This window comes from Durio zibethinus, chromosome 26, assembly GCF_047325235.1.
Source record: "Durio zibethinus cultivar Kanyao isolate XHJ-2024 chromosome 26, ASM4732523v1, whole genome shotgun sequence".
Lineage (NCBI taxonomy): Eukaryota > Viridiplantae > Streptophyta > Magnoliopsida > Malvales > Malvaceae > Durio > Durio zibethinus.
Window position 1 is genome coordinate 18,170,361 of NC_143187.1, and position 72,089 is coordinate 18,242,449.

General features: G+C 29.6%; 4 protein-coding genes and 2 pseudogenes across 11 annotated transcripts in view; 3 read left to right on the plus strand and 3 right to left on the minus strand.

Annotated features, from left to right (window-relative positions):
• Positions 1-2,261: 2,261 nt before the first annotated feature.
• On the plus strand, positions 2,262-4,432 carry LOC149511400 (glycosyltransferase BC10-like; annotated as a pseudogene).
• Positions 4,433-6,202: 1,770 nt separating this feature from the next.
• LOC149511401 (U3 snoRNP-associated protein-like YAO) lies at positions 6,203-7,732 on the plus strand (annotated as a pseudogene). Its single transcript, XR_016334223.1, has 2 exons — positions 6,203-7,148; positions 7,266-7,732. The product of XR_016334223.1 is annotated as a U3 snoRNP-associated protein-like YAO (transcript).
• Positions 7,733-12,660: 4,928 nt separating this feature from the next.
• LOC111275366 (SIT4 phosphatase-associated family protein) lies at positions 12,661-25,411 on the plus strand. Of its 5 annotated transcripts, none has more exons than XM_089755442.1 (20): positions 12,661-12,987; positions 13,761-13,824; positions 13,927-14,030; positions 15,570-15,656; positions 15,754-15,829; positions 15,926-16,000; positions 16,151-16,204; positions 17,627-17,686; positions 17,946-18,062; positions 19,876-19,970; positions 20,070-20,272; positions 21,090-21,187; positions 21,392-21,495; positions 21,579-21,744; positions 21,916-22,038; positions 22,802-22,884; positions 23,127-23,268; positions 23,853-23,882; positions 24,244-24,314; positions 24,451-25,411. In XM_089755442.1, the coding sequence occupies exons 6-20, from the start codon at positions 15,929-15,931 to the stop codon at positions 25,061-25,063; spliced, it is 2,031 nt and encodes a 676-aa protein (XP_089611568.1). In that variant the 5' UTR covers positions 12,661-12,987; positions 13,761-13,824; positions 13,927-14,030; positions 15,570-15,656; positions 15,754-15,829; positions 15,926-15,928; the 3' UTR covers positions 25,064-25,411. The 5 variants fall into 5 exon arrangements, with proteins under 5 accessions (XP_089611568.1, XP_089611567.1, XP_089611566.1 ...); XM_089755441.1 differs by lacking the exon at positions 13,761-13,824 and adding an exon at positions 15,150-15,497; XM_089755440.1 differs by lacking the exon at positions 13,761-13,824 and adding an exon at positions 15,454-15,497.
• A 4,846-nt stretch (positions 25,412-30,257) lies between these two features.
• LOC111275367 (kxDL motif protein) lies at positions 30,258-33,949 on the minus strand. Of its 3 annotated transcripts, none has more exons than XR_016334301.1 (4): positions 33,785-33,949; positions 32,343-32,495; positions 31,289-31,478; positions 30,258-30,673 (listed from the first exon to the last, which is right to left on the minus strand). XR_016334301.1 is itself a non-coding variant. In XM_022860712.2 (3 exons), exons 1-3 carry the CDS (start codon positions 33,898-33,900, stop codon positions 31,376-31,378), a joined length of 372 nt encoding a protein of 123 aa, XP_022716447.2. In that variant the 5' UTR covers positions 33,901-33,949; the 3' UTR covers positions 31,042-31,375. The 3 variants fall into 3 exon arrangements, 1 of the variants encoding a protein (XP_022716447.2); XR_002688340.2 differs by having other exon boundaries at positions 30,258-30,806; XM_022860712.2 differs by lacking the exon at positions 30,258-30,673 and having other exon boundaries at positions 31,042-31,478.
• A 9,337-nt stretch (positions 33,950-43,286) lies between these two features.
• Positions 43,287-49,892, minus strand: LOC111275368 (homeobox-leucine zipper protein ATHB-14-like). The gene is made up of 18 exons (XM_022860714.2): positions 49,111-49,892; positions 48,855-49,014; positions 48,548-48,666; positions 48,367-48,457; positions 48,123-48,218; positions 47,928-48,041; positions 47,746-47,829; positions 47,227-47,382; positions 47,059-47,133; positions 46,877-46,983; positions 46,492-46,675; positions 46,181-46,369; positions 46,017-46,097; positions 45,777-45,917; positions 44,961-45,286; positions 44,453-44,564; positions 44,154-44,303; positions 43,287-43,773 (listed from the first exon to the last, which is right to left on the minus strand). Exons 1-18 carry the CDS (start codon positions 49,323-49,325, stop codon positions 43,627-43,629), a joined length of 2,547 nt encoding a protein of 848 aa, XP_022716449.1. The 5' UTR covers positions 49,326-49,892; the 3' UTR covers positions 43,287-43,626.
• A 19,028-nt stretch (positions 49,893-68,920) lies between these two features.
• Positions 68,921-72,089, minus strand: part of NF-YA7 (nuclear factor Y, subunit A7) — a 6,760-nt gene continuing 3,591 nt past the window's right edge. Inside the window, exons 4-6 of the mRNA XM_022860715.2 lie at positions 69,928-70,029; positions 69,679-69,843; positions 68,921-69,568 (exon numbers count right to left, since the gene is read on the minus strand). Coding sequence (XP_022716450.1) covers positions 69,383-69,568; positions 69,679-69,843; positions 69,928-70,029 — 453 coding nt within the window. The 3' untranslated portion in view covers positions 68,921-69,382. The remainder of the gene's footprint in view (positions 69,569-69,678; positions 69,844-69,927; positions 70,030-72,089) is intronic.

The window sequence follows — 72,089 nt, forward strand, 5'->3', positions numbered from 1 at the left end:
TTTGATTATAATATATCATTATCTATAAATTTATTAATTTTATTAATGAACGAAAAAAGTGTTTAGAGAAAATTTTTCTTTCAAATTTTATTTGCTCTCCAAATTTTGAAAGTGTATAGAAAAAAATTTGAAGGTGATAAAAAATTTCTCTTAAAGTTTTGTTATTTTTAAAATTTTTGTAGGGTGTCTATGAACACCTTTGCGGGTAAATCCGTTAATGAATACAAGTAAATTTATTAAATTAGCTATATAATAATTATTGCAATAATCCAAAAACAAAATTTATAATATATGAAGTTCGTTTTTTTATATATAATTATATTTAAAAAATCTTTGCTATTATTCAATTCATCTTAAGTTGGATATTTTAAAAATATATTTTAAGTGATATTTCCACTAAATATGCCCCATGTTTTTAATTTATTTTAAGATTAGAGAGGGTTAAAAGAAATGAGACTAGAACCTTAGGTCTATCAAAAATCAACTACTTAATTGGATAAGTGAACTGTCCAAGGCTCTAAGCTAGAAATGAGAAAAAAAAAAAAGAAAATTGATTTGAAATTATAATATTCAATTTGGATTGAATTATCTTTTTTATTTGGTTTAATCTAAGTTTAAACATTAAATGTTTTAATTAAGTTCAATTTTTTTTTTTTTTTAGTTTTAGGGTTTAAAAAAGGTATCAATTCAAAATTGAAATAATAAACTGAACTAGGCCGAACTTTATCATCCCTGCCTAGTAAATTTGATTATTTATGTATAAATTAATACATAACCAACAAAAGCCCATTGCCTACAATTCTATTTGGGCAGAAATTAGATGGGTTAAGTAGTATATGGGTATGGAATTATATCCAACCCAAACATTAAAATAGGCCCCACAACTTTGGGCTGATGTGAGATTGATAAGACATGCCAAATTTAGTTTGAAACTTAAACTAGTGTGACTGGTTACATAAATTCTATTTTTTTATAATTAAAAAGTCATTTTACCATTACAGTACAGAGAAAATGGGGGTAGGTAGCTTAAAAAAAGTTATTAGGTACCTGTTTTGGATTTTTTTTTTCTAAGTTGCCCTATATATATATTTTTAGATTTTAAGTCCGCACTTCGTTATAGCTATATATTAATTATTGCATTAATTCAAAAACAAAATTTATAATATATGAAAATTGTTTTTTATTTATATTATTAAATTTTAAAAATTCTTTGTTATTATCCGGTAAGAGTTAGATATTTAAAAAATCTATTTTAAGTGATATTTTCATTGAGGGTTCAATATAAAAACAACTTCTATACTATTTTTTTTATCATTTTAAAATTTAAAAAAATAAAAATTTTCATTTAATACTTCAATTTTTATTTCATCATTTATTTTGATATTTTAATGGCTGAAATTAATACCGTCAATAAATCTATTAATAGTAAAATATTGAGATGTGTAAAAAAATTCAATTAATGTTATATCATCAATTATAATTTTAGTATGAAAATAAAATTTTTAAAAAATTCATAAATATTCTAAATTTTTTAACAAAATTTTTTAAAATATGAAATATTTTAAAAACTGAAATATTTTAAAAGTTAAAAAATTATGAAAAAAAATAAAAAAAAATCTCAAAATTTTAATAGAATCCAAAAAAAAAAAAAATTCTAAAAATTTTAAAAAGAACATTCTAATAAAAATAAAATTTTCTTAAAATTCAAAAAATTACGAAACTTAAAAAATTGAACAAAAATCTTAAATCTTTTGAAAAAATCTAATATATGGTTGGGTTTCATTGAAATTAATTTATGCTTTACTTGTTACTTATTCAAATTTCTACCTATTTTGATTAGCTTGTGTGAAAAACTTTCATTTAAATATTGCACCGTCTATTACTTTATCGAGAAAAAATATAATCCGTAACACTATACAAGCACCGGTGTGCTCCAAAGGTCCTTTCTTGTCAACAACAAATCCAGCAACAACTCATAATATAGAACAAAAAATCTGCTAGGAATGGATCAGTATAACTGTATCATAAAACTGTTTCAACCATCATTGTTACATTATTGGCAAGAAAAGCTGCTAGCAGAGTTGGAAGTTTTAAACCCTCAAAGAATGGGCTGCAAAACGTTACCTTAAAATTACAGCTCATCCATACACTTATTCAGTACTAATTACTTATATTTGCAAGTTTTATTGAACGGACACACACAAAGTATCACTTTAATTTGTGACTCATCTTCACAAAGAGTGTCCTCAAAGCCAAAATGAATGGAGATAAGTTGCAGAAGTGATACAAGCACAGAAGTCAGCAACAGCCCAAACATTATTGCAACTGGCATATGCTCCAAATGCTTCATAATATCCGCATCGGAAATGTACTTGATTCATAACAACTACTAATAACAAGTCTCATCGTGCCAATTCTGAAGTCATAGGCTGTTTCTCTTCATTTGATGTGTGAATGCTTAAATTTCTGATAAACAACATTTTCTGTTTCTTTCAAACTCAGGGAAATGGTTTTCTTTTTGTTTGTATAAAAGGAACATAATAGTTTATAGCAGGTTCTTAATATTGTGCCGGCTAACATTTTCATACGTCGCCATCAATTATTTTAGTATATTATTTCAGATTTTTCAATTTACTATAAATATATTTATAAATATACAAGCTAATACATGCAAATTCTAACAAACTAATAAAAATAATCGATATTATTTGATATTAAATTTGGTATGAAAAATTATCTTTAAATTTATCGAATTTGGATATAACCTATCCACCGTTAAAGTCAGTATGGAAAATGAAATTAACAACGTTGGTTCAAACCTAGAATTGATGAAAATATCCTCTGGACTCTGTGCCTTCCTCTCACAAGCTGGCTCCTAATGTAGTTTACCTGGCAGAAATGGCTCAAAATTGTCAGACAACAATAAGGGTCTGTCTGGGAGATTCAGTTGTTGTGGTTAGTAGTTATACGAAAGAGGTAAGTCGTTTCGGACAAATGGAATTATGATGCTTTTTGGATAGTTGTTGAGCTGTGATCAATGGTGACAATGCCATGCATAATAAAGATCGAATGCGGCATAAGAATTATTTAGCTATTCACGAATTCTAAAGGTGTTTGTATTCTGGATGACAAGTATTACATGTACCATTCCTATTTTTTCAAATTAAAAAACTTTACTTCCATTTTGTTATTAGATGCACCTGAACCTGTTTGTTCACTTTGATATTAGTTTTTCTTCTTATAAATATATTCCTTCAAAGCTATATTAGATTTCGGATTCTGAAGTCCACTGTGGAATCTGATGTAAACATTTTGTGATCTGCACAAGCAATGAGTCTGTCACTGTTCCATCCCTTTTCATCAGAGTGGTAGATCTTAGGATAGTCCGAACAACCTTGTGTTTGTTCTCTTCTTTGGTCCTCCTGAATTTATTTGATTGCCTCTGTTAGTATCATATTCTTTGTTTTTTTTGTACAATTGTTTGTGCCATAATCTTACTAAGAAGTCCTGTTTTTGGTTCAGCTACTAGTTTAACGAGAGAGAGGGAGAGGAAGGTGGGAAAATCTGTTTATGTGTTAGAACAAATCAATGGCAAAAAAATTGGTTTAAATATTCTCTTGGGACAGGTAAAATCAACATTGAAAGTGAATTTTATTTCTCAGTTACATGCCCCAATCTTAATTACACATCTTTCTTTCTGATCACTGTATATTTTATTTATTTATTTAATGTATTGTTTTTCTTCTGTTTAGCATGTGGAATGGGGAACTGTTTTACTAGCTGACGCAGAGAGGCGTCTTCTAGCCAATGCACTGCTTGACTTCTCAAATGAGCGATTTGTTCTTCTTTCTGAGAGCTGCATCCCAGTCTATAACTTCCCAACTGTCTACAAGTATCTCATTGGTTATAACCTCAGTTTTGTGGAGTCATATGATGATCCCTCCTGCTATGGTCGTGGTCGTTACAACCGCAAGATGCTTTCTGACATTAAGCTCTATCAATGGCGAAAAGGATCCCAATGGTTCAAGATGCACCGTTCAATTGCCATTTACGTGATCTCAGACACCAAGTACTACACCATTTTCAGGAAGTATTGTCAGCCTGCTTGCTATCCAGATGAACATTACATTCCAACTTTCCTGAACATGATCCATGGATCATTGAACGCTAACAGGAGTGTGACTTGGGTTGACTAGTCAATGGGGGGACCTCATCCAGCAATGCATGGGGGAGAAAATATCACAGAAGGTTTTATACAAGCGATAAGGAATAACAGGACACTTTGTTCATATAATTAGGAGCAAACAACTATGTGTTATCTCTTTGCCCGGAAGTTTGCTCCCGGTGCATTGGAGCCTTTGCTCAACCTCAGCTTGACTGTGATGGAGTTTTGAGATATTAATTGGGCAATGATTGAGATTTTTTTTTCCCACTTGAATTATCATTCATTTTTGAACCTTTGAGATCAGCAGTTCTTTACAGGGCTCTTGTCATAGTCAGCCAATTACGATCCTTATTGTGGCTCAAATGTACAGATAGGTTCAGCCAAAAAATTGTAGTCTGTTGCAGAAATTTTGTAGGATTGTAGATAAATTTTTATTTTTTGGTTGTTTGGAAGAAAAAAAAAAGAAAAAAAAGCCATTATAATAGAAATCCTATGGGATTTGATTCCTGAAGTGTTCATGGCATAGCAAAAGAAAACAACAGCTATTCATTTCTGATGTGCATGATTCTGAATAATAATATTTTTAAGAAGAAGCTTTATTTTGACTGCCTTGTCTGATTTGCTTCTGTTGCTTGATGCCTTTAATTAGGTTTAAGGAAAATGGAATCTTGACAATGACAAAGACTGCAAAAGATTTGAATCTTTTGTGATGACTCTCTATCCAAAATTTAAACTCAATTCTAACAAAGGCATTTACAATGAATTAATATGCTTAGTTTTTAAAAATGAAATAAATATGTGAAAGATGAAGATAATTGAACTTTCATAGTATATAGTTTAATCTTCATTAACTATATTGCTAGATGTGTATTAATTTGTCATGGTTAGTAGCAAATAAATCTAAATTATTTGAAAAATACATTAAATTAAAGAAAATTTTGAAAATTAATCTATACTAAAATTGTTTTTATTTAATTTACTAAAATATTCTACATGTATAGAATTATCAAGATTAACAAATACTATTTGTAACAATAAAAATGATTGTTTGTTGAATTATTTTCTAAAAAGGTCAAAAGATAACATTATATTTTCATATAAAATTTTAATATATGATATGAATAAAATTTATTTAGATATTGTTGAAATTTCAAATTAAACAGTATTCACATGAGAGTGAATTATTTTTGTAAATCTAACGAGTAAATTTATTTTTTAAAAGAATATTAACTTATCTTTAATTGTAATAAAAATAAAAAATTCAAAATTAATTGAGCAATTTTGAGTTAATCCAAATTTGTTTCCTTAAAGATACATATTCAATTGAATGTATGTATATATAAAATTTTTATTTTTTGTTAAAAGTATTATTTGTGTATAATTATATATAAAAACAATTCTTGCATCGTACTTGCTACAAACTAATTATTAATTACAAGAAAAATATGAATTTTTTTAAAAAATATAACATTTAGGTTTTGTTTGGAAGTGTGGTGGAAATTCTTTCACAATACTTAAGTTTATGTTTTATAATTAAAATTTTAAATTAAAATTTACGTTTTGTGATCAGATCTTTAAAATTTTAATCTTAAAATACATATTTAAACGTTAAACTTTATTTCAAAATGTAAATTTTAACTAACTCCAACCATACTAAAAAATGAAGCTTTATTTTTATTTCTTAATTTTGAAGCTAACATAATTTTTTTTACGATCTTTACTCTCCTTGAATTTTAAGTTTTTTTTAATAATATTTAAAAAAATTAAAATAAATAAATTATTTAATTTCATAAAATATATCATATCTAATAGTTTAAAATAAATAAATAAATTATATATTCAAAATTACTCTAATAAATAATTACTTATACCGCTTGAATCCAATTTCTTTTCGTCTTTTGGCTTGAAAATTAACTATGGAAATCGTAGATGTAAAATGTTAATGGAACACAAATTTATTTGAACTTTAACTTCGCAGTATTATTATTTATTTTTATTAGGGGTGGGGGCCTAGGTTGTTTAGTTCCTACCAAATTTCAAAACCGCAATCGACCCATGTAAACACGATCCGTTTTCCTCACCTGACAGAAAAAGGAAAATCCTTTTTCTTTCTCTCTGATTGTTGAACCATGAAGAGCAGGAATGAAAAGAAGAGAGGGTCATCGGTCCCAAAAGGAGGCCACATGGGCAAGAAAATTTTCGATCAACAATGACCCGTTTTTCGAAATGGAGAGGAAGTAGCGGCGGAAAATGGAGTACGACGACGATGACATTGAGTCCGGGGGCTCTGAAGAGATGGCTGAGATTCTGGGTGGTTCTGAGGCAAGCGGGGGAGAGGAGAAGCATGAAGATGAGGATGAGGAGACCCCTGGTGAGATTCGAAAAAGGGTGGCGAGAGAGCTTTTGGATAAGATGCGGGCAATAGCAAGGAAGGAAAAAGAAGATGAGGAAGAGGAAGAGCTGAGGGATTAACTTGTGGCCAAGATTTTGCAGCAGGAGTAGCTTGAGGAGAGTGGCAGGGTTAGGAGAGTCGTTGCTTCCAGGTAAAAGAATCACTTTTTTTACTCATAAGAATGTCCTTTTACCATTCCGGTGTTGGAAACATTTCCTTTGATATTGACAGATTCCTGTGCCAAGTCAGGCTTAAAAAACCAGAAACTGCTGATAGATTTAAAGTTTTAGTGAAGCATCGCTATCTGTTACTGCTTTAGCTCTCTCTGATAATGACTTGAAAGGCATTTCAGCATCCAAAGATGGTACTGTTTTGCAGTGGGATGTAGAAAGTGGGAAAATTGAAAATTTCCAATGGCCTAGTGAAAATATTCTTAAAAATCGCGGGTGTAAGGACCTGCGAGGTCGACTTAAAAAGCATAGTAAAAGTGTTTTAGCATTGGCTGTTAGTTCTGATGGCCGGTATTTGGCAAGTGGTGGCTTAGACCGCCATGTTCATTTGTGGAACATTTGTACAACGGAGCATTTACAGGTATTTCTTTAGTCTCCTCTTAGTCTATTTGACTTAACCTATTCCAAATTTTCAATTTCATGAATAGTAAAGTATATACAGTTTTTCTCAATTTGGCCTTTAATTTGTGCTTAACAGGCACTTCCAGGTCATCAAAAACATTTGTTATGTTTAAGTTTTAGGCAAGGGACCACAGATCCTTTTTCTGGATCATTTGATCAGATAGTCAAGTATTGGAATATGGAGGACAGAGCTTACATTGACACAATATGTGGTCATAAAAGTGAGACGATTGATTGCCTAAGAAAAGAACGAGTTTGGACTGTTGGATGTGATCGATGTATGATGTTGTTTAAGGTAAACATGATGTATAAGTTTTAGTTCATCATCTAAATAGACAGTACTGGATAAAAAGTAAAACATGCGATGCGGAGTCATTTTTAAAGAGTAAATCATGGTTGCATTTCCATTACAATCAAAATTGGTGGACATCTTTTAATTTGCACATCCTGCTGCCCCTCCATCCCCTATGTTTTGAGCAATGTGTTATACTTTTGGCATTTAAATGTAGGCTAGATGGTTACCAGGATATTGCTTTTGTTCTCCATATCTGATAGTCATCCGCTCTGCACCATGCTAAATAGGTCCCCGACCAGTCATGATTGGTATTTTGCTGCAATTAAAATAAATAGAGGTGATTCATGTTGAATTTTCTCAAAAATTAATGAATATAGTGAGTATTTCAAATATTAAATACAAATTTTTAAAAGGTTTTAGATTTTAAGTTTTTGAATTTGATTACTATTTTTATAATAAATATTGTTATTTTATGTTAACTCTTTTTTCTGTCTAAATTTCACTATTTATGTCTAAATAATTTTGTATTTGGATAAAACCTGATGTTTCTTCCAGAATAAGAAAGAATATGTCAAACTGAAAGGAAAAGAAGTCTGTGTTTTTAGCACAAGATTTGGATTGACTTGGTCAACACCGTACGTACATACGGAAGTTACTTTAAAATATATATATATATATTAATATTATTTAATTATTTAAATATTTAATATACATGTAAATTAATAATAATATAATTAAAATATAATAAAATTAAAATTTTAATTAAAAATTAAAAATCTCAAAACATATAATAATATGTGAGAAAAAAATAAAATATCCAAAATTTTTATATATAAATAGTATTATTTAGTACATGAACAAAATATTACATTAAAAACTAAAAATTTCATCACTTTAAATTAATTTTTTCAATTTATGTCATTTTCATCTTGTGCAATTATTTTTGTTCATCTGTAAGTTTACATAATTTTAAGATAAATTTTATTTATCTAAAAAATAATAATTTTATATATTTAAATAATTTGTATGATAACTTACTCGTATAAATATTTTTTACATGAGTTTTAATAGTATTTTAATCTTTAACACTTATAAAATTTGTTAAATTAATTTTTATATTTATTTTAAATTTTACATTTAATGTAAAATTATGTTAATAAAAACTAAAATGAAATAATTTTAAATTTTAAGTAATAATATTAAGTATTAAATAATTATTTTAAAAATTTGTTGTAAAAAGCTTTTTAATGAAAAAGCGTCAATTCCATTAATTTCAAAAGTAAAAGAATTTCCTTTTTTGCTTTTACTACTTATGCCTCGTTTACAGAAAAAAAAAAAGCAAAAATACTATAAAAGAATTAAATTATAAAAACTTAATTTCAAATAAATAAGTCCCACACGGGTTGTGTTTTACATATCACTTTGCTAGCGTCTCACATGGGGGGTTTTGTTTTACATGTCACTTTGTTAGAGTCACTCGTGGGGCCTTCTAGCCAGTCTTTTACATATCGATTCGGCTAGTTTTTAACTTTAGACTTCATTTTCTTTCGACTGCACCTCTTGGTCAACAAAGTTATGCGCACTGGAGGTGGAGTTGTTAAAAATATTGTGGTCAACAATATTTACGTTGATTGGAGGTGCAATTGTCAATAAAATTTATGCTCATTGATATTTGACATCAATTTGGACATGAAACCTGCTTTTCTTCATTGAAAGATTTAGTTTTAGTTAAAAAAACGCATTGGACTTTTTTTTTTTCCCTTTTTCATCCTTCATTTTGTATTATAAAGATAGAAATATCCTTGTACTTTAATTTTTTTATTTTTTATTTGAAGTATAAAATAATTTTATTAATTTATTATAATAAATATGTTTTATTTATTATATAATAAATTAATAAATAAATAAAATTATAATTAATTTTATAATTATTAAATAATTTAAAATTTTTGTTAATATAATTTTTACTTTAATATTTTTAATGATAATTTTTAATTTTCATTTCACCGTTATTGTTATTTTTACATCCAAATATATATTTTATCATTAATTTTAATTTTATCATTATAATAATTAATCTCATTTTTATCATTATTTTTATATATTATTAGAATTAATCCTATCCAAATAGGTCCTAAGTCTTTAAACTAGTGTGGTTGGTTTCAAAAATTAACTTTTTTTTTTTTTTTATCTTTCTTTTTTCATATGTTTAACGAGACATTCCTGTGTAAAAAATGAGAAAACATACTCATTTTTTTATTTTTCTTTGTTTTTCTTTTTTCTATTTTTTTGGAAAGAGAGAATTTTTAATGGAATGGAGCTAATTAAGATTTCAAAAAATAAAACTCAAGTTATGATAATATTAATTCTGTAATTTAATTTGTAGTAGGATTTAAATTTTCTACAAAATTAATTATAAGATAACTTATATTGTTTCACATTATTTTTTTATTTTCTATTGATTTCATTTTTTTATTATAATTATCAAAAATATCTTTTTTATTTTAATTATTATTTTCGCCTAAAAATTTAGATTTAATTTAATAGCATTGACTATTTAATTTTTTATTTATTAAAAATATGCAAAGTATTATCAAATAGTATATTCGTTTACCCATATGTCAATCTTGATCATCCTTAATTATATTACAAACTTCCATAATTATTTTTAGGAAAATTATATTACAGAAAAACACAAGCTTATTGATGCATGAGGATGCAAAACTGCTGCTGGATACTCCTGATGAATTCCAACAAATTTTTTTTTTTAACATTATTGATGACTTTCATTTCCGCATGATAACGTATCAAATGCATATGCAAAATCGGTTATACCCAAAAAAAAAAAAGGTGAAAAATTTGAAGTCAAAGTGTTCATGTAATAATTAATTAAAAACTGCAGGAGGAAATTTAGTTTAATCAATTAAGTAACTAAGAAAAATACAAAGCAAATGATGGGATAATAGTTTAATCTAGGCAGGAGTAAATTTTTTTTTTATTTGGACGGGCAACTAAAATCTGATATTACTTCCAGAATGAGAAAGACTACGTCAAACTGAAAGCAAAAAATAATACGTCAAACTGAAAGCAAAATATTTGGATTGAGTTGGCCAACACCGTAAGTATGAAAGTTACTGTAAAATATAAATAAATTAATATTATTTAATTATTTAAATATTTAATATATAAGTAAATTATTGATAATAATAATAATAATATAATTAAAATACTAAAATATAATAAAATTTTAATTTTAATTAAAAATATAAAATCTCAAAACATATAATACTATTTGAGAAAAAATAAAATATCTAAAAAATTTATATATAAATATTATTATTTAGTACACGAACAAAATATTAAATTAAAAACTAAAAATTTTATTATTTTAAATTAATTTTTTTAATTTGTGTCATTTTTATCTTGTGCAATTATTTTTATATATCTGTAAGTTTACATAATTTTAAAATAAATTTTATTTATTTTAAAAAATAATTTTAAATATTTAGATAATATGCATAATAATTTACTCGTATAAATATTTTTTGTATGAATTTTAATAGTATCTTGATCTTTAACACCTATAAAATTTGTTAAATTAATTTTTATACTTATTTATTTGTCATTTTTTGCTTGAATTTCTATCTTTGTTTTTCTTAATTTGTTTGATTAATAGTTTTTTTTTTTTATCAAGCCTTCTTCTTTTTACTTCTATTACTGCATTTAAAAAAAAATTAGAGGTGATTCTTGTTGAATTTTCTCAATTCTATTATGAAAAATAATGAATACATGAGTAGTTCAAATATTGAATACAATTTTCTAAAAGGATTTAGATTTTAAGTTTTAGAATTTGATTACTATTTTTTATAATAAATATTGTTATTTTAGTTAAACTATTTTTTACTTAAATAATTTATAAAAATGATAGTAAATGTAATATTATTTAACACATAAATCTAAAAATCAATTCAATGTAAAAGGATCTTAACATATATATTATAAAACAAATTTTGATTTTGACGTTTTTTAAAAGTCAATTCATTATCGGAAAATACCCATACGCAAGAATTGAAAAGAGATAAGAAGACTTTGACAAGGTATAAATGAACATTCTAGATTTGTTTTATTTCAAAATTATTCATGAATTTTTATTTTAAGACATTGCTAAGGTGAGTTGATAATATAAAATTAGGGATAATTTTTATAGATAGTTATAGATTTTAATATTAAATATAATAAATAATTAATAAAAATGCATTTAACTGAATTATGTAGTCTATTGGTCTTTAATTTTATTATGAAATTGAGAGATTAAAGGTTCAAATTTTACTATTTATAAATAATTTTTGAATAATAAACAATAATATAAATATAGATTTGTTTAATTAGCTATTTAATCTTATATTTGATTTAATTAACAGTTTAATATGATTTTTAACGAATTTGATAAAAATCTGGTTTAATATATGTTATTGGATCGAACGTGCTATCAGTTTTTGATTTAATGAATTTGATCGACCGATTGGGTGCAAATTTTTTTATTCACCACTAAAAATATGAGTATAAATAATTAAATAAAATCTCCCTATTTAAAATATCAAAATATCAACTCTCATTCAGTTTGATACTAATTTGGATTTAATTAAATTTGATTTAAAATTTTTAAATAATATATAAAATTATGAAAATTTAAAATTTAATTTAAATTTAAATTGATTTTTCATACTATTTAAATAGAATCAAATTAAATTATATCATTCGGGTTCGATTTGTTTTAGTAATTTTTTAAATTTGTATGTATTATTTTAATATAATTTTTAATATATTTAAATAAATTTAAATATAAAATAATTATTTTTATTTAATTAAATTAAAAAATATATAAAAACTAATAAAAATACATTTTTTTATTTGATTTAATTTTTTTACAATTTTTCATTTTTTCATTTAAAATTCAATTTAAATAAAATATATATTTAATATTTAAATTAATTTAAATTAAATAAAGTAAAATTTCAAATTGAACCAAAATATATCAATTTTCGATTTTTTTTTACCTAATATTCATAATATATTTGATATTTCAGACTTTAAAGTGTAAAAGAAAAAAGAAATAAAAAACAAAAATATAACAATTTAAGTGAGCAATAAATAATGCATATATTAATTTTATTTTACTTTCAGTTTCCCCAAACAATCCCGCGATTACGGGTTGCTTTTTGGTTTTCTTCTCTCGACCCTACGCTAATCCATCGGCTCGATCCAATCCCAGAAAAATCCCCTTTTTTTCTTGAGTTTTCCTTTCGAATCCGTACGGTTCAGACTGCTAGGGTTTCCCCTGCGGCGGATGTTTTTGTTTTCTTTGTTTAAATTCGCCGACTCCTAGGGTTTTTTTTTATTTTTTATCTGGATCAGATCTGGGTTCTTTTTTTGGAAGCGATTTCGTTGTTAAAATTTCGCAAAGATGTTTTGGCGTATGGCCGGATTGTCCACTGCGTCTCCTGTGAGTTTCGCCTGCTCATTTTATTGTTTTTGATCTATACTATGCATATGTGTATGCCATTTCTTGTGAATTTGATTGAATTCTGGGGTTTCATGCTTGTGAAATTTCTGTTTTGCTGCTCATAAAATGCAACAAACAGAAATAAGGGCTTGAAATATTGTGTTTCAACGTCTGGAAATGGTTGAAAGCCTTTGGTATTGCCTCTTTGTTTGAACAATGTTACAATATAGAGTATGGGTCGTTTTCTCTGGAGTTTTTCAACTCGGTCGAGAGTTCCATTTAAATCAAGTATATAAATCAGGCGGCATTTGCTACGGGATAAAATGAGTACCTTTGTTTTCTTTTGAATCAATGGGCGTTTTTTCAAATGTGAAATTCAGTGTTTGTACTTTGGCATCAATGTTTAAAGCATTGCAACCGCCTTTATAGAGGAGGACGTTGGAGGAGAGGATTAGAGGGAAATATTTTGTTTTTGTTCCCAACGGTTATACATTAGTATATTTTAGATGGGCAAGGAGGCAGAAATAGTCGGATCCTATATTTTTTTCCTCTCAAGTAGGTGAGATTCTGGAGGAAAATCTTCTTAACCGTGCATTATCTTGTTACTTAAAGCAGAAAAGAATTAGCTGAAATGTTTACGACTTTGGCCCATTTGCTATGCTTTCTCTAGAAGCCTAAGATGACATTCCTGTAATAACCGTTTATCTTTTAAGTTAAACCCTTATTCTATTCCTCAATAATTTTGTCTTACCCTTATTCTATTCCCCAATAAGCCCCATTGTGGAAGGAAGTGATAATCAAGGGCCAAGGCCATACTTGTTAGTTTACAGTCAACATGTATGTGTACTATTTTCTGTCTGTGTATTCTTTGGAAAGTATGGCTTTTGTTCTTCATTTTTGTTTTCTTTTGACAATTTTCGTTTTTATGATTAAATGCAGGTTGAGACAGTTTTAGATAAGGAAAATTTTACACTGGAGGAGCTTCTTGATGAGGATGAAATTATTCAGGAATGCAAAGCCCTTAATGGGCGGCTTATAAACTTGTACAGTTCCTCGTCTCTACATATGCTTGCTTTCTTTGTTCTTTCATTTCATAGCACATTAAATTGTTCTATACCATCATGTTTCTATTAGATAATATATGGGCTCTAATGTGCTTATATAGTGTATTTTTTACTCTAATCACGATGCATGATTTTGTTATTAGTGAGACAATGTGTTAATGTTTGATCATAGGTCATGGCTTTAAATGTTAAAGCCTTTGGCAAAGGCTTCTGAAACGCTTATAAAATTTTAACTTTACATTTCACTTGAATAATCTAAAGAGGGGCAATAGATGATTATGAAATGATTAATAGTCATATATGTATGGCAAGGTATATATAAATGCATTCACCTTTTATATATTTTGGGATCATTTTTTATGCTTGTCTTTAAAAATGAATGTGAATTCATTAAATCTATGGATACCCATGCCTACATGGTTAATGAGAGCCAAGAGATTATAGCTTCTAATTAACATAAAAGGAGTTCAAAATGGGAGGCAAAGAACAAATGTAGAAGCGTGGTGAAGTATAATGTAAAATGCTGTTAATTATGTAGAAAGTCAAGAAAGCTACATTGGAAAAAAATCAGTTCAAGATTGATGAAGATCTTTTGCTAAATTATACAAAACTTTCAGTGTTGATACTCAGTTTAGTTCTTTGTTTATATGAAGTTGTGCTGGATCACTTTGGAAAAAAAACATTTTCTTTATCATTACTTATATCATGTAAGAATTACTTTAGATTTCTTAACTAATTCTTTGCCTATTAATAACTGGAGAACAAAGTGTAATGTATCTAATATATGTACCATAGCCTCTGGCAGTATTGCTATCCAAGTAACCATCTATCTAGAATAAATGCTTTGAATAGATTGTGTAGTGTGGAGGGTTGTGTTTTGTTTTTTGCTTACTAGTGTACCAAAGGTGTTGATAGATAGATCTGGCTTTTTGCCTTCGGTTTTTTTAGAAGATGAACCAAACAAATTAAAGGACACAAAGGGGATGCTAAGAAGAGATCAATAATATCTAGAGCATCCTGTGTTTCTAACATTTACTGCCTATGAAACCACAAGTAAAAGTGTAAAACAAAGTGTCCAATGCGTTGTACTTGGATCAGGGATCAAAGTTCAAAGCTATAGCTATCTTACTGCCTTTCCAAGAATGTGAACCCTTACAAGCCTGCAACTCCTTTTCAATTAACTGGCAACGATCCAAGTGCTACCTAGCATTGCCTAAGCCATTCACCAAAGTTTCCTTGCCCATGGTCAAGTTTTGAGAGATGATGAGTCGACTTGGCATCTTTCTTGCACAAAAGCATCTATTAGGCAAAAGTTTGCCTTTTCTCGCATTGCTTCCCTATCAAAGAGAGTAACCTTAGTTGGGACCCCGTCGAAGGATGTTGATGGCTTGAATTGTTGCAGGGTTGGATATTTGCTCAATTTAAGCTGCACTTTGAAAATTGTTTGTAAGTCAATGACTATTTCTATGTTTTTTGCTTCATTGGTTTTTTACAGTCATATTTTATTCTCTTTTGTAGCTTGCGGGAGAAGGCTCAGGTTGAACAACTTCTTCGATATATTGTGGTAGAACCTCCAGAGGATGCTGACAAGAGGCGAACTTTTAAGTAGGTTTAATAGTTTTAATAGATGGGTTTGTGCCCCCACTCCCTTGATATTACTGTATACATAATGTTTTATGATGCTTGATTTGTGTGATTGTAGGATTCCTTTTATTGCATGTGAGATTTTTACATGTGAGGTTGATATCATACTAAAAACGTTGGTAGAAGATGAGGAAGTAAGAAGTTGACTCGTTTATTCCCCTTGTTTTTGCAGTTGTAGTTTTCTTTATTAATGTCAGTTTCTAAATCATTTGGTGCTTTCTTGTTTGCAGTTAATGAATTTGTTATTTTCCTTTTTGGATTCAAATCACTCCCATAGCACACCGCTGGCGGGTTACTTCAGCAAGGTGTTTTGTTTGAGCTATTGAAATATTCACATCTTTAACATTGTAGATGTCGTGTATTTCATTTTATTTCATTTATTATGTTTAAAAATATATGGGACTTTGAATATCTTGTTATCCATGTTTCATATTTAGTTAACTTTTTCCTGCTAGGTTGTCATATGCCTGCTGTTGCGGAAGACATTGCCATTCTTGCAGTATGTTAAGGTATGTTTATGATTCTTTTCAACTTGATTGAGGAATTTCTTGTAGTATTTATGTTGTCAAAACTGGAATGATGGTTTCTTGGTGGTATTACATGGTGTGTGTGGGAATATTATTTTACTTTACTATTATATGATGGCAATACAGTATTCTAAGAATGAAATTGAAATTTTATATTTGCCTGCAAAATATAATTCAATTTTAAACTAATGGTAATGTTATAATTTGGACGCTGTGATATGCTTTGCAATTTGGTCCATCTACCTATTTAATTTGGTTGTGCCTCTGTTTTGAGGGGAGGTTTCATCTCTGATCTGGTTTTCTTCTCTTATCTTATTTGAGCAGTTAAAGATCTGCTAAAGTGTTGAGCCTTTTTCAATGGTTGTTTAAGTATTGCCGGCTGTTTCCTCTGTTGTGTGTTCCAGATTGGTGGGAAATCCATGGTTGGGCCTAAAAAAGATGCATGTTTCCTCTGTGGGAAGAGGGTTTTATATATCAACTTGCTAATTTGGATGGCAATGTGTTGAATTGCTTTACATGTCTGCACCTTAGTTGGACTTTTTGTATGGAGATTGAATCTCTCCTTTAGCACTTCTCTCTCTGAACCTAAGTTTCTTAGAATGTAGATAGATTTGGTTTGGACAGAAACTGAAATCTAGAAAACCACCTATCTCAAAAAGGGTTACTGTGGGGGTATACTTTCCATTTGTTTTTAGCTGATTTGTTTAGAGTTCTAAGTTAATTAGGCATTGTAGAAAGTAGTGGATCATTTTAATTGGTAGTCAGCTAGCTGATTCTGTCTAGAATTTCATTTCTAGGTGTAATTTCCTCTTTCTTTACAGAGTCATTTAACATTTTGATTGGATTTTTTTTTTTCGGTTTTGGAAGATCTAAAATTTCAGATTGTGTTGCATTGTGGAAGCTACAAAATTCCCAGTGGTCTTTGTAAATTCTTGTAACGAAGCTGCAACAAACTTCCTAGTGGCCGTAGCTTCAGATTGTTTTGCATTGCATGCTTCATATAACATTAATGTCTTTGTTTTTCCTCTTGCTAGCAGCATAAAATGGCTGCAACAAGCGGCATTACATTTTGATGCATCTTTATATGAATATTTGTCAATATAACAAGGACTAAGATGTGTGGTGCTTGTCAATATAACAAGGACTTGGGGTTGCTTATGTGGTTGAATTCTTTGGAATCTGGATGAATCTGATGTGTATCTCTGGAGTCTGTGATACCTGTTGAATATGAACTGCATGCTAAACTTTTCTATCTAGAATCATCTGTGTGGCTCTGTTGCAGTTGTGGATGCTTATTGTTGCATGTAATGCTTTGTATAGGGTTTAAAGCTGTTGTCTTTGAATTGGCTTTAAAGTTACCTCTATATTATTGATCTGATTTATTGCCTTTATGATGCTGTGCAGGGTCATCAAGAAATTATCAAGCAGCTAGTTGACCTGATTGGCATAACTTCCATAATGGAGGTTGGTGTTTGTTTATCTTTGTTTGTTATTTACCATATATGAACCTCTCAAAAGCTTGAGGAATTTTTTAATCTTTCTATTCTTTTTGCTCATTTGATGAGATTACTTGTGCATTTGGTTTGTCCACCAAAGATTTTCATGTTATCGAAATATTTTCAGTAGCTTGTGATGATAAATAAACTCGTGATCCTAGATTGCCACTCACTATCCTGCTGAGAGGTTTTTGGTTTGCTTATGAGAGTCATTCCTTGTTAAACAGGTTTTAATACGACTGATTGGTGCTGATGAGCATATGTACACTAACTCCATGGAGTTAATGAAATGGATAGAGGATACAGATGTATTGGACATGATTTTGGACAAGTTCAGCTCCTCAGTAAGTGCCTTTAACTTTTTGGGCCCTCCATATATACATATATCTATTCAACTAATTTTTGTAACAAGGACTCTTTGGGACCAACCTAACACTTTGGTGCAGTCGGCAAACTTTTCCTTGAGTATTTTCAAGAATATTGTTACTGCAAGACTTCATACAATTTTGGTATTGCAGGGATTTTTTTTTATAAATTTCCTTCTTTCCTTTTCTTTTACTTGGAGTTCATCATGTTTAGCTAAGATTTGTTATTCAATTACTTTCATTTTATATTTATGCTCTATGATTTACCCTTACTGTTTTCATTTGTATTTTCATTTCATCTTTTGATTCTTTGGCTCCAACTCTTACTTTGGTGGGTTGGCAAAGTTTTTCTAACATTGAGAATTTTCTAGAATTTTGTCACTACAAGAATTCTGACAATTTCGACATTAGGGAGATTTTTATCACCATATGCTTTTATATATTTGCAAAAAGAAAAAAAAACTACTAGCTCAAAATGTCCCACTTTTCCTTTTTGTTTAATTGGTTTTAATCATGTTTTGCTATGAACTTTTATATTTCAATTCCCATGCCATTATTTTTATCATTTTGTTACTCAGTGATGCTCAATATTTTTCTACTGCAGAATTTTTATTTTTACTTTTTATCATTTACTCTTTCAATCATGATTTCCATTCAATCTATGTATTGTAAGATATTTTGGGACTCTCCCAATACTTTGGTGGAGCTTGTAAAATTCTCATTACATCAAGAATTCTTCAAAAAAATTGTCCGTAATTTTCTTTAGAAATTCATTGTTGGAGGATTTTTAATATTTCTTTTTAAGTGATTTTCATTCCAAAAATAAAACTAGACTAGACTCTGAATTGGTTTTGTGGAACCTACCTTGTTCTAAGTCCTAGAGCACCCAACCACCCTTTCAAATTCTCTTTCTTATTTTTAATCTTTTAAAAGTTGTATTCTTTTTGTTTAGTGTATGCCACCTTTCTTTCATTCCCATAATTCAAATTCTCCTCCTCACTCTGAAGTGCTTCCTTCTCTCTCCTCTCTCCTAAGTGTTTTTAGATTCTTTCTCTATAATGTTTGCTTAGGGTCCCTCAGTTTGCGAGAAATTAGCAGGATATGGAAATATTTATATTCTACTTTTGTCCTCTCCTTTTCCTCTCTTTGTTGGGGGTATTTATAGGAAGAGAATTGGTATTGGTGATGGTGGACAGCCATCCTTTGGCAGAGGTTGGTCAAAAAGGTCAACCTTTGGGGGCTTTCTTTTTTTCTCCTTTTGATTTTATTGTTCACAGAGGGGTTTCTGAAGTAGGATCAGCACTAGAATAAGTTGGAAATGAAACAAAATAAAAAGAGATAAAGTTAAAAGGGAAAGGTAACATGGAAGACAAATTAAATTACCCTAGATAGAAAGTGCTGTTTAGAAACCTTGTTCGCCAATACATATTTGCCCTTATCTCCTGAACCAACCCTTCGCTTTCTCTAAACCCAATTCTACTGCTGTTCTCTTGTACCTTGATTAGAACAATGTTGTATTTCATTCTTTAATGCACGAGTGCTGACTCTGCACCATTCAATCAAATTCTTTTCCGCTAGTGGAATTAGTGTTTGCCAATTTAGTAATGATGGAGATTATGTGCTGATTCTTTGTCAAGTGTCTTGCAATGATGTCTACATAGATGTTTCCTGACCAATGAAGAGTATCACTGACTTATGATCATTAAGGGCATGTGATTAAGGTGTCATTTCATTTATTGGTGTTGAAATATGGTAGAGTTTTCATTGAAAAATGTTCCAATGTTTTTTACAGGATTCTGCTGAGGTGCATGCCAATGCAGCTGAAACCTTGTGTGCAATAACGCGATTTGCCCCTCCTGGTCTCGCTGCAAAAATTACAAGCCCAAAGTATATTTTCTCATGTTGCTTATAAATGTGCCAAAAGTGTGCTCTGACTTATCAATCATTTAACTTGGGTTTTTTTTTTTTTGGGGTGTTGTCATGAAGTTTCATTGGAAGATTATTTCGTCATGCTTTGGAAGACTCAAGACCAAAATCTGTTCTGGTCAATTCCTTGTCTATCGGCATATCTTTGTTAGATCCTAAGAGGCTAACATTGGGTGTATATCACACGTACAACCGCCAAGTCCCTCAAGGATCAATGATAGCTGCTAACCCTGAGACAGTTGAAGGAATGCTGGAGAGTTTAGGTGAAGTTATCTCTTCTGGTTTACTATTAGCTTCATAGCAAATCCATTTGCAGAATAACCTCATTCAGAATTGGAAAATGAATTAGTTGAAGATGTTATAGGGGTTTTCTTTCATAGCATATGATTCTTATTATTATATATGCCCCCTATAATTACTCTTTTCAAGCATTTGCAACTACTTCTATAGATCAAAATATTTAAATAAAAGGAAACCAAGAAAGAGTGTCAACTTCCAGCTCTTGTATCATGACTTTGGAAGCATTGAAACAAACGCAGTACTAGGTATAATACAATATGGACATGGCAGTATGACAATTTTTAAAAAAAGTTAGGACACAATATGGCGGGATATGACAATAAAAAATATATATGTTTCATTAATTTTAAATAAAAAAATTGGTAATTTGCCATAAAAAGTCTCTCATATCTTATGAAATTTATATAGATTTTTTTTATTGTATTGTTATAGTTGTATTGCATGTAGTTGAAGTTAGTCTAATCCATAGCCTCTCTTTCCAATGAAAAGAGCCTACAATTTATTGTTCTTTTCAACGCCATGTCCACCCATTTCTGTTATGTCGACTGTATCCTAATTTTTTAAAAAAAATTTTGGTGTGTCCCTCTTGTGTCATATGCACATTCTATTGTGTCAGATGCATATCCATGTCGGACACTGATACAATGCTGGTGTTTTGGGGATTCTGACTTGTCTGTGTTTCACAGCTCACAACAGATGCTTAAGCAATTCATTTTGGCTAAACTTAAACATCAATGTTATCCCACGGGAGAACTTAAAAATCAGGTTACCATGCTGCAGGTGATTTACTGAAGCTTTTGGATGTTTCATCTTCAGAGTCAACCTTGTTAACAACGTATGGAAAATTACAGCCACCTCTTGGAAAACATCGGTTGAAGGTATTTCTGTGTTTTTAAAAGTACCCTTTGTTCATTTTGAGGATTGAGTGTCTTCATTTTGGTTCCTTCATGAGTCAGCTATAGCTGATGGTTGAACTTAATTTCTATACCAGGCCACTATTTAAATGGTCCTTTTATATGGATCATCAATTGCACACCCAGAAAAACTGACGGGATTATTTATAATTTGATGTGATTTTCCAGATTGTAGAGTTTATTTCTGTCTTGCTGACAGTTGGTAGTGATGCTGCTGAAAAGGAATTGATTCAACTGGGTGCTGTGCAAAGGATTTTGAAGTTGTTCTTTGAGTAAGTTTAAGGTTCCTGTTTTGCAATGATATAATTGCTGATTATATCCTATTTCTCCTTCCCTTAGTTGATTCCTTTTGCAGGTACCCATATAACAATTTCTTGCATCACCATGTGGAGAACATAATATTGTCATGTTTAGAGAGCAAAAATGTTCCACTTGTTGAACATCTTCTTCGTGAATGTAACCTTCTGGGAAAAATTCTTGAAGCCGAAAAGAATTGCACGTTAGCTTCTGATCTAAATATGGTAGTTATCCTGTTAAACTTTACTTGGATCTAGTACTCAAAGGGCATTTCTGTGGCATATATTTTATTCCAGTTTTTCCAAATGTTTGGACTTACTAACGCTTAACGCTCCCTTTCTCTATTTTAATGCTGAATTGGTGCTTGATGTTTCCTTTGCTCCAATCTCCTGCAGCCAACAGTTAGTGCCGAAGGTAGAGTTCCGCCAAAGATAGGAAATATTGGACACTTGACACATATATCTAACAAACTTGTTCAAATTGGAAATAGCAATGGTGAAATTCAAGCATATCTGCAGGTTTTAAATCTCAAGCAGTCCTCATTGCATTTTTTAATACTCGTCAGTGTTCTGTGTTGTATTGCAAGTTGCAACACTAAATTGAACTTGAATATTTTCTGATTAGAGAATCCGAAGTAGAGCTAAATTTCTACAATTGACTGATATCTAACATTTGGTCTATCCAATAATAAGTTTGCATTTCCATTTGGGATGTTGCATAAAAATTATCCATTAAGTAAAAGTTGCATGTAGTATGATACTATGAACAACATTTAGGTTAAGAACTTTTTATCAACTAAGGACAAAGAAATGAGAATCTGAAATATGATTAATTCTTTTGAGTGCATTTAATGTATTTTCTTAATATTTGAGCTTTTTCAGAGTGGACTATAATATTTGGGACTGAGGGAGTGTGTTAAAATACACATGGTAACTCTTTTTTCTTTATTGATAAATTTAACTATTACATCGTTGTTTTAAAACTTTCAAAATTATAATGTCATGTCAAAATTTATCATTTTTTTCTGGATGTTTGCATTTTGGACTCTGTATTTTGAGACTATCCTTTTGTCTGGAGTAATAATGGGAGGTAGCCTTCTCCCATGTCATTAACTCCACTCTTACTCCCAAGCTTTGAACCATGAGATTTCCAAGTTCTAATCATTGGTAGTTCCCAGGGGTAAAGTTTCTGCCCATTGCTGTCAGAAGCAAAACCTTTTAAGTTAATTTTTTTTATTTACCTTTCCAAGAGTTGTGTTCTTAATTTGTTTTCTGTTGACAGGAACATAGTGAATGGATTGATTGGCAGACAAATGTCCTATCAAAGCGTAATGCTACAGAAAATGTTTACCAGTGGGCTTGTGGGTATGTCATTTTTATCATTGAATGCTTCGGTCCTTCTTTTCTAACCAATCACCAAGCTGAAGAACATGAATGATTTTGAATGAACTTTAGCTACTTGAATTGTTTATTAGCAAGCAAAAAATTGAAACACAGACAAGGGAAATGATTAGAAGTTGCTGCTGCCTGCTGACCCTTTTTTTTGATATGATATTTATGACCTTTTCTCTCTGAGTTACTTTAATATGGTTTCATCAATTTAACAGGAGGCCAACTGCACTACAAGACCGGACTAGAGATAGTGATGATGATGATTACCAAGATAGGGATTATGATGTTGCAGCCTTGGCAAATAACTTAAGCCAGGCATTTCGATATGGCATTTACAGTAATGATGATATGGATGAGGTGCTTTCTAGAACTTTCGTACTGATCCAGCTATATTTGAGTTGTATTTCTCTACTTATTGAATACCAAGACCAAGAGAATGAACATAAAAAACAGAAAATTATATTTCTGAAATAATCAATTATTCTACATTATTTTATACTGCAACCACACGAGACCTCATTTGCAATAATTTGTAGTTATGCAAGAAATAGTGATGTGTTATATTAAAACTACACTCAATACTATTTGATTGGCTTCATTGACTTATTCTTGATTCTGCCTTAACCTTTGGCTTTAAAGTGTCTCAATGATTTTTGCTAAGCTGTTTGTGCAGTTATTGTGGTTTTCCATGCTATTCTCATTTTAGTTATTGTGTCTGCAATATCTCTGTATTCTTTTTCCCAAATCAAACTTTTTAGCTCTTTTACTGTAATGTCTTAAATTTTTACTTCTCTGTATTCTTATCGTAAATCTTACTGGATGAGATATGTTATCATTTCATTGTTTGTCTTTATGTCTTCATTCTGTTGTTAAATTAGTACTCTCTGATTTAAAATGTGGAATGTTTTTTCATCTACTGATATCTTTTTCATATGTTTCAGGTACCTGGCTCACATGAACGAGATGATGAGGTATATCTTATGTGTCATGGTCTCAAATTTAAATTTAGTAGTTGGACAGTGTGTCTTTTGAATAATTATGTAGGAAAAGTTTGCTAAAACTTGTTCTGAGGACTCTTCCTCTTTGTCCTTTTTTTCCTCTCATTTTAGTGTGAAATTGTAAGTTCTGGCTAATGATTTTGCACTCTGTTATTTATGGTCTACAAAAAAGGATCCCCATCTTTTATCATCAAGAACATCCACTCTCCCTAGCTTTTATTTTTTTTGTTACTTTTCCGTTTATCCTTTGAAAGCGTGTTTTGCCTGTCCCTTCTTTGGGTTTAGAGAGTTTTTGTGAATGATTGAAAATGTCTAATGCTGTTTTACTTTTCAGGATGTTTACTTTGATGATGAATCTGCTGAGGTTGTAATATCTTCTCTGCGCCTAGGAGATGACCAAGAAAGGTAGGTTGAAATCTTCTTTTGAACTAACTGGTGGGAATTAGAATTTAGTCACTTTGTTGAACATTTTGAATATTTTATTTTGTGTTAAACTCAATTGCTTTACCTAATCGGCAGACATTTTCGTTTTTGCCTGCAGTGGTTCTCTTTTTACAAATTCCAACTGGTTTGCTTTTGAAGATGATAGAGTTTCCAATGAACGTTCAACTGGTGCTCTGGCTTCTGCATCGGCTAATACTGAGGGAACTGGCGTTGTGGATGGTGATGGTGAAGATGATGAGATTGTTGTTGGTGATGATGATGACTTAGATGATACGGCAACATCTTCTCAGGTGCCCGATGCAAAATTAGAAGATAACTCTGCTGACTTGTCTGAAGACTCCAAAGAAGCTGGACCCAGTGCAAATGATAAACCACCTGCTTGGGTTGAATGGAGAGAGACCCCAGATTCCCATGTAGCATCTGGTTCTGACGAATCTGCTATTGTCCTAAACGGTGAACTGCAATTGAAACTGGAGGATAAAGGCAGTGATCATGACCCAGATGGTGCTACTGAACCATCTCCGTCATCCTCTGACAATACAAGTGACACCACCTTGGAGACATCTCAATCAACAAATGAAAATCTTGGTTTAAACCCCCCCGAGCCATCAGAGTCTGGTAAAGACAATGTGAGTACAGCTTCAGGAACTGAGTCTACCCCTGAGAATACCAAAGATGTTGAAGATGCAGCCAAGAAAACAGAAAACTAATGTAAATTCCGAAGAATTGGTTTAGTTGAGCTAACTCATTCTGTGGCGACATTGATCTGATGGGGATAGGCACTGCTTGGTTGACCAGGCTGTTGTTTTCACATACAGCCTTCTGTACCTCGTTAATTGGGCATTGTTGTCGATCAGAGTTAGTGATTCTTTTTTACCACCCATGCAAATCCAATATTTAATCTGTTGTCTAGGTTCGGCTAGTGATTCAGGAAATGGCAGGCAAGCAGGCACATTGTATGCCAAATTATAGTGCAAGAACGAGTTAATATAATTGTCATTTCCCATGAATGTCAAATTGTTGATTATAGAAATGAATTCTTGTGAATGCCTTCTTAACTCTGGTCATTCTCCTCATCTTTTCTTTACCCTTTACCCTTCGGCTTACAAAACAAGTGATGTAACTCGTGTTTTTTGTTCTAGATTTGTATTCTAAGGCATTCTAAGGCGTGCTCCGACGCATAGGATAGTAAGTGTACAAGGATTTAGCAGGAAGCAAAGGAAAACATATAATATATATATAGGTGGAGAGAAGCAAAGAAGAGGTAAAGAATGTTACATGATTGGTTTTTTTTTTTTTTTGGACTGATCTAATATTTGCAAGTTTCTTTAATTAAGGGTATTATTTTGAATTTAGTTTAATTTAATATTAAACATTTTCAATTTGATTCAAAATAAAATTTTATCACGGCAGTGTTATTCATTGTCATCAAGTTCAACATCCGTTAAATTTTACCGTTAAAATCTTTTTTAACCAGATAAAACTTAATTACTTCAAATTTTTTAAACAATAAAATAAAGGTATCCAAAAACTTATGCTTCTTCACTAATTAATAAGATCAATACTTACCAAATTTGCTGCCTGAGGATCGAAAAGATATCTCTTTTGGCCGTCGATGCTTCCTCGTCTTACTATTTTCTCTTACCTTCTTCCTTTATGCTTTATTTTGGTTGCGCGCTTTTGTAATTTTCAGATCAATCTAATCTAGATCTTGATCTTGATTTCTTGTTTCTTAAAGAGTAAATATTGATCAATCTCATCTTTTATTCTCCTAAATTTTTATTTTTTTATTCACAAATTTTTTATATAATTGTGTCGAAGCGGATGAATCTGAGGTGCGCTTTGCGATTTCCTGTTGATAAATAGCAGTGGACTTTTTGTGATGTGATTATAGTAGCTTTGGGTTTTGGTAAATCTGATTTTTTTGGTTTTTGTGTGTAATTTGTAATGTTTGTAAAAGACGAATACGACAAAAGTTTTTTTTTTTTTTTTCAGAATTTAGAGATTTTAAAAGGTTTTTCAAAATCTCATTCTCTCTAAAAAAAAAATTGAGCATTTATATATATATATATATATTTTTTAAGTTTGATTCTTTAATAAGATTAATTTCGTAATACACTTTCATTTTTGGATTTGAAGTTCTTTTTTAGTTTTTTGGTAAATTTTTTATTTTCTTTTATATTAATTAATTGAAAATTTGAATTATCTTTTGATTATGTCTAATTTTTCATGTTAAAATATTTTAAGTTTTTGCGTTTTTTATGTTAAAAATACAATTATTTTTTATATTTAATCTTTGTTTTTGAACTAAATAATTTCACTTTTCTATTAAAAATATAAAATTATCCTTGTTTTCCCTTCAACCAAATACATAATTAAGGGTATTATTTTAAATTTAGTTTAATTTAATATTAAGCATTTTCAATTTCATTCGAAATAAAACTTTATCACCGCTGTGTAATTCAGTGCCATCAAATTCATTATCGCTTAAATTTTACCATTAAAATCCTTTTTTATCATAAAAAACTTAATTACTTCAAATTACTTCAAATTTTTAAACAATAAAAAACTTTCATTTTTGGATTTGAAGTTTTTTTTTTTTTTTTTTAAGTTTTTTGGTAAATTTTGGGTGTTTGGATGTTGAGAAAAGGTGAAAGAAATGATGGGTTGATAGATTAATTTTTTAAAAATTTTCTTTCTTATTAATTAATTGAAATTTTGAAAATGCCTATTTTATCTTTTTTATCAAAGCTTCAAAATTTGAAAAATATTGCCTTTTCTGTTCTTTGATCATCGGGATGTAATGTTTAGCTTTTCAAAGAACAAAAATGACAAATTTTTCATGTTAAAATATTCCAAGTTTTTGCATTTTTTATATTAAAAAAACAATTATATTTTATATTTAAACTTTGTTTTCAAAATAAATAATTTTACTTTTATATTAAAAACACAAAATTATACCTTTTTTTTCTCCAACCAAAGGCATAATTTGTTTCACTTTATTTTATGCGCTTGTTTTGTTTTATATTGAACCAAATTAAAAATAATATTTTTAATTAAAAAATTTTGAAAAAATTAAATTCTAAATTGAATATTTAGCTTTCTTTTTTTATATTTGGTAAATTTCATCAAGATCTTCTAGTTTTTAGTATAATTCAACACAGTCTATTAGTTTGAAAAGTATACAATCCACCTCAAATTTTTTAACTCTGTTAACATAATTTATGCAATTAAAAAACTACCCCTCAAACCTAAATTTATTGTATTTATACGTTTTTTTTTTTTTTTGAAAAATTTTATTCTATATATCCATTGAATATATAGTAACAAATTATCTATATTTAACTCTTTAAGTTGTATTTACTTATTGTAAATTATTTTTAATTTAAAATTAATAAATTTATCATCACTATATTTTTACAAACATGTATGTTTAAGTTTAACGGTTAACATATATATAAGTATTATAATAACTAAAATTGAATTGACAAATATTCAATTATAATTTTTTAATCATTTTCTTCATGCTATATATATTTTTTTTAAATTGTTACGTATTAAAATAATATTACATGTTAATTTATTTATTTTATTATAAATATATTTATATATTAATATACTTATAATTGTAAATTTTGTTTTTATATAATACATCTAAAAAATCTTTTTTTTATTAACAATAGATTTGATTTATTTAAAAAATAACAATATTTTTATTATTATAAATATTATTTCAAGTGAGTATTTGATAATATTAAAATTTTAAGAGTAAATTGATCTTTAAATCAGATATTTTATGGAATTACAAAAAGATTTACTTATCATGTATAGTTTGAGACGGGTAATTCATTTTTCAAACTAATGAATTTATATTGAATTATGCTTAATTTAAAAGATTTGCATGAAATTTATCTTTTTATATTTTATAGATGTTTACGTGATTTTTTATCTTGAAATTATGTTAGAAATTCATAATATAACAGTCAAAATATTATTGAAATGATCATTAAAATTTAATAAATATCTCTGTACAGTATTTTTTAAATAAAATTATTATTTTCTTTCACGTGTATAACATTCATCAAAGAACTGTGAAACTTTTACCTATAAATTGTGATTAAAGGTTTGTTCTAGAATTGAACATGAGCTTTGGCTCAAAATTGAAGGGCAATTTGGTCATTTGGAGGTTGCTTTAAATTCAATCCGAGGGATACTGTTGAGATTCCAATCCAATTACAACGCCTTTGCTGATATATTTTAAAATTATATAAATCATTTATTTTTTCAAATTAAATTTTTACTTTTTTAAATAACACTAAAATTTAGAACTGATTTATTTTATTTCCTACTTTATACGTTCGAGTGTTATAAAAATTGAAGAGGTACACTTTAAATTAGTATTGCGCTTAATGCATGTCCTCATCCTTTAAAATCCAAAAATTCATATGTTATCTGAGAGAATTTGAGTAAAAATTATTAAATCTATTAAATAAATTTTAACAAAAATATAAGATCCATTTAAAAGATGAGTTAAGCCTTAATTTTAACATTCAAAATTCAAATTTGATCCGACCAAGTATTTATGTAATATATAATATTTTATATTTACTAATGTTTATATTTTTATTATATAATTTAAGAACAACATATTAAAAATATTATTTCTCAATATATTTAGGCTATTATATATATTATTTGTCAATAGATTATCTGTTTGGTATACAAGATTATAATATAATAGAATAAGATGATATTATAAATAAGATTAGATTAAATAATATAATTTTATCTTGTATTTGATGTGTGTAATGATTAAAATAATATAATATATTTATCAATCAAAATTATCTTTTTACAAAGTTAATATAATTTAAATTATTAATTAATTTTTAAAGATATAATAAAATATATAAATTCAATTCTATGAATTAAAAATAATCATCTTCACTTTGAAAGGATTAAATCATCTTATAATTCAAGAGAATAATTTTCTTTACAATTCTATTCATTTCTTTATATACAAACAAAAAATTATATAAAATGATTATCATCATATCCTATCAATTAACCTATACCCCAAAGGTCATGTGTACCTAAACCATATAAAATTATGAGAAGATAATATAAAATGATATTATGAACAAAATTAAATTAAATAATATTATTTTATCTTGTATTTGATGTATGCAAAAGTTAATATAAGATAATTTATTCATTAGACAATTATCTTTCTTTAAAATTTATATAATTTAAATTATTAATATAAATTTTAAAAATATGATAGGACATGTGAGTTCAATGTTATGAATTAAAAATAATCTTTTTCACTGCCTTCCCTTCCGAACCCACATACAAAATAATCTTTTTCACTTAAAGAAGATTTAATCTTGTACCAAAAAGATGATTACTCATCTTTATAATCATATCTTTTTTTAGATATAAATAAAATATAATATGAGATGATTATCATCTTATGCACCAAACATAATTTTAGTATGTATTTGGTAGACAAAATTATGATAAAATAATATAAAAAAATATTATGAATATGATTAGATTAAATAATACTATTATGATTGATGTGTGTAAAAATTATAATAGAATTATTTATTGATCAAAATTATCTTTCCTCAAAGTTTATATTAAATTATCTATGTAATTTTTAAATATATAATAAAACATATAAATTTAATGCCATAAATTAAACATAATTCTCTCCACTTTGAAAACATTAAATCATTTTATATTAAGAAGATAATAATCTTCATTGTAATCGTATTTCATTTAATTAGATATAAATCAAACATAATATAAAATAATTATTATCTTATTTTATCTATTATCTTATATATCATACATTACGTTAAGGTATTATATGAAATTAAATGTATATTAAGTTGCGAGTAAATTAAATAACGTAATCTATTAACAGCTCAAAGAATCTTCCATTTTCATATTCAATAAATCCACTAAAGGTATTATATCCCCTCTTTTTGAGATGATCAACCCTCCATCTATTCTCTTTGTTATTATATTTTTCTTCTATTATTACATTTAGTTAACATTTAGATGGAGGGTTAATCATCTCAAAGATCTCAAAGAGCAAAGAAGGGAAACAAAAGATCCACTCATTGGCTGACCTATACCGAAGATTTCATCTTAAGTAATTGCTGCATGGATCTTGTCAACCAAGTCGATTAGAGTAAATATAATGACACTTCCAAGCCTCCGAAGCCCATCAACTTCTTTGCCTTCCTCTTTCTCACTCTCGCTCCTCCCTCTCCTTCCTTCCATGATCCTCTTCCTTCTTTAATTGATTTCTACAGACAAGAATATTGTAGCAAGGCTATTTTGTGTTCTATATATACTCGACAAATACGATACAAAGGCAACCACTGTTCTGGTATGAATGTTACTCGAACCATGAGGGGAAGGTTTGCTGGCGTTGAGCGCCTAAATCATTTCCGTTTGATAATAACAGCAAAAGAAAGAAAGTGAACCAAGACTCGTACAAAATTAAATCCGAAATTAACTTGAACCTAAAATAAACTAAAGTCAACGAAAGACGGACCCGAACCAGCCAAATTGCCACTTCTACTTATATGCATTCATGAACAGTATCGAATCATAAACATAGCATACTTTAAAATTTTCTGCTGAAAAGTCGCCTCTAGTCTACGAGATGATGTTTTACTTAGTTAAACCTTATTTATATATATAGTTCTGATATTGTTGACAAAAGGACTATGCTCCAAACCAACCAAAATAGTACTGACAGTTTTCTCACACATAACTAAATAACGCTTAAATGCATAATAGACTAGTGAAAGAAACAGCATGCTTTCTCGATTGGATTAAATACACTTTTGCCCAACGTACTGTACCATTTTTCTTAATTATTAAATACTAGAGAATAAAAATTCCCAATTCGGTACCTGAACTTCAGTTCCACAAGGCAAGTTATCCCAGGGACTAACAGTGTTAGAGTCAAAGTGATGTGGCATTTTTGACCAATAATAAAGCTATTGAGGCACTTCTAGGTCTGGTCTTTTGTCAAGTACTTCCTTTGTTGATTCATCCGAAAATGCATCTGGATAGGTAGCCATAATCTTTGCCTTCATACTCCTGCAGAAAAAATAAATATAAATATGTGGTACAGAGAAAGAGATACTTTCAGGACCAGCACATATTGCAGCCAGAAGTCGGTAAAAAGTGCAATATGTAGAAAAGTATGTCTATCCATACAGAAATACAGGCAGAGCAGGTGTATGACAAGGGGACTGAGTTGCATATCCTTGCTTACAAACATTGCTAATTGAAGCAGAGACCATATTTCTAAAATTACAATCATTTAATGCATTCATGAAGTTTCCCGAATGCAACTTTCAGGATATATGCCTATCATTGTCAAATAGAGGTTAGAGAAAACCTAAAAGTGCATGGATATGTATTTTCTGATCCTTTAGCTACATTTCTACTACAGCAGCGAACACCATTCCCTATTTCTCTTCACCATTAATTTTAAAAGTATATCCAGTAATTGTCGTATAGGTTTCATGAGGTTTTATGTCAATAAAAGTTGCAGTGAATAAATATGCTGTCGTCTGTAGAGATTTGGTTGAGAGTATTCCAAATGTTGGTCAGTTAATCAACCCCTTTCGGATGCACATACAAATCTGCCACATGTTTTGCAGTTATCATCTGAAAATGAGTCTTGGGATACAAGTTATGCAACTAGAGTATATTGGCACGGTACAACAATAAGAAATTAAGGCAGCACTAGTGTAATATGACCAGTAATTTGCCACACCTCCATAGTCTTGTAAATTAGATAAGGAAACTGCATATTAGACCTGAATAAACTCAAGAATCTTCACACATATTACAATTTAAATGCCATCACAGAAAAGTGTTAAAAAGAAAATTACTTTTATTTAATAAAAATCTTGTAAGTAATCACTTAAAACAAGAATATTAAGGCAATTATACCTAAGCTTTTGAAAAATATAATCAAGGTCTGACTTCATAGACTTTAAGAGGCGCGTATTTCTCGAAAAGTCACCAGAAACCTCAGCAAAGCAATGTTCTGAATACTCATTAAAATGAGATAAGACCGCATTGCTGTCCTGCAATCTTCCCAATCTGCAAGTAGTGGCATAAAAAAAAATTAAAAAAAAAAAATCTAAAAATAGAGGAATAAAGATTGTTGCACATATCCAAGCTACCTTTATGCAATCAAGAAAAAGACAAAAAGGTAATATATACAACAGAGGTTGAACAGCATTCCATTGTAAATTTATAATCACTTTGGTACAGTATGCTAAGCTAGATAGATCCTTTTAGTCAAGATTGTAGAGGGACTCTTGTTTTTTGTCAGGACAAATATTTCTGTACACTACAACCACATAAAGTGGCCTCATCTTGATACATGACTATCTTTAAGTGATTTTCTGGACACATGCCATGCAACACCAGTTTCCCCTCGTCTGTATACAAGGGCACGGGTGTAATGCATGGACATAGGCATGAGATATCTGACCTAACGTCTCTAAAAATACAAGATAAAAGGCAAGTTTATGTGCGCATATGTTTTTGTTTGCAATAGCAAACATCTTATGTTTGTTTTAATATCATTTTCATATATAGTACAATTCAGGGAACACCTGGTTCCTGCATCAAAATAGCATCTTGACAAAGAGAATAGCTCATTTAAGGAGATTAGTATTTTTCCACCACATATTCTATTGATGAAGCCTTAAACCGCATCAACATTATAAAAGGACAAAAAAAGAAAAAAAAAAAGACCAAGAATAGTTGACAACCGTTTAATAAGATCAACATACACATTGTTTCTCAGCTAACCTGCTTGAAATAATATTGACCTGAATTTTTCAATAGTGCCCTGTTAGCCTATCCATATACACAATGCAATTATGAACCAAAATAATCCATTATCCAATGGCTGCCGATGCCAATTAATGTAATAACAATAATCATAATCTCCAAATTCTGTGATCCTCAGATTCAAACTGGTCTTGCAAATATATACTACTACCTGATAACAAATGAATAACATCAATTTCAAGTAATAGATCATAAATGTTTGACCTAATGATAACAACAAATGTTAATCTCAAGTTTCTTGAAATTGTTCAACACAAAAAGATTATTTTATCATTTCAAATTCAATGAAGAAATCTATTATGAGCAACAAAATACACCAACAATAAAACAAGCATAGAAATAAGAAGCAAACATCTTCTGGCGAAATCCAGTTCTGCAAGGTAATTATAGCAAACAAGTAAAGCAAATCCTTCCTTTTTTTTTTTTTTTGGTTTTAAGAGAACACATGAACGAGTTCAAATCCAACCACGGTAATCACAATAAAAGAAACTAGGAAAAAAATTTGCAGAAAGAAAAGGGAAAAGTACATGAGGAGCTGCAAATGCTTAAGAGAGTCCAAATCATCGGCATCGATTAGGGTTTTGAACTGATGAGAAACCTCTTTAGAAGCTGCTCTTATCGATTCTTTCTCCGTTTCCTCCATTTCTCGATGCTCAATTTTATTCCCTTCTCTTTTTCCTCTCTATTATTTATATATTTATTTGAACTTTAAAAGAAATCCTCGTATTTGTTGAAGTTTTTAGATAAACCCATATCTTTTTGTTGTATTCAATTATTTTTTAAATATTTTTATTTAATTCAATCTTCAAAATATTATGTCTATTTAATTAAACTCTTATTTTTTAAAAATTTTTTTCATACAACATAAAGCTTAATTAAACATAAATAATACTTTAAATGTTCGATTGAATATAATAAAAAGATAAAGATTTATTTGAAATTTTAGCAAATATATAAAATTTTTTAAAATATTTTTATATTTTATATTTTATTTGTATTATATGCAAAGAATGAGGACCAATGGATTCTTAATTTAACTAAAATTTTAATTGTAAAAAATAATTTTATTTTCTCGTGATCACATTATTAGAATCGACAAAAATTTGCCTAATTATTCATATTCAATCCAATCCTTTTTTCTTTTTTTTTTTTTAATATCAACAACTCCAGTTAACACGAAGACAAAAGATTTGAACCAAAATAATAATTAAAAAAAAAACCACAAATAAAGAAAATAATTTACAACATACTCCATACTTGATCTTGGACTATTAGATTTCCAGAGGTCATCAATCTGGGTTAAATCCATCTATTGAAGTGGTTATAACCGAAATTTTTTAAAACTTAAGTTAAAATATTTTGAGCATATAAATATAAAAATATATATTTATTATTAATTAATTTTAAGTCGCATGTCAATCTTAAAATTTTAATATAATGTTTTCATTGAACACATTGATCCTAACTTTTCATCGTCTTTTTCATTTTACCTCATATTTTATAGGTTTGTCATTAGTTCATTTATTTCATTTTCTCATCTTTATTATGATTTTTTGAAACATTTAAATATGGGTTTTAATCAATGTTTTAAAAAACAGATCGAAAATTAAAATGCGTTGGATACTTGGATGTTTGGTTTTCGATTTAATCAGTTCAATTGGTTTAACCGGTTGATCTAACATGGTGAAAAAATAATATTTTTAATATTTTTTAAAAATTAAAGAAAAAATAATAATTAATATAAAAATTATAGAATATTCATTTTTTTCAACTTAAAAAAATAATAGTTGGCCAAAAAATTTTAAAAATTAGTAACTCCTAAAATATATAACCGAATTAAGTCTTACAAAATAATTAGAAAGATCTTGAAGTGATCTTTCCATAAATACCAAATAAGCTCCCAAAAGACCATTGGAAGATTGTCAAAAAAATTTTAAAAATTAAAATTATGTTTTGAATTTTGTAAGAATCTCAAAATTTCTTTTTGGGTACCGAAGTTATATTTTTAATTTTTTCGGAGTTGACAGAAAAGAATGTATTTATAATGGGAGTAAAATGTATGAAAATTACACTATGATCCCTGAAAGAGTTTTATTGTTCAAAATATTCCCTCTTACCAAAATTCATCCAAAAGATACCAAAATAAAACACCCAAAGTAATATAAAATAATATAATATTTTTATAATAATAAAAAAACAATAATTTTAAGGTAATTACATCCTCCCACCTTAAAAGAATTTGATTCAAGTTCAGAATTTCATGGATCCAAAATCATGCATGTTCTCTCACTAATATTAAATACTTCTAAAAATACATGATCCTCAAATTTTCATATTATATAGTTTAAATAAGTATATTTGAAACTACTAATAATTGTTTGAGTTTCAGTAATTTTGAATTCAAATTTTGGATTAAACATTTAAATTATTTGAAACTTAGTTATTTTGAGATAATTCATTGGGATTTGAATTGTTGATTTTTTATTTTGTTAAGTTTTCGTTGAATTCTGTTGTCTTAGGTTGTCATTGTCTAAGGATGATAATCTTACTCATATCTATTAAAATTTTGATTTTTTATCTAAATAAAGATAAAAATGAGTATTATATTTAAGTATAGGGATGCAAATAAATATGATTTTAAATTTGTATCAATTATCTAGATGGAGATAAATAACACAATACTTATTTTATATTTGTACTCATATATATATATATATATATATTTAAATAATATATTTTTTATTAAAATATAAATTATTATTTTAGATTAATTAGAATTAATATATTTTTATTGAAAAGATATATATTAATATATTTATAAAAAATTATTAAAATATATAAGATAAAACTAAAAAAGCAAAAAAAAATAAATTTTTATTTTAAAATTTTAAAAAAAATTTATGGGTATAAAAATTATCCATACTTATTAAATACTCATAAAAATAAAAATAAATTTAAAATATTTATTTGATATAACTATAGAGATAAATATAATTTAAAAATTTAAAAATAAAGATAAAAAAGTACTCTATCCATGACATACTCTATCTATTGACGTCCCTACCTTCATCGTTGTAACGTTGCTGGGCTTGTCGGAGGCCTTTCTCTCCTTTTAAATCATTGTCATGTTGTATTATATTTAATGGGCTTTGAGTTTGAGCCCTAGGCATGGCATTTTATATTAATATAATTTAATATTAATACGAATGAAAAAGTATTTCATTGTAGGTGTTTTTTTTAAATTTCATCAATGGATGAGAGTTGTCACCAACTTCTTAAAATATATTAAAAAAACTTATTATAATATAAACAAATTCTATTTGAAATGGACAAATAAAATGAATTATTATTTTATAAATTGTTGATAAAATATTTAAATTTCACAAATCGGTCAAATGCTTATTAAGTGTTTTTTATTAAATAAATTTTTTTATTTTTTAAATATATCCTCAAAAAATTTGTATTATTTTTAAATAAAATATTTTTTAATATATTAAATAATTATTTTTAAGATAAATGAAAAGATGCAAAGAAAAATAATGGTTTAAGTAAAAAAAAACAAGAAAAAAAATGGTTTAGCCTTTTATGGTTCCCTGAATGAAAGGCCAGAATGAATAAAGAGAAAAGAGACAATGAATAATTAACAGTGAAAGTTCTTCCGTTTCTTTATTCAGTGATAATAATTTTTTAAAAAATAAAATAAAATATTAATTTTTAATTTTTATCTTATACATTTATGTAATTTTTTATAAATATATATTTAAATAAAAATGCATTAATTTTAATTAAAATAAAATTTTATCTTATTTAGTAAAAAATTTATTTTCTAAATATATAAATTAAATATAAATATAAATACAAAACAAATATTATATTATTATATTTACATTCATATTCGATAAAAACTTAAAATTATATTAGTTTTATCCTAATTTTTTAAATTTAATATACATTTTATTCTTATTAAGATAAAAAATCAGAATCTTCGTAAATGTGAGTAAGATTGAAATGACTAGCGGGGAGACGTGAACCATGGAATATAACAAATGCAGGAATGAGATAGTAATATTTGACTCTGAGCCCAAAGACTTGATTCATTCAAACTGGTTTCCCCTTATGGCCATTTATACTTACTACTGCCATAACCAAACCAACCAAACCTCACTTTTATTTTACCAACTGCTGCTGCTACTACTACTACTATAACATGATAAAATTGCAGGGCAGCTATCATTTTCAAAATTTCAAACCAACCCTAAATCCACAAAACGATAAAGTGCCTCTAAATTCATAGCTATCCTAAATGCTACAACTCCCTAATCCTGACAGTCAAAAGACCTTAAATTAAATACCATAAAAAATTGATTTAATTGACGAAAATCATTGGTATCAACGTAAAAATTTTAAATTTGAATTTATATAATAAATTTTTTGTTAAAATCAATTTGAATATTATTATTAGATTTCTTGTCCTGATTTAGAGTATTAAATAATTTATTTATTTTTAAATTAAAAAAAAAACCTTAAATTAATACGGTAAATTAAATTGGAAAATGTGCGTCAACGCGTTATAGGTGGTGACAAAAGTTGTGAATTTACATAAATACCCATTCACATGTTTTGTTTGTACAAGAAAAATAATACTTTTAGTATAATTTTAGTATTCAGTTGCAAGGATAACGTAAAATGAAAATAAAGAGCTTATGATGCATTTCTTTTTTTCATATAAGACATCATCAATACTACTTAAAACTTATTCAACTGAGTATTTGTGAAAATGATCCACAAAAGTTTATACACTACAATAAAATTCATGTTAGTTTTGGGGTTTTGTTGGCTATTGTCGAAGTGATTTAGATGATGTTTTTGTTAGATAAAAAATCTCAATCTAATTACATAAGTAAAAACATAATTAAATAATCGATTAATTAATCAAAAAATAATAATTTATCATGATTTAATTTAACTGACTTATATATACGAATGAAAAATAATATCTACTACTTGTAAAAAATTATAAACGTATAATCAAATCAAACATTTATAATCAATACTCATAGAGTTTTTCAATCTTTTTTAATCTTATAAAATATTCTCAACAAAAATAAATACATACCCATATATATATATATCCATACATTATACCTACGTAAACCATCTCAATTTTTTATACTCCACTCACAAACATACAAACATACATACCCATAAAACATAAATTTTCAGTAATCTTATAAGATATCTATCTCATATAATCTTATAATTTTTTTACATTTTTTTTCATATTTAATCATATAAAGACTTTATTTATTTATAAACATATATACTTGTCTATCAATAATCTATACTCGTATATATATTTAAATAATAAAATTTTTATTAAATAATATAAATTATTATTTTAGATTAATTAGAATTAATGTATTTTTATTGAAAAGATATATGTTAATATGTTTATAAAAAATTATTAAAATATATAAGATAAAAATAAAAAAGCTAAAAAAATACATTTTTGTTTTAAATTTTTTTAAAAAAATTTAAAACAAAAATGTATTATTTATACCTATTAAATACTCGTAAAAATAAAAATAAATTTAAAATATTTATTTAGTATAAATAAAAAATAAATATAATATAAATATTTAAAAATAAAGATAAAAATATTCTATTCATAACATACTCTGTCTATTAATATCCCTATCTTCATCGTTGTAACGTTGCTGGGCTCGTCGGAGGCCTTTCTAAAAAAATTTAAAACAAAAATGTATTATTTATACCTATTAAATACTCGTAAAAATAAAAATAAATTTAAAATATTTATTTAGTATAAATAAAAAATAAATATAATATAAATATTTAAAAATAAAGATAAAAATATTCTATTCATAACATACTCTGTCTATTAATATCCCTATCTTCATCGTTGTAACGTTGCTGGGCTCGTCGGAGGCCTTTCTCTCCTTTTAAATCATTGTTGTTTTATATTTTAGGGGCGTTGAGTTTGAGCCTTGAGACATGGCATTTTATATTAATATAATTTAAATTAATACGAATGAAAAAGTATTTTATTGTAGTTGTTATTTTTAAATTTTCATCAAATGGATTAGAAAGTTGTCACAAACTTCTTAAAATATATTGAAAAATAAAACACTATTACATTAAAAACAAATTCTATTTGAAATGGACAAATAAATTGTATTATTATTTCATAAACTGTTGATAAAATATTTAAATTTCATAGGTTGATCAAACGCTTATTAAGTGTTTTGTATTAAATATTTTTTTTATTTTTTAAATATATTCTAAAAAAATTGTATCAATCTTTATTAAAAAATTATTTTTTCGATAAATGAAAAGATGCAAAAAAAAAAAATTAAGTAAAAAAAGAAAAGAAAAGAAAAAGAATGGTTTAGCCTTTATGGTTCCCCGATTGATAGGCGAGAATGAATAAAGAGAAAAGAGACAATGAATAATTAATGTTGAAAGAAAACGTTGAATAAATGTAAATTCCAAGTTATGCAACCCAAGTCAAATGATGGTTTTCTGTGTGACTACCTGCTTCTTTAATTGTTTGCAACTTTAGTGTTTTACTTTGTTACATCTTTGCTAGCCAGGTACTTTTTATTTTTATTGTAACTTTAGCATTTATATTTTTGGTCTATCAATTCATTTAAAAAATTAAGTCAAATACATTAAAATTTTAATTTTAACAATTTTGAGTTTGGAGTTTATTTCGTTTGATTTATATAATTATATTAAAAAATAATTTTTAATAAATATAAAGTTTAAATTTTAATATTTATAATTTTTTTTAATCTCGTTTAAATTTTATAATTGTTGTTTTAATGCCTTATTCTTCCCTGTTTAGAGCAATAGAAATTGGGTTTTTAGTTGTGGAGAGTGGAGATGTTAACAAGTAGAGTATTTGTTATTTTTATTTTTAGATTTTTATATTATATTATTTATATATTCATATGCAATGATATTTTAACTTATCACAATCTCCATTATTATAGGTATTTAATGAGTATGAAATAATTTTTGTATAATAATTAAAAAAAATTTATTTTTAAATTTTTAATTTTAGATATTTATGTAATTTTTTATAAATATATATTTTAAATAAAAATACATTAATTCTAATTAAAATAAAAATTTTATTTTTTAAATATATAATTATATATAAATATAAATACGAGATAAATATTATATTATTGTACTTATATTTGTATCTAATAAAAATTTAAAATTATATTTATTTTTTTATTTTTAAAATTTAATATACATATTATTCTTATTAAGATAAAAAATCAGATTCTTCGTAAATACCAGAAAGATTGAAATAACTGGCGGAGAGACGTGAACCACGGAACAATAACAAATGCAGAAATGAGATAATATCTGTCTCTGAACCCAAAGACTTAATTCATTCAAACTGGTTACCCCATATGGTCAGATATCCTTACTACTGCCATAGCCAAACCAACCAAACCTCACTTTTATTTTACCAACTACTACTACTACTCCTGTAACATGATAAAATTGCAGGGCAGCCATCATTGATCATCATTTTCAAATTTTCAAATTTTCAAACCACCCCTAAATCCACAAAACGATAAAGCTCCCCCAAATCTATGGCTATCCCTAAATGCTACATCTCCCAAACCCTGACAGTCAAAGACCTTAAATTAAATACCATAAAAAAGTTTGTTTAATTGGCAAAGATAATTGACTTCGTCGTAAAGCTTTTAAATTCGAATTTAATCAATAATTTTTTGTTAATATCATTTTAAATGCATAATTTATTAATATTATTATTAAAATAATAAGTATAATATATTTTGTTCTGATTTAGAGCACTAATTTTATTTTTAAAAACCCCTTATAATAGGGCAAATTAAATTGGAAAATGTGCTCCATTGCTGCTACAGGTGGTGACAAAAGTTGTAAATTTACATAAATACCCATTCACATGTCTAATTTGTACAAGAAAAATAACACTCTTTGTATAATTTTAGTATTCGGTTACAAGGACAGCGTAAAATGAAAATAAAGAGCTTATGATGCATTTTTTTCTCTCATATAAGACATCATCAATGCTACTTAAACTTATTAAATTGAGTATTTGTGAAAATGATCCACAAAAGTTTATACACCATAAGAAAATTTATGTTAGTTTCGGGGGTTTGTTGGCTATTGTCGAGGTGATTTAGATGATGTTTTTGTAAGATAAAAAGTTTTAATTTAATCATACAAGCAAAAATAAAATAAAAAATTGATCAATTAATTAAGAAACATTAATTTAACGTTTATGGATGAGAAATAAAATTTACTACTTATAAAAAATTACAAATATATAATCAAATCAAACATTTATAACCAATACTCAGAGTTTTTCAATTTTCATTAATCTTATAAAATATTTTTAACTTAAATAAACACACATATATATATTTATACATTATATATATATATGACATATACAAACATACACATCCATAAAATATAAATCTCTTCTACTCACAAATATACAAACATACACATCCATAAAATATAAATCTTCAGTAATTTTATGAGGTAATTATACCATTTTATCTTACAACTTTTTTACTTTTTTTTTCTTATACTTAATCATATAAAGACTTTATCTATTTATAAACATATATACTTTCCTATCAATAATAATTTTTTTGTTAAAATTATTCTTCTACAAATCTTTTTATCTATCAAATAATATTTAATTAATTTTTAACAAAACTATTATAAAATTTGAGGATATATTCTTAACATTTTTGACAACTGTTTCTAAGAATTTTAGGTGTTAATATAAATAAGGACTTTAAGCCATGTTGGATGAAAAATAAATGATCTTTTAAACTTCTTTTTGTTTGAATTGTATTTGTCCTAAAGGAAAATTAAGCTCAAACCTTAAGGATTTGTATGTCATTTACCCAAATAAATATTACTTGTTTACTACTAAGTATCCAAGTCTGAAAAAAAAAAAAAAATACAAAGCGTTGCATGCCAGGGGACAGCAGCAATAGTAAAGATCTCTTTCTTCCACAGATACTGTAAAAAACCATTGGAAAAGAAAAGAAGAAACCGCTGGGGAGATGGGATTTCCTATTTCCTTCTTTTCTTTTTTAAATAAAGTTTTCAGTGCTGTCTGTTTACTTTCCCTCGGGTTTCCAAAATTAAAGCTGGAGATCTTTGCACTTTAATGTGGAGTTTAAAAAAATTTTTGGGGTTTTGTTGTGAGGAATAATATTATACTAATATATAGAGAGTGGGAAAATGTAATTCATCAAAAGGTTCCAAAACTAAAAGCAAACTGATGAGTTATTGTGCTGAAAAGAAAAGGCAAAGTGAAAAATTTTCACGATAAACAGAGAGAGGAAGAGGGCCATAGGCATAGGCAATCAGGCATGCACAGCAGCAACAGCAGCATGCACGAGGCTCGAAAATACAGTGCCTTTCGCACTCAACTTTAAAGAATGCCTCGAGTTTCAAACGCTGGAAAAGGGTCACCCCCCCCCCTCTTAAACATCTACTACTGTCTCACCCCTAACTATTACATCATCATGTTCATGTATGTGTGATGCATTCTACATGAAGCCTTGAATGCATGATGATCAATTGATGCAGTATTTTTACTAAATACGTTATACTGTAGCTAATGTGTCAACGTATCTATATATATATATATAAATGTGTGTAGTTATATATGTTTGTTCCTTCCATCACATAAATGGCCTCCTGTAAACAATCCTGCTGCTTCTTTCATGATACTGTTTGTTCGTTCTTTCTTTCTTTGGCAGTAGGCTGAAAAGCCTATAAAGATTTGACTTTTTCTATTGTCATCATCCCTAACCCCGCGAGATTTCCTCTATCTTATAGGTCTAGTAGGTTTAAACCCATGTTTTCATACGTGCCAATCTTAGAATCTGGCGAAATGATATCACACCACCGTTTGCATAACACGATTATCCTCCTAACTTGAAAGAAATTTCTATCTATAGATTTGCATAAATGGGGAAATGACACATTCCAACAGAAAAAATATGGAAATTTGGACCAAACCAGGCCAACAAACCTAACAGCAGGTAGGTCCCACTCCCAACATTATCCAATTTGATTGAGAAATGAGATCCAACCAACTCTCACACGGACATCAGATGGATAAAGATAAAGAAGAATATCATCATCAATCAAACATCTAACCATTCACATAAAGACACAAGCATTCATGATATCCTCCTGCCAATATCTTCATTCATAATATCATAATCATCTTCTTAAGTACTAAAACCAAATATATAACTTAAAAGATAGATACCTAAAAGTTAATTCTTCCATACATCAACTAGATCACTCACACAAAAGACCAATTTATGAACATCAAGGCAAGGCAGTGATTCACCCCGTCGTCATCGAGAACCTTCCATGCAATGGCCTGCTCATATGACACTGGCCTTCCCATACTAGATACACATATCCCTGCTGGGAGATAGGCAAACCCCTGCAATTAGAAATAATATAGTACATTAGAGAAATTTCTTTCATTGCCAAAGAAAAACATGGAAAGTTTCTCAATGACTTAGACAAGCCAGAGTCATTTTGTTATGCAAATCCTAATAAAAGCAGAAAAGGAGTCAAGGCAGTTCCATGAAAGTGTACATGTTCAGGACTGTGCACCAGAACAGTTTCCAATCTGAATCCTAGATTAATTTCCAATCAAATGTCGAACTTGTTTATGTAGTTTAAAATGCATTTCAAAACTTCAGCACCACATTTAACACTTGCAGCTTCTAGGGGACTGCCAGTTAGGAATCAGGTTCAACTATTATTGTTAAGAAATTCAATGTCAGAGCCTCATAATCCACTTGTTGAAAAATTTACCTGTTGCATAATCTTTGAGAACTCCGAACAGAGAATCTTTCGGCCAGCTTCATCAAGTATCTTGTCCAACATTATGTCTTGAAGGGCCACTAAAGTAGTTTCAAGCATATCAAGCCCAACCTGGTTTGCAAAGGTGAAAACTGGAGATGCCTGCAATAAAATTCCACCAATTGTGTTATAGTTTCACTAGAACCAAGCATTATAAGAGTTTGTGAATCTATGAACAGCACATTATTGCATCCAAATGATGCCATAGTTAATATGAATGCATTAAAATTCAAAAGGAGAATGTTCATTACATTTGTTTTCAATGAACAGCACATTATTGCATCTGAATGGTGCCACAGTTGCTTCAGTAAAGCATCACCAGCTTGTGAATCTACTCGTAGGAGTTCTCCTCCGGTATGAGCTCTGAAACGAACCATACAATTACCATTCTTATTACACTCAGTCCATCAAGAGAGACTAAGTTCTAAAGAAAGAGGATGGAACACTTGTTATTTTTCCCTTCCATCTTAATAAAAAATAGTTAGGCACATTGTCATGAATATGGTCAACAATTTCTTGTGATTCATCCACTCTTTTATTGAAATGAAATAAACTCATCACGGTTCGTTAATACATTCCATTAACACTGATCTTGTGAAATATAAATGTCCACAGCCAGTACCTCCAACATAACTCAGTAACAATGCAATAATGCAATTTCGACAATGTATGACAAATTTGGATACAGTCAAAACTCAGAGCCTCTATTGGGTAAGGTTAAAACCAACAAAACAATAAAGCATAAAATCAAAGTCATACCTGTAGCTTCGACAAATCCAACGTGCCAAAGTAAGAGCCTCAGGAGAACCAGGCAGGGGTTTCAGTCCCATATCAGAGCTAAGACGGGATGGGCTAATAGCCATGGCAACCCTTTGAACAGATCCCACAACACTACGCACATATTGACGAGCCATAGCAGCCACATTGTCCCTCAAGTGGTTCTCAAAAGTGAATTGGAATGCAATGGTCAAAACAGATCTAAGGTTATAATTGTTTGGCTGACCATCACCAGCTGTACGGTTGCTACCAGGGCCCACTTCAAGTGTAGAAGCCAAATCCAATGTCCGAGTGGCTCCAGGTCCATCCTGGAATAAAAAGTTGCAGACAAAATAGAGGAATTAGTTCACAGAATTCTTTGTTGTAGGAAGCACACAGACTTAAGAATCCTACAGCTTATTCTGAAAAAATAATATACATTTACAGTATTTACTCAAGTCTAACCAAAAAGGGGACGCGGAGTGAATATTACAGACCTGCCAACAAATCCAACTTTTGAAACCCAAAACTACTCAAATCATTCAGAGGCTGTGTTTTGCAGTAGTCGTATTTTACTAGCTAATTATGATTTTAGTATTAAGTAATAGGTAAATTAGTTAATCAAAATAATAAATGAGCAATTCTTTACAAGGGGAAACCAATTTGTATAAGTTCCAAGCAAATCCAATTGATTACAATCAATTTACAAAATCTCGAGTAAAAATGAATTCTCTTCAACGAAGATTTTTTTTTTTTTTCAGAAAACTTGCAAGTACAAGCATGCAATCAAAAATCTCAAGCACTAGGTTGACATATCACCGTGACTGTCTTGGGATACAAAGGTATGACTCGAAATCCAGATGGCAGCAATGGAGCATCATCAGCAAAGGATTCATCAATAGGTGCAAAGACAAGTTGTGCACACGCATCAACTGCATTTTCATCAATCCCACTGCATAGCTGCCACAACATATTTTAGAAATGGTGAGGGAAAAACCAGCGATAAAGATTCCTGTCCAAGAGCGAATGAGCACAATTTAAGATAAACACTAAACTAACCTGTAATAAGTACATATCCCGTGCCAGCGCTACATCTTCTGGGGTGAATGCATGGCCTTCTAGACGAACAACTTCCAGTAACTATAGCAGAGAATAAAAATTGAACAGAAACCTGAGCAAATAGAATTAATGGTAACTGAACAATGATGGATGAGAATTATCACCTCTTCATGTTCCACAGTATGGGCAAGAGGCAGAATGACCTGGCTACAAGGGAAGCCACCAGGTCTTGTGCAAGGAACTGCGTAAGGGCTAGCTTTAAGACAAGCTGCAGAGTACGTATCAACTCCATAATCAGCCCACTCTGAACGATGCTCCCTCAAAAAGCGAACAAGCAATGCAGGAGGAACATTCTGCAGATCCATATTACCAGATTTACAAGTTAATCTACTGTAAGGCCTAATGATATAGCATACAGCAAATGCAATAAAAAAAAAAAATATTCCCTTATGGTATTTGGCATCTAGGAAAACACCTGAAGCAGCATGGATGCCTTGGCACATAGTACACCTCCCCCAAAAGAAGGGAACGTGTTGTATTGAGACCCAAGAAATTTGCCTGGGGATGAGTTTATCATGATGGTCACATCTTCAACACCATCACCACCCATGAGCGACCAACCATCATCCATAAACCCATTCACCGCATCATTAAAGCCCCTAATATCATTTTGAGCAACAATCAACAAAGGATAGAAAAGAAAAATTAAATACAACCTCCATTTTGACATACAAAGATCAGGAAAAATTGAAACTTTTCAACTTTTTGTCCAGTCTATTAGACTTGTTCACACAAAACTCTAATGCATACAGTGCTAAATTCATTGCGCAGGTGTCTTGATACTATGGTCAACGCCTCACCTGCAAAGTCTCTGACTAAACGTCCTTAAAACAGCAGGTTGACGACCACCACCATATTGAATTTCTCCACTTGTCTCTTGTGCAATTTGCCGTATATGCCGCAAGGCCTGGATGATAGAAAATAAGATAAAACCAAACAAGAAAGGTTGACAAATTAAGTATGATTCTGATCATGTACTTACAGCAATGGTCACTTTCTGAGCAAGTATTTTGGATGACTCATATAGTGGCCTGAGAACTTCAGGAACACTCCAAACCTAACGTATAAAGGGGTACAAAAAATAGTAAGGCAACTAAATAAATAAATTTTCAGTTACTAAAAAGCTAAAATTATTAACCCATGTCCTCACATCTAAATCAACATGATCAACAATATGAATAATGGAGCCACCACCCTCACAAGGTCTGATTAGAAAGCCACTAGGAAGCATTTCAGCTCTGACAAAACTTGAAGTAGGAGGCCCTGTAGGGCCACCAGTAGAAGATGTTAACGACCTTTCACATATCTGCACATAATTATGAACAAGCAAACATGTTAAAGATCACGTTAAACATTGAGGATTAAACAAACATGCAGATGGAGAAATCTTAACATCAATCTCCTAATGCATGTTTAACATCTCATCAATTACAAAAACTTCTGCCATCTATGCAAACTTAAAACGTGTGAAACTTCTGTTAGCATTTCCAACTCCCTAAGGAGCTAAGTGGAAGAGATCCTAACAGAACACAACATAGGGCAAGGCTATTTCACTAAGAAATGAAGGGTAACATGGGCCATCAAGAATGAGCTTATAATTTAGCAGAATTCAATCCTGCCAAAAAAGGAGAAACATAAAGGAAATTACTTGAACCAGTATATAAATTACCACGAGACTGCCATCTTCTAAACTTGTACTATATCTCAGAGTCCAAAAGTCTCGTGCTGCAGCCAATGTTGTAGGTGCATAGGTCTGGTAAATAATAGATTCAGAAGATTAGCCAAGTCCAAAAATTAAGTAAATCATGGCTTGCTTCGAATTGCAATATCTAGTTATCTACAATAGCATACTTGCATATAGATGAGCTCAATTGTTCCACCATTTCCTGTAGGAATTATACTCAATACGTCAACGCATCGGCAGTCACGAAACCAAGATGGACGATCTTTGAGGATTTCTGCGACCTGAAATGAGATCCATCATACACTTCAAAAATTTACATACATTAGCCACAACTGTTTAGAATTTTTTGGGAGGATTGTTACCTTTGTGGGCTCAAGACTCACAAGACCGCAAGCTCGTGCTGCTAACCCACTACAGTTGCGGGAAACAGCAACAATACCAATAGAATCCGGACCAGGCTACACAATAAAAATAGTGAAGTTAAATTTTCAAACTAATAGGGAAACACAAATATCCAGCAAATAAGTAAGAGATGCACAGGTAAAGTTTCATGGTAATGCACAATTACATACATAGAAAAACAAAGAGCACTTTAATGAGCTGTACCTTCATCCCAATCATCTGGACCCAGTCGACAGCAGTTCCAGTTGCCTTAGAAAGGAACTCTGCCAGGGTCTCCTCAGCTATTGCGAGTAGACTAGCAAATAGAAAACAAAGTTCATTAACAATGAGACCAATTAGAAATTACAAATTCATGTTTGAGCTCAAAAAGACACCCTCTACTTACCCAGCTGGGTTGTTAGCATCCCTTTGGGGGTGCTGAGGTGTTGGGTTTTGCTGTCGTTGGTGCTGACCACTCATGACCACAGACTCACAGCTATTATTGTCTGTGGTCGTTACAGAAGCCTGTTCAGAATCTTAAAAGTAAGAAAAATTTTCAAGTACATTGATTTTGCATGTAAATGTCGGAAGTCGAATAAACGTTTCATAGAAAGTTTTGACATAAACAAGACATCAAGAGCATGACATATCACTGATAATGCAGACATTTCAAACCACTGGAACTACAAAACAGAGTTAGAAGAAATGCTCACGGTCTGCACTTGCTGCCTCATGTATCCATTCTCGTAGACCAGATGGGAGACCTGCTTCTGTAATCGGTCATTCTCTTCCATCAACAGCTTATTCATGGCAGTCAGCTTTCTATTCACTGTCTGGAGCCGGGAAGCTTCCTTCCTCTGCTTTTCACGGCATCTTTTCAAAAAGAGGACCAGATTTTAGCGAACTGATTGAATAAATGAATGAGAACTGGGAAGGTAAATAGAAGAAAGGCACAGGGGTTAAAGTAACCTGCGGTTCTGAAACCAGACTTTGATTTGTTTAGGCTCAATGTTGGAGAGAATAGGACACTCCCGAATGAGCTGCTGCCTTCTCAAAGAGCTAGGCTTTGGGCATTCACTGTATACTCTTTCCAGAGCCTCAACTTGCTCGGGCGTATACCTCACATACTTGCTGCTATCCATCTGCTTGTTACTCAGTGACTCTTTGTGCATGGCAAGTGCCATTTTTTTCACATAAAAAAACACTTAAAATGAAGAGATCACCAAAAACAAGACGCACCCACACTGAATTTTTTACTGTTGATTTCTCTTCTTTGGCAGAAAACGTAAATGGGGGAGTAGCTCTCTTAGAACAAAGTTTGTTGCTTTGGATATGGTTTTTTATCTCCTTTTCCTTGGTTGGCGGCGATGGCGGTAGTTTTCACAATCACAGGCAGGCTCTCTCCTCCAGGAGAGCCTCATCTCTCCTTCATCAGATAATGGAGGTTTTTTTGTCGTATGGTTTTTCTCTTTCAAGCACACAGCCCTGTGGTCTTTATCTTAGACGCCAATCTCGAGATACATTAGATAGAGTGTGATAGGCTCGATTGAAACAGAAAGTCCTGAGATAAACAAAACCAACCCACAGAAATGGACAGAGAAAGAAAGCAACAGAGTGAGACTGTGTTGTGCTTTTTTGTATAAATGAAAATAGAAAATATATTATTATGTGACAGAGAAAGCAGACAGACAATGAAACAGCCAATGCCTAATGAAATTGAAAAGGCCATGTCCGCTATTCGCTTTTCCTTTTTTTTTTGGTCCCTTAAACCAATGCTTAAAACAAAATCATGCTATCTTGTATTTTTATTTCATATGAATAAGTATAAAATAATAAAATTCAGAATTTTTTAAAAATATTCATTTATTAAATAAATAAAAATTATTGATATATTGATTAATTTTATGGATAAAAATATTTTTTAAAATGTTTTAAAATATTTAGAAGAAATTTTTTGTTAAAATTTCTTTATTTTTTAATTTTTGATATATAAATAAACATTTTAATTTATCATTTAAATCAATTACTTATATAAAATATAAAATTTATTATATTATAATTTATATCAATATAATAAATATAAAATATATTTTTATTTTTATTAAATTTATATATATTATTTTTATATTATTATAATAATTATTATATATCATATTTTAAATTATCATACAACTTTATAACATTAAATCGAATGAAACTTTTAACAAAAAATTAGCATTGTACCTGCCTGTAATAAAGCACACAAAAAAATAAATGACAGGCTGATTTGTTTTTATTTATTCATAATAATAAGCATAAATATTGACTGTTTAGGAATGTTTTAGTCTTTTTTTTTGTTTAAAAAATTCACTGTAAAAAATGAAAAAGATTTTTATGGTACAGAAAATGAAGTGAAATAGCCTCTTTCTCTTTCCAGCATCACTGTAATATCAGTATTCAGTACTTTATTTCTCATCTGCCGCTTGTTTGGTTAGTCTTATCCTATCCTATATGATCTATCCTATCTGAATTGTGATGCATGCATGCATATGCTTTATGTATGTATGTGTGAATCATACATTGGCATCATGATGTATGTATGAGTGTAACAGATGCATCATGATGTATGTAAATACTGTGTCTGTGCCTCTGTGGGCATGCATGTTGCATGGAATGGAAGGCGTGAAGAGGGAGGAAAAAGATTGAAGTTTTACTTTTTCTCTCTCCTTTTAGTTAGACCTATTCACATTCGATAAAGACTAATATGGAACGATTTTTCCAAACAACTTATTAAAAAATTAATCATTTATTATATATTACATTTAAATTTATTAAACTAAATATTTATCATTTAATTATTATATATAATGTATAATAAATAATTATGTAATATAATTTAAATAAAAATGATATATGCTAACTTGAAATAATAATTTTATATGATCTTTTCCTTTCAAAAATGGGTTATCAACCGAATAAAAATTAATTTAAAATTTTGATTATAAATATTAGATCTGCTAAATAAATTTTCACTTAAATTGAGGGTTTATTTAAAAAATAGGTTTGACATTGAATATAAGGTTGAAGATTCGGCACAGTCGGATCGATATTATTTTTATGTTTTATATTTATAATTATATTATAAAATAAATACTTAAAAATATATAAACATTAAATAATACTAGAACGTTTCAAACCTAGTTTTTTTTTTAATTATGTTTTAATTTTTTTAATTAAATTTTAATAGATAATAAAATATAAATAAATATAAGTATATTTTTTAAAAAAATAAATATTTAAAATATTTTTTTAAAAAATAAATTAAAGGTAGACATAAGATTATAAGTACATATCCCTATTGGTCTTCGACATTAGCAAAATACCTCTCGTTTCACTGACATGATTTTTTTTTTTTTTTAGGAGAAGTGTGAGATAATGAAAGAATTTAGAAAAAGAGATGAAGGAAAATGAAGTTAAAAAAAAAATGAAAATTACATATAGAAAAAATATGAAAAATAAAAAATAAAAAAATATTTGGTAAGATAAAAAGAAATGAAAGAAAAGATAAAATAAAATTAAAAAATGAAAAAAATGTATTGGACACCTAAGTCACATAATTTCATTAAAAATAAAAGAAATTTAAAAAAATTTAAAAATTGAAAATGAATAAAAAAGGTACAAAATTAAAATATATATATATATATGAAAAGAAATGAAAGAAATGTGTTAGGGTATTTTTTGATCCAAAAGGTAAATTGATATTTTTCTTTATTAGAAATTGTTAGTAAACAACCAGTGATATTTTCAACTTTTGACTCGCCTATTATGTACAGTATTATGTCAGCTCGACTACATCATTATTTTACCCACAGACCCTTCATATTTCACTTATAAATAAAGTCATCTAATTACTATCTATCAATTTGATTATTTTTTTTATTTTCTTATTTTTCTATCTTATCGACCTACTTTATTCCGATCTCTTACTCGAGTATCGAAGTGCAAACATAGGAAACACCCTCTGCTTTTACTCTTAACTGCTATCTTTCTCTTGTGCGATTTCAAAGTTTTTACCTTTAGCTCGGAGCTCGGTACAAATATTTTGTGTGCTAGGTAAAGGTTATATTTCCTAACTGAGCTAAACATTATACCATTAAGAAAAGACAGCCAATGAGGAATGAGAGCTAATTGTCCTGACAGGACTAAAACCCATAACAGTTAAGCCACGGATCAACTTGCTTTGGCACAAGTGAGACCAACCATAGAACAATTTCAAACTTTTATCAAAAAAAATCCAAGCCTTAAAATAGATGCTCCAAAGCATAGCACTACCCCAAGTCTCAAAAGTACTCAACCTAGTCATCCTGGTAGACAACCAATAGAAAAATAGCCAAGCTATGAGAAAGTTGAGGCTTTTTTAGCCTTTAGGGAAAATGAACATGCCATTTCAACTACCTATCATCATTATCCCAGCCATAACTCTACCTATAGAACCACACAAAAATTCAAATAGGCTGGCTTGTATCCCCAGCCAAACAAAGATTTGGAAGTCGGAATGTAAGCTATAGAAAAAGAACCAAAAGAAAAAATCTCATATTTTGAAGACGAGCTAAAATTCTTGGAAACCTTGCTTTTACCGAGGAAATTGTCTAAATCATGCCTCTGAAAGGGTTTAAGATGTTGACCTTAGAGACCTATGATGATACCTCAAATCTTTTTAATCATTTAGAGTTTTATCAGACTACTATGATGATAAAGGGTAAAGATGAGGCTCTTATGTGCAAAAGTTTGGTCATGACCCTCATAGGAGTAGTTCAATCCTAGTATTTTAGTCTGAAATCGAGGTTCATTACTATCTTAAAAAAGCTTAACCATTCTTTTTTGTCAAGATTCATCAATAACAGAAAAATTTTAAAAATCACCCTAAGCCTGATGTCTATCCATCAAGGCAGAAATGAGTCTTTAAAAGACTATGTTACGTGTTTTAATGCAAAAGCTCTATAAGTGAAAGACCTAGAGTAAATGATCACAGTAATTGCCAGCATCAATGGACTTAATGATTGAGACTACCACTTGAAACTTATATGCTTTCTTGAATAGCTAAAGACATTAGTTGACATGCTACTTGTTATAAAAAAATACATCAATGCTAAAGTTACAATTAAAAATCATGATAAGAAAGGCTTATCCCTTCTTATCGATCAAAAGAAAGGTAATAAGATCTACAATCCTCCCCTAAGAAGAGGATAATAAGAGTACCCTAAGGCTAGGAGTCCAAGCTAGCAATGGAGCTACACTGCATTAAATACTTCTAAAGAAAAGATTTGATGCAAATTGAAAAAAGACCTCGAGCTCAAATGGTTAAAGCTAATGAGGTAAAACACATGTCGAGACCATAACAAAATATGTGAGTTTATAGAGACTTCGACTACAATACTGAATATTATGTTGACCTGAAAAATAAGATAAAAAGTTTGATCATGAAAAGTTAGCTCGAAATGTTTGTGAAATAATGAAGACAGGGTCAAGGCAGGCAAGACTACAGAAGAGGGGATCACAGAAAAAAGCTAGTAAAAAATCAAATGGACAAATCAAATAGAAACTAAGGTGATAGAAGTAAGAGAAACGAGCAAAAAGATGAAGGTTGAGCCATAGATAATAGGCTCATTGCAAGTATAATTAATGTGATTATTGGGGAAGTTCTACGTCGGGTAAAAAAATTTGAAGAATGAATGATCATGGCTATAAAGTCCTTAATAAAAAGAGAAAAGTTGAAAAGATAAGCCAATCTCTTTCATGAAGAAAAACATAGAAGGAATTCAATTCTCACATGATGATGCTATCATGTTACTATTGTTGTATATAACTATATGGTAAGAAAGATTCTATTTGATAGTAAAAGCTCGATTGATGTTTTATATTACATCAGAATGTTGATAATGGGAATCAAAAAAGAAATGTTGAAGCCATTTACTACTACATTGATCAATTTCGAGAATGAACAAGTACTGGTAAAAAAATAATCTAGCTGTCAATCACATTGGATAATGAGCCAATAGTATCACATCAGTTAATGAATTTATTATGGTAATGTGCCTTCAGCTTTCAATTTGATATTAGGTTGACCTAGTCAATATGTTATATGGTTAATTGGCATAGCTTTCATTTAAAGATTAAGTTTTCAACATTGAATGGGGCTTGAAAGGTCAGAAGAGACTAGTTCATGATATGACAATGTTATGTCATAATGATGAGAAGGAAAGATTGGGAAGCTGATTAACAGTTTGGCCAAGAAAAAAAATCTAAAAAAGATAAAGGTGGTCGATGTAAAGATCAAGAAAGTGAAAGAAGCAAAGTAAAATGACCTTGGTGAGAAACAGTAAAAAATCGATGAAAAAGAAGCACGCTTTTAAATTGCTCTGAGCTTTTAAGCTCTATACCTATACAAGTTACAAATTTTGAATAGATTTATAGAAGCTGAGCTCTTAAGCCGGCATACACACTTGTCAACAAAGATCAAGTTATTAAATCAACTATAAAAAAATTTGAAATACAAATCTACATTTTGATTCAGTTATATATTTTTACTACTAACTGTTATGTCGAGATTTGTTCTTACTGTAGAAAACAGTTCTAATATAACGTAACAAAAATAAATAATTGACTAGAGATCTGAAGTCGATGATAACAGACTAGAACTGGTATAGGACCTCATCTTTATGCTGTTATGGGAGAATAATCTTAAAAATTATATGCAAATTTGGTTAAGCTTAGACTATAAGGAACAAGTAATTTAGCTACTTAGAAATAATGTCGACATGTTTGCACGGACCGCATTAGATATGCTAGGAATCAATCTCAAGTAATGGTCCATAAATTACACACCAACCTAAACATAAAGCCAGTTCGACAAAAAAAAAAAACTTTTGCCTCAAAAAAGTAAAAAGCTATCGAGAAAAAGGTCGGTAAGTTACTACAAGCATGCTTCATCAAAAAATATGTTACCGCGATTAGATAGCCAAAGTGGTCATGGTGAAAAAGCACTGTGAAAAATAAAAAAAATTATTTTGATTTTATCGACCTAAACAGACCTTATTTGAAATATAACTTTTCTCTCTCTAGTATAGATTAGTTGGTTGATGATAACGTCAAGCACAGCCTACTCTATTTCTTGTACGCCTATTAGGCTATAATTAAATCAAAATCTTAAAAGAAGATAAGGAAAAAATAGTTTTTATAACGGAAAAAAAAAAACTTATACTATTACAAGAATATGCCTTTTAGCCTGAAAAATTTGAAAGCAACCTATCAAAGGCTGGTTAATAAGATTTTCAAAAATTAGATCGACAGAAACATGGAGGTGTATGTAGATGACATAATAGTAAAGAGCAAAAGTTTGGCAAAATATATGAAATATCTGAAAAAGACCTTTAAATCTTGAATAAATATAACATGAGACCCAACCTGAGCAAATATGCTTTTAGAATTATGTCGAGCAAGTTTCTCAATTATATAATCAACAGAAGAGATATAAAGGCAAATCCAAAAAAAGTTTAGGCCATTCTTGATATGAAAGCACTAACCTCAGTGAAAGAGATAAAAATATTAACTAGGAAAATAGTTACCTTTAGCAGATTCATGTTTAGGTTGACATAACAATACTTATCATTTTTGAAAATTTTAAAGAACATCTCAGACTTCAAATAGACACCCTAGTGTTAGAAATCATTTGAAAAGCTCAAAGAATTTCTTTTTTCTCCTTTATTCTCTCTAAGTCTAGACCCAAAAAGGTACTATATTTATATATGACTAAAATCAACTAGGCTATTAGTTTAGGATTGGCCAAAAAAAAAGAAAAAAACAAAAAGGCAAAGGTCGGTGTATTTTTCACGTAAAGTATTGACAAGGTTAGAAATAAACTACATCAAAATAAAAAAATTGGTAAATGAAGTAGTCAAGTTGGTCCAAAAACTTAGGTCATACTTTCAAGTTCACATAGTTCACGTCCTGACCGATCAACCATTCAAGCAAATTTTACAAAAATCAAAATTATCAAGAAGACTAATCAAATTGATAGTAGAAATAGCCAATATAACCTACAGATACTCCCAGATCGACCTTAAAATCACAGGTGCTAGTAGATTTTGTTGTGGAATGCATCTTGTCAAAACTAATAAACAACTTGACGAGGTTAAGGAAGTCAAAGAAGGAGAAATGTGAAAATTTTTTGTTGACGGGTTAGCCACCAACTGTAGAATAGGGTCGATCTAATTATGATCAGTCTAGAAGACTTATAGCTTCAATACACCCTAAAGTTTGGGTTTAAAGCTTTCAATAATAAGGTTAAATATGAAGCTTTAATTATTAACATAAGACTAGCAATCGAGCTAAATGGGAAAAAAATCATTATATACAGTAACTTTCAAAAAATGGTTGACCCAGTAAATAGAGAATTTATAGTTAAAGAATAAGGAATAAAGAAATACCTAAATAAAGCATTGACCCACCTAGCCACTTTTTCTAAAGTCAATGTTTAAAAAATACCAAAGGCAAAAAATATATTAGCTGATTCACTATTTAAGCTAGTTTCAAAAATAACGACAAAGTGCTCAACTTATGTTCTAGTAGAAGAACTGGCACATAAGAGTATTAAAGAGATAGACGTTCTCAGACTATTCACCCTGACCACAAGATAAAGAAGATTTATTATAGTAATAGTGGACTACTTCACAAAATGGCTTAAAGTCAAAGTCGTAGCTACAACAACAGAAGTTTAGGATTAAAAATTCATCTTGAAAAACATAATATACAGATTTAGTCTACCTTGGTCTATAATAATATATAATGGAAAGCAATTTGACAAATTGAGATTCAAGGAATGAAGTGTCATTTTCTACATCGACCTAAGGTTCACCACAGTTGCCCATTCCTAATATAATGGTCAAGCCAATACGATTAACAAAACCGTATTGAAAGCCTTTAAAAAGAAACTAGACAAAACTAAAGGTAAATAAACTAATAACTTACCTGATGTATTATGAGCCTTCATAACCACTACCAAAGTCCCTACTAGAAAGACACCATTCCATCTGGCATTTGAAACAAAATTGTGGTGCCTGTTAAGATTGACCTTTTAAGCTTACAAGTTAAGCTTAAAATAATAAAAAAAAAAAGGAACGAAGAAGCCTTGAGGGCCAATTGGGATTTGATCAAGGAACACGGAGGTATAACTCTGAAAAAAATAGTAACTTATCAACAGAAGATAGCTAACTTCTATAATAAAAAGATCCAATGTAAAAATATAAAGAAGAGTAACCTAGTACTCAAAAAGGTGAAAGCTTTAAAAGTTAAAGATGAGGTGAAAAGTTATACTTAAACTAGGAGGGTCCTTATGTTGTTAAAAAAGTCATATATGATGCGACTTATAGATTGTAAAACATGAATGGCAATCCCATTCTAATAACATAAAATGCGAACAACCTTAAAGTTTACTACCAATAAAAGCTATAGAATTGAGCTTACACTTGTAATTTTGAAGGATACTTGTTGAATAAAAATCATAGCTTTTAACCATAACTAGTATCAACTAAGCTAATGGAATACCTGACCTCGGAGAACATATTATTGAACTGAACTAGCACTTAAATAATTAAATTTAATTTATTAGATTGAATGCTTAAGTTAATTTAATACACATTTAAGTTAGATTATTAAATTCAATAGGCCAATCTTATTGTCTTATCTGAGTTAAAACTTGAACAATTATCTTGATTATATCTTTGGATTAAACAGTAAAGTAAATATGTAAAAAGATAAAATAAAAGCTGAAACTTTGAATAAAAGGTGTTTGTATTCATGTATCTAATGACAAAATTATGGTTGAGTGATTACAAAATTGGATAAAAATTTTGTTAAGAAGATTCATTTGAGGGCTCTAAACAAACTCGACCTCTAACTTGAACATAATATACAAAAAAAAATAAAAAGTAACTTCTTCATTCTCTTCCCTCATCAGCCACAAGCTCAAAAATGGCATTATATCCAGCGCCTATAGTTGTGTCTTTATCCTCATCCCCATCTCTATCAGATAGCGATAAAGATTTGGTATTAAGGTTATCTAGTCTAATGTTGGAGAGGTTGAGGTTTAGACTGGCAAACTTGAATCGTACATCATCCTTGCATTGCTCGAAGGCACCAAGGACGTTATAGCGAGAAAATTTGACTTGAAGGTCAGAGAATCTCTGAGAAGCCATGAATTCTTAGATTATTTTCTTTGCCCATTCCCTTGGCCTTCTCCCTAGCCTTCTGTTCCGCTTCAAGCTTTGAACTCAGCTTGAAAATCTCAGCCTAAGCTTCATTGAGCTTAAGCTTAGATTGTTCTTTCTCGAACTTAACTGAGGTCATATTTTCTCTAGTTCAGCCACTCAATCATCAGCCTTTTCTTTTGCTCTTCCTCTTTCCTATACAGGTCAGAGAGGTTGGCCCTGAGCTTGGCAATTGCATCGTTGTTCTTATAATTATCCTAGATAAATTTTTGAGGTTCTGCTTAGTTTTTAGGTAGAAAGCCAGGGCTTGATAACCATAATGCATGCTTTCATTAGCTGATCGAGAGGGATATATTAAAAATTTCTTCAAAAGTGCAAAAAGAAATTTGAACTTAAAAGTAAAAAATAATGAAATTCATGAAACAATACAAAAATTGAGCTAAAAGATTACTCATTTCTTTAAGGAACAACAACCTTCATAAACTTTCAGGCCATGTCAATATCCTTTAAAAAATTTTCGTTAGCGTCATACTCTAAATCAATAGAGAAGCACTCTGAGGTGGGCTTCAAAATCTGGACCTTAGGCATCATTATAAAGAAAGTGGCTTCAATTTTCTACTTTTTGAGGGAAAGGCCTCCCAACTAATTGTTACCTTCTGCTTATTTTTGGCACCAGTAAGAGCCTAAGATATAAAACTTGGTAGCTAAAAAATGGGAGGTCAATTATTGTTATTCCCCTTTGAAGGAGCTCTGAGTTGCATGGGCTACTTCTAGCCCTTTTTCAACGTTAGCTGATGAAAGAACTTATGAAATTCAAACTTCTTGAAAGGCTTGGTGTCATTAGACATATCTACTAGATAAACTAAATGTTAGAAAAAATTAATAAAATCAAACACCCTATAAGGTTACTTTAAACCTATCCTAATTTTTTATCTCGCTCACTACCTTAGAAAGGTCAGCTCATATGTGTTTATAACCAGTTCTTTCCCTTTTGGTGAAATCTAAAATTTTGTCCCGAGCAATAAGGTCGTTCATTGTCAGAAGAATGGGTTCATCTTAAAAAAATTTGGGCTTATTAAATATTTTTCACACCTCGAGCTTATTATTCTTATTTTTATTCTCCTTGTCAAGAAAAAAAATAGTAGCTTTCCATTTTTTATTAAGCTCAGATAGTCTGCAAAAATCATTTTAGCTAGATGAGCTGTAATATAAAATCATCTTTTATCATGCAAATATTTTTTACTGAGAAGAACTCCCTAAATAGGAAGATGGTAAAAAGAATGTCTAAGTTTTTAAAAAGAATTATAAAGGTTATTATGTACCAAAAAAATTTAAGATGTGCTGAGTAATTGTTAAATTACACAAAAAAATTCAATAACAAAAATATGTAAAAGGAACCTTAAACCGACCACACCTAAAGTTGCTAACCCTCTAGGAGAGAAGTGACTCGATCTTCGATGGTCGACATTAACACGTTGTATTCCTTATTTGAAAGGTTAAAATTGACCCTCAAAAAGTGAAAGTGATGAACATAACACATGTTAAGGTAGTTCTCAAGATTAGCCTCACCTTTTAAGCTTTTCATCTTATCTTTAAAGGTTATACTTAAAGAATAAAGAATAAAAATGAAACCTAAGCTAAGGCATCCAAATATGAGGAGGATTTTTTTCATCATTACCTTCTTTCTTGGCCTAACTGGTATTTCTTTCCCACTTTCCCTCTAAACCTTTTTCGTCATTAGAAGACTCAAACTCCATAACAAAAATAAAATTTTAAGCAGAAGCAGTAATGGAGACCACCACGATATCGAAAAAATAAGAGAAACATAAAGATTTATCAGATAGCAAAAAAAAAATGAAGAAAATCAACTAAGGTTGGTTTAGTAAAAGAAAAAATGAAGGAAAAGAGAACTGAATATTTTACTTCAAAAATAAGAATAGTAAAAAAAAAAAAGGTTAGCCAGAGAAGCTAGATTAATCTTAAACTGTGGAATTATGAGGTTTTCGAGCTCAAAGTTAATAGTAGCCACAAGTTCATCTATCCCATAATAAACTCGCTCTCTCATAGCGTGAGCACTATCTTCGAATCTCTTTTATTTTTTTTTAGTCATTGGGTTTAGCCAGAAAATAAACCTAAAATAGTTTTTCCCTACTATGACATAAATGACTTTATTATCCTAATCCTCACTGTTGAGTCGACCTCCCATTTGAATCATCCTATAACTTTTCAAGCCCCTAGAACTTGCATTACAAAACATTATAAAAGAGTATAGAGAAAAAAACATACCAAAGTAAAAAGAAAGAAAGAAGGTCGGTTAAAAGAAAGTAAGATATTTGAAATCGATAAAATCAAGTTAGTTTAAGAGTAAAAAGATAGCTAGGTGAAAAATGAAAGCTTTAAGAGCCCCTTTATATAGCTAACATTAAGACTATATGAACATTACAAGTTGTGCCACGTGTTTGAATGGTTATCAAGGATGACCATTGGTTTTTCTAACTCTGAGTTTTTACCATTCAAATACTTGTCTCCTTATTAAATACTTTTATATAGTAAAAAAAGCAAATCAATCATTCCACCTTTTAAACTTGTTAAATCGATCACAAAATTCGGGCCAAATTGGTCAAATGGACCAATTACCAAGTTAACCTTACATTAGGCCTGAAAATCAAACTCCAACACCAAGAAAAAACACAAGTCTCACATTGGTGCGCACCACGTCAAACACATAAGTGATATTGGTAGTCATTTAAAAGCTTACTTAGCCCAACCTTAAGTTGTTTCGGTAAAAGGTCACTTACCTCGACAACCTGAGAATGGACCAGTTAAGCGTATAATCCAAAAACCCATGCTTAAGATCAAACTTAGCACCTTTAACCACACATTAGGTTGGCACATTCTAGAGTAGCCAAGGCCACACTCAACAGTCCACAATCAATCATAAACCTCTTCACTCGATCTTTACATCAGCTTCAAGAGTATTCAACCTTGGCAACATAAGGCTAGGTCCAAAGCATAAATTTTCAAAACCCATGCTTAAGAAACTTGAGGTCAAACTAGCAAAGATGTTTGCCAAAAAGGCTCAACCAGACACCTATCAGTTTGATACTCAAACTGCTCAGTGAAAAGATAGAATGTTAGGGGTAATTTTGGGTTTAAAAAGCAAATTAGTTTTTTTCCTCATTAGAGATTATCAACAGACAATTAAAGGCATTTTTTACTTTTGGACTGATCTGACATGTACAATCCCACATTAGCTGGGCTATGTCACTATTTTACCTCATAGATCTCTCACATTTTGCCTATAAATAGAGCCATCTAGGTACTATCTACCCATATAATTATTTCTTTTACTTTCCTATTTTTCTCTCGTTTCAACCTCTTTTATTTCAACATTTGACTTGAGCATCGAAGTGCAAATATAGGAAACACCCCTTGCCTTTGCCTTTAACATCTCTTTTTTTCTTGTGTAATTTTAGGGTTTTCATCCTCAGCTTAGAGCTCAACACAAGCAAAAGGAAAAAAATAAAATTAAAAAAAAAAAGAAGGTGTACGATAAAAATATTTTTAAAAAGATTTTAGTTCAAAATTTTAGAATATTAATTATATGGATGATAATTTATTTTTTAATATAAATTATAACTTAATTATATATAAATGTTGTTTTTATTAAATTAAGGTATTAAATAATATTTTTATTAATATAATACATATATATATAAATAATAAAATATATTCTTTTATATATCCCAATAAAAGTCGAGGCAAAACACCCAAATCTGATTTTGATTTGATATAAATTGTTCAAAAAGGTAAAATTTAACCAAATCCTTATTAAAAAAAAAACTCCATTGATTAGATCATAGAGAATTGAAGCATCAAATATAGGTTGTTTTATCATCTTCACATCAATTGACTTTTTCTTTCTAAAACTTATCTAATAAAAATTTAAAAACAAAGAAAATGACAAAAAAAAAAAGTTAAATGAGATGACACATAAATTTATTAAATTAAAATATTAAATAATAACTTTTTAATAAAATGCATATATAAATATAAAATTAAATAAATAATAAATATATATTTTTATATATACGAGACTAAGGTGTAACACTCAAAACTTTACTTTTATTCAAGCTTAATTTAAAGAAAAAAAACTCAATCCAGTTATCCCGAATTAATAAAAAGCACACCAATTGGATTGGTGCCAATTAGAATGCATCATATATGAGTTATTTTATAATTTCTATCATAATTGAATTTTTTATTACAAAATTTATCTAATAAAAAAATTAAAAAAACCAAAAAATAAAAAGTTTTAAAAATGAAAAATAAAAAGAAATAAAATAAAGGAAGTACCAAATAAACGCTCGAAATAAGATAAAACACTTTAAATCTGTCTTCAATCCAATCCAATTTCCAAAAAACAAAAAAAAAAAAAAACTCAATTCAATCCCTGAATTTTGTTTTAAAAAGCACTTATGTTAAAATGATGTGAAAAAAAAAAATCAAATATGGTTTATTTTATCATCCATACTTCAACTGAGTTTTTTTATAAAATTTATCAAATAAAAAATAAATTAAAAATACAAAAAAAGTATATTTTTGGAGGAAGGGAAAGATACCACGTGTACACTCCACCCTTCTTCCAAAATCTACAAAATTAATATACTGGATATGTACACATTCTCCTCAATGTGGATCCAAATAAAAGAGCCAACCCATGACTTGGATCTAATAAAGATATTCAACAGGTATTCATCTGTCAATGCATTCTCTACTATCTGTATCTGTTTTTACAAGTCCAGACCAATTCATTTCCTTATTTTTTTAGTATTAGATTTTAAACCACGCTACGTCATAAGATTGTTTTTCTTAAAGAATATGATTTAAATGTAAATAGAAAACGTGATATTATTTATGTAAGTAAATAAAATGTAAAACAATTTAATATTTGTTAAATGTTGATGTGTATGTTCAAACAATCTACTGCAATAAGGAGACTCTTTTTTAGTGGTGGTTCCTTTTTTTTTTTATATCTATTTATAATATATAATAAATTATCTTTAAATTTATTAATTTTATTAACAAAAAAAATATGTATGAAAAAAATTTTAGAATATCCATGAAAAATTTTCCTTCAATTTTTCTTATTTTATAATTTTGGGATGTCTGAGAAAAAATTTTAGTATCCAGAAAATATTTCCTTTTCAAAATTTTCTTATGTTATAATTTTTTAAAATATTCATGGACATCTTAGCCCTTTTGGTGCTGCCAAACAGACATATAATCAATTTTATTTAACCAAACTGTCATTTAACTTTAATTATAATCTTGCCTTGCAATCTTAATCTTATTATTATAATTATCAATCTCACCATTATCATTACTTTCAATATTAACGAAGTTAACCTTTATAATAGATGAATAGTGAGTATTAAAATATAAATATAGAAATGTATTTTGTAGATATATATTTTAAGTATGGTTAAATTTAAACAGGAAAAGGCTAGTATAAAACCTTTGTTGCTAAGATGGACCATCACCAACAAACCTTTTGGTAACAAATGAAAGTGTTTCCCACCAAGTCTATACCTTGAGTCAGAAGAATCCAAAGAGATAAAAATTTCAAGAGTGTTTTCCGCTTTGGATGCTTTAAAGATAGAGAAAAACAAACACTTTATGACAAATGTCAACCTTGTGATATCTAAAAGTCAATTGCTTTTTTTGTTCCTCACTGTATCTCTCTACTCGTATAATTAATGGGTTATCAAGAAGTTGAAAGCAGAGAGAGATAGATCCTTTGAGTAAAATATTTTTATGGATATATTTAAAATTTAAAAAAAAAATGATAAAATTAATGTATTTACTTAAAATTTTTTGAGAGATTTTGAATCCGTCACTTAATAAAAAAACAACGGACAGCTAAACAAACTCGCTTGGCATTTTCTTGTCTGTCGTCTCCCCCTCGCCCGTATGATTATGAAGCTCTTTCCGTCGTTCCTCCTTTTAACCTTTTGGAAGAGGGAAAGGGCACTCAGACAAGGGATTTAGGACATGGTCTACCCCACGTAGGGGCACCTCCACTCACCCGTGTTCCCATATATCTATCACTTTTACATTGCGTGACATTGCAAAATTTGCATAAATAAGGGAGTGAGAGTCTCTTTCCAGCCCCGTTTAAGGATAACCGCGTATTCAAAAAAAATTTTAGAAGCGTTTATTTATAATATATAAAAAAATATAATTAATTTATTAATAAAAATAATATCTATAAAAAATATTATTATTATCGTTATATTTATATTTAAATACATATTTTTATCTTTTGATTTATTTTAATTTTATTATTATAATATTTAATCTCACAAAACTTTACCACCATCATTATTTTTAATTTATCAAAATCAATCTCTATCGCCTAATCAAAAAACCTTTAAATTAGTTCTTTTTCATTGCTGCTACCTCAAACGTAGTTAGTAATCCTAAAACGCACATCTTGTCCTTGACGTGCGGTTGCAGCAACCTATTTAACCCAAGTTAAAAAAAATTAATAAAATATTCGGTGGATTGAAGGAGAGGGTGACCCCATTTTTTGTCATGCATAAAGAAGATAGTGTATGTTAGTGAACAATTAGCCTCCATAAATTTGACCCCACCATGCACATTTCTGACTCTAGATTTTTGTGCCTTTTGCTTTGCTTTCCTTTGCTTCCATCTTACATTTCTCACTCCTTTATTTTATGTTGTATTTTGTGAGGTGGTGTTGGGGGCCACATGTGATATGCATGATAAGAGGTGTAAAGGTGCTCTCATAGTTTTATTTTATAAAAAATATTTTACAAAATAAAAGTGATATAAACACTTTTCAAAATCAAATTTACAACACAATTAATATGTGATTTATAATTTTTTTTTTTTTGTTTTTAAGACTAAAACACCCTGTGTTATGGCATGGAATGCATTATATATAAATAGGCATAAATTTCATATAATACTTGCTATGATTAGAAGTGGTATTAATGTGTATGAATTTTATTTGTCAAATGCTATAGAAAAGGACATGAAAAAGGAAGGTAGGATTTCATAGGGGGCTTAATACTGATGATGACAATGATATATATATACCTTGCCAACAAACATGCAGCATCTTTACCTATTAATGTGTATTCAAATTAATCAGTTGCAGGCCAGGAAGCAAGCCAAAACCCAAATATAGCACATGCATGCTCTTATGTTTTCAGCAATTCAGCCTAACTTTTTTTTTTAATCGAAAAAAATTTAGAAATAGAAAGGTTATCCAATCTTTAAGGTTAAGATAAATCATCAACTTATAAGTAAAATTTATAGACTTTTAAAACTTTTTCAAACTTACAAATTATTTACTAACAAAAAACTGTGAAAATTTGATCTTTCCTAAACCTTAAACCAATTCGTATTGAAAATTCAGCTACACTTTTGTGGTAGTAATGAAAAGTTTTGTTTCTCACTTCTCCTTACTTATAAATAACTATATTCGAGGATTTTTAATTAATTAAGGGAAGATTAACATTCATTGATGTCCCTTTCATCTGCCCTTTCTGTAATATTCTGAAATGTTGAATTGCTTGTCTAGGATTATTTTTATCTAATTCTATGCTGTAATTTTGGCAAGAAAATTTATTATTATTATTATTATTATTATTATTATTATTATTATTATTATTATTATTATTATTTATGCCATCATATCTGTTCTCCATTGGACTTCAATTTCTCTTATATATAATATTTAAACAATCAGAATATGAGGTTTAACGTAAATGATTTGTTAATTTTTAAAAATAGATTTTTGAAAAGCTGAGATTAGAAATTCCTCTTTTCCAGTTTCCCCTAAATCTTGACCTCTGTTATTAAAAGATCAAGCTATGTGTTAGCGGCACTTTGGCATTTAAAAGGTAAAATATATTTTTTCTTCTTAAGTTAATTGTTGAGTGGGAGCAATTTAATCATTTCAATTGAATTAATATGTTGGATCGATCTGAAATTTTAAGCTTTAGATAAATTCGCTCACTTTAACAGATCAGCTATTAATAAATGCGAATACTGATTTGTCATCTTCCAACTAAACTATCAACTGCTAACTCAATTTAAGTCTATGACATTAGTCTTAACCTCTTTACACCGAGCTCAGGCCACCTAAGCTTAAAATTCCCTGTCATATAGGTATAAATAGAAAGGTACTTCTAAACTAATTGAAACTTTAATTTCTTTGTTTTCCTTTTATCATTTTTTCATTCTGATTTTTTTACTGAATATTGAATTATGCGTTAAAACACAAAAAAAAAAAAAAAAAAATTTAATCCTTTGTTATCATCCGATTTTCTTTTCTTATGGTTTTAGATTTTTATCCCCGTAGATAGCTTGGCATAACACTACGGAATGAATAGAATATATATATATATATATATATATATATAGATAGATATATGTGTGTGTGTTTTTTTTTTAAGTAGAAAGCTCCACCCCATTTCATTGATGTTGCATTATATTATTATTTTATATTATATCTTGGCAAACTCTCATCCAATATTATGGACAAATCATTTTCAGTCCTTGAATTTTGGGTTTGTAAGTGATGGCTAAATACAGATCTGTCTACAAAAACTTAAGAATTGATAATAATGGCATACACTGCAGGCCGAATGCTTTGTTTTTGGCGGAATTGAATCGAGTTTTGTTTTCATCTCCCATAAAAAGGGCAGTACTGTTTGCAATGATGACATCCTTGAGGTTAAATCCATGCAAGAATATATTAGTTTCTTGCATGGAATTATGTTCCGAGGGAAAGAGAGAAAAAGAAGCGGCAAAAGTCTCGATAAGCCAAGAAAGAAATAACCACAAAATTTGCACAAAATCCTTTCCCTTCAGCTGGAAGAAACTTCCATTTATATGTATGGAATTCAAAGAAATGTTTCACAACTACCTTCAAAATCTCATAACTTCAATTGATGTTCAAAATTAAATACAATTTCTCTCCTTAATTCTCTGTCTCTATTGTCTAATTTGTCTGCAATTGGAAATTGTTTGAGGGTTAGTAGAACAAAATGTGGTGATGAGTAATGAGGGCTCAAACAATATTAATGGATGGAGTGATGATTAAGGAGGAGAAAATGAAGAAAAGAAAGAACATGAAGTTGAAAAATGTCCATAAAAGAGACAAATTCAGAAACCCTTTATGATTTTTGTGGCAAAACTGAAATGATTCAGCTCATGAAAAACAGAACAAGGGTTGAATTTTAGCAGATTCCATATACCCTTCCATGAAGAGATCATATATATAATTGGGTGGGACATATCATATTGTTTAAAGAATCAAAACCAAAATCAAAATCAAAATCATTGACAATGTCAACATGAAAGGACATATTCTTGACCTCTTTTTTTTTAATTTTTTCAAAAGACTATTTCCCTTTTTCTCCATTATTCAGGCCCAACAACAGACAAGTTTGGGGAGAGAATGAGCATGGAATTATCAGAAACAATGAAAATAAAATAATATATAAAATTAGGATTAAATATGAACAAAATTTCTCATGTGATATATTAATGAAGATATACATCGAAAATGTTGTCAAATTCATAGTTAATTTAGGGAAATAAATTTGTACTACCCAATTATATTGGAGAAGTATGATTACCAATTATGTCCAAATAAATTTGAGTTGAGTTTATAACTATTGTTTCATAGCTAACTAGATTTTAGTGCTCAAAGTTAACGATGTTAATTTGAAGGAACCACTTTTGGGGGTAGCCGTGCAGGTTTCGCTCTAGAATCTAGTTAGATAGAGCAACAACGCCTAACACTAAGACTCACTGGCTATGGCTACATTCCGAACTACCTGCTCTGAACGCAATTAACCCATTTCAACTTCAACCTACCCTTGGAGTAAACAGTTTGGACCAGCTTTACTTTATATCGGTCATAATCACTCTACACGCCAACTTACAACAGTGACTTAGAAGTATTATCTGCTTTGGTTCATTAAATTTTATGATTTTATCTTATATATCACAAGTTAAAAGTGATACAAGTACTTATATCCCAATACTAACTCTAACGCAGAATCTATTTAAAATTTATGGCACCTCTCCAAGAGTATGACATCCTCCTACTCTGATGAGAGTCTATCATCCTCAGTGAAATATCGCCGGTACTCAAAAACCGATTTGGCACCAAAAATCATAGGCCCTACAACTTACGAGATATTGTTTCATTCAACCCATCGGATCACGGTTGTCTCAAGAAAAATACATTTCACAAGTTGCAGGTGACACGCACACTTATATCTAATTTAAGATTCACGACTCCTCTCTTCTCTCTAGGACCATGACACTAAGGCAGGCATCGCTCCTCTACTTCCAAATATAACACACCCCAAGCTGGCCATTTATTCATTCTTGACAAAAGCAAAATACGTTCATATGTCTCATTCTTCGTGTCACCCACAACAAACTTCCATTTACTCTTTAACCCATGCCAACCATGCCCAAACATAAAACACCAAATAAGTTGCAAATAAATTAAAACATTTCAAATTATTATCCAAGTTGATAAAAATAGAAAAATAAAAAGGGCTAATACTACACTGCAACAACATCTAAACCTCACTAGACTATTCAAACATAAATCAACCTGACCAATCAACACGACTCCAGTTTTCTGTCCTATCATAGTATTTAAGTGCAAAGAGACGTCCACACAGCAAACTTAACTATCAGCCCCTCAGGAAAAATGTGCAGGAGAACTATCAATGGACTTCAACAACACTCTTCCTTGCATTCATTTTAGCAACCTCCCTATGGTCCTGCCTAATAATTGAAAATCTATACACACTACTGAGTTGTAAGTACAGAGCTAGAATGAAGCAAAACCGAGACTATGTTACTGGTGTGGAACCTATTTTCTCTGGTTGTTGGCAATAAGACCACTGTATGTATAACCATTTGCTTCCAAAATTTCAAGAGGTGCCCTCTGTAGTAGCTACCTCATTTTTATCAGAGTTCAGATTGATATTGGACTGTGATTTATCACCTGATGCAGCATCATTCTGTATGTTTTCATTTTTCTTTGAATTGAGAAAGCGACCCCCAGATCCTCTAGCCCGTCTCAATGCATGCAAATGACGGGATTCATGCAGGTATGGCTGCAAAATCAATAAATCATTGCAGTGGCAACGAATGAGTCAATACTACAAAACTAAATGCAAACATTTGAATTGAAAAAAGAAAATCATAAAACCAAAATTTAACGTACTTTCCGAGACTTGGCAACTTTATTCTCTGATTCAGCTTTTGCACGAGACTGTCGACGTCGCAAGATGCCATAATATTGTTTTGCATTAACAAACACAGGCTCCTCAACTGCATCTGATGGCAAAGGAACTCCAGCTTGCTGAATACCCATCAACTGAAGATGGACCTAAAACGAAAGAAAAAAGAAAAAAGCCAACTTCAGTCTTAAACCGCAATTACAATTGCATGACTAAAAATAGGGCCCACATACCATATGTTGACCGCCATAGGGCTGTGGAGGATAGGGTTGGGCATCATAAGGAGCAAAGATGCTTCTATAATATGGATCTGGATAGGGGTAAGCAGCCGGTGCCTTCAGTTTCATAAGCCAAGGAAACAAATAAATGTATCAGAGATCCTTAAAAAATTTTTATACCTATCTAGGTCAAAGGTTAGCAACTGGTTCAGTTATACAACTTTCAGCAAGAAATAACATTTTGGACAATGCAAAACCTTCTAAAACAAATGCAGACTCACAACAGCACCAAACTAAAATGCTTTTATAGAAACAGGACAAAGAGAAAAATTGAAGATGATCATGAGAAGCATAAAACAGTACCACAACCTTCAAAAAGCACAGAGCACAGCAAGTTTTATTTAGTAAAGAATCAACTCCTTTTTGAAAGGGAATAAGCAAATTCACCAACATCGTAAATGGTTTTCCACAACATTGATTGAGAAGTTTTCTATCAAATTTAAGATTGTATTAGCTGGGTAAGAAATAAACACAACATTTCTCAAGCAAATAATTTTTCTTAGCCAATGAGAATTTGGTCCAATAGTAGTACATGTTTAGGCCCTAGGAGGTCCCAAGTTTGACTCTTGCTACCTAGTGTGAGTGACTGCATTTGTGAACCAAAGGTCTGCTAGAGGTCAATGTTCCAACATGCAGTATAGCCATTTAATCTTTAGAAAGAAAAATGAAACAATGAATACCATTCAGATGACTCAATACCATTAACAGAAAGGGTACATTATTATTACAAAACAAAATTTATGAGTTACAAGGTCTTTAAAAAAAAAAAGAAATTAATGAGTTACCAGGAAGAGTCATGTTCGGAGTTTAACCAAGTGTATTGACCTCATTAACTACAACTAAGCAAATTATCTTGGTCCTTGTGTATGTGCAGTATTTTAGAAATAGCCAAAACCTTATGCTCCGGGATGCAGACAGCTAGAGATGAATGTGCCATCGTTAAGTGCAAAGCAATAGCACGAGTAACACAGTAAGGAATTAAATAGTTGATTGAGACCACAGAAATGTATCATCAGAATTTTTTACTACAAAACTTTATTTTTAAAAGGAAAAACCTTATAAACACTTGTTCTAAATCTCCTAAATTTACAATCATCAAGTGAATAAATGGTATTACCATCACCCCTCAACAGACAGTAAACAGCACCATCTCAAAATCATTCTTGTATTCCAAAAATTTCCATAGGACCGCAAATAAAATTTTATTCAGCATACAGATACTCGTTTCTTTTAATCGCAAAACCATTGGTTGCAAATAAAACTCATCAAGCCTAGGAGGTAAAAATTACTCTCACTGATGCCTCCAACAACCAGACAGTTTTGATATATATCGCAAAACAATATAAATACATGAAAATCCAATCTGAGCCTAACTTGAAACAAGTAGACAAGAGACACAACTAATTTAGCACAGCACAATGACCAGCATTTGAATCTCCTAATTCCAGGTAAAGAAATCATCTGCTGAAGCCATTGAACATTTGATCCAGCTATAGAAGACCACTGAAAAAGTTTAACAAATGCAATAAGACTAAATAAAACCAAAGAACTACGAGATGCCCCCTCCACCTCCCTTCCCTTGACATTGTTTGGTTGGAGGGAGTGGTGGTGTTTGGATCATTAAAACTGATATTACAACCTCATACACACATTGATACCATTGCAAAAATGATGCTTCCAAACTTCACCGCATCTTAACTACATAACCTCGACTAACATGATCACAGTTGCATTGCAGTCTCACAATCAACTTCCACAACCAGCTCACAAAACCCCATAAGGTCAAGAACTTTAAGAAAAAAAAAAATCTAATCAGTTGTCCAAACAGAGGGAACAAAGTCTATGTATATTCATATTCAGCAATTTAGCCTTTCAAGTTAAATATCCCAACTGCAGACAGCACTTGCTATTCTCTAAATCCACCAGTACTAGCTCTATATTTAACTAAGATTCTCTACTATACCTTTTTTACCTGTACATTCATGTTTTTTTCTTACATCTCCCACTGCAAGAACCCACAGGAAAATCCAGTTGCTTAACAGGAGAGGAGTCTTGTGCATTGACAACATCACCATCTTAACAACTTAATTGATCTAACGATCAATCTAATTTACGTT

Bases quoted from the DNA above. Each gene is read 5' to 3' on its own strand.
- LOC111275367 (XM_022860712.2), bottom strand. From the start codon at position 33,900: ATGGAGGAAACGGAGAAAGAATCGATAAGAGCAGCTTCTAAAGAGGTT. The intron at 32,496-33,784 runs GTACTTTTCCCT...CACTACTTGCAG, and splicing joins AAGCATTTGCAGCTCCTCAT to ATTGGGAAGATTGCAGGACA. The intron at 31,479-32,342 runs GTATAATTGCCT...TTTTTTCTGCAG, and splicing joins TATATTTTTCAAAAGCTTAG to GAGTATGAAGGCAAAGATTA.
- LOC111275368 (XM_022860714.2), bottom strand. From the start codon at position 49,325: ATGGCACTTGCCATGCACAAAGAGTCACTGAGTAACAAGCAGATGGAT. The intron at 45,918-46,016 runs GTTAGTTTAGTG...ATGTTGTGGCAG, and splicing joins GGGATATGTACTTATTACAG to CTATGCAGTGGGATTGATGA. The intron at 43,774-44,153 runs GTAAATTTTTCA...TTCTAATTGCAG, and splicing joins TCTCAAAGATTATGCAACAG to GGGTTTGCCTATCTCCCAGC.
- LOC111275366 (XM_022860710.2), top strand. From the start codon at position 12,949: ATGTTTTGGCGTATGGCCGGATTGTCCACTGCGTCTCCT. The intron at 19,971-20,069 runs GTATATTTTCTC...GTTGTCATGAAG, and splicing joins GCAAAAATTACAAGCCCAAA to TTTCATTGGAAGATTATTTC. The intron at 21,188-21,391 runs GTATTTCTGTGT...GTGATTTTCCAG, and splicing joins TTGGAAAACATCGGTTGAAG to ATTGTAGAGTTTATTTCTGT.